This window comes from Callorhinus ursinus, unplaced genomic scaffold (assembly GCF_003265705.2).
Source record: "Callorhinus ursinus isolate GAN/ISIS: 27379988/994484 unplaced genomic scaffold, GSC_fseal_2.0 scaffold52, whole genome shotgun sequence".
Taxonomy (NCBI): domain Eukaryota; kingdom Metazoa; phylum Chordata; class Mammalia; order Carnivora; family Otariidae; genus Callorhinus; species Callorhinus ursinus.
The window spans coordinates 4,738,583-4,808,029 of record NW_027397114.1 but is presented as its reverse complement, the minus strand read 5'-3'; the positions used below and the strand labels follow the sequence as shown (position 1 = coordinate 4,808,029).

Here is a 69,447-nt window from a genome sequence, read left to right as displayed (position 1 = left end):
CAAAGCATATAAAAATATTTCTCTGAATGCATAGATTAAGACTTTAAACTCACCTACCATCAACTGTGCGGGCTCATCCCACCGCCAGATGCAGGAGTCAGTTGACTACAGAAGACTTGAGAAAGGAGAAGAGAGGCCCATGGAGGGCTAAGCCCTCCCCTGAGATGCCCAGCCCCTCCCTCGCCCCTGCGTCGGCTCCAACCTCCATCTCTAACTTCCGTCTCTAAGCCGGGGGCGGGGGCAGGGGAATGCCCTGGAGCGACTCCTCCATAGGCCACCTCTGGGCTGGGGACCTCCACTGCCTCTGAGTCTCTAATTGATCTAGATGGCTAGAAGAGTTTTTACCCCAGTGATTTAGACAAAAATTAATACTGGACTTATTTCCTCCGGGATACAACTAGCCTTCGTGTTATCAGTAAATTGTAACTTTTCCCAAAGGGAAGGAAAAAAGGTTAGTAGGTCTAGGTAAACTAGCTTCTGATTGGTTGAAACACAGGGAGGTTTCCTTTCAAGCACTTCAGAGAAGGGATAATAAGTAACCTTTACTCAGTGATGCAAACACTGTACAAGGATGAGTAAGTCACCATCAGTAACTGGTGGGAGACGGTTAAGTCACCAAACGGAGTGACCCCATGAAGCTGGCCTTGAAAACACCTCAACCTCAGCTCAGCACCGAGCAGCAGCAGGAGACCATTAGCTCAGCACAACACTCTCTTCCACTGACAGCTTCTGCATGTTCTCGCTCAGTCGTCGCAGTGTTCCAATAAAATTAACACAGTTAGGAAGTCCAGTTTCTTTGGAAACTATAGGCACTATGGGGAAAAAGCTTCTTAAGACAGCAGGGACGCTCTTCAACAGCCAGCTTCAAACCCCTGCCCTCCTGTTTGTCTAAGTGTGCTCGTTCTTATTTCTAAAGTTACGCTGTTTGTCTCAACAAGACAGTGGCTCTTTGAACAGTAATGACACGGAAGGAAAGGAAAAGAATTCTTGAATGCGCTCTTTAAAAACATTCGTATGCCATGCTCAAGAGTTTAATCAGTGTCTTCCAGAACAAAGCCTGGGAAACTCACAACTGGCTTTGTCAAGTGGACTGGTGGTGGTAGTCGGGGAGCCCTAGGATCAAACAATTTGTTTATACAAAAAGCAACAGATTTCAGAGTTGTGTAAAAATCCTAATAATTTCAAAATAACCCTTATCTTTGATACAAAAATAAAGATGCTAACTCCTTTAGCTCAGTTTCCCACGATAACCTTTAAAATAGCAACAGATTCGGTTTCAAAAATTGCTTTTCATTTCTAGTGGGAAATGAAAGTGGAGAACACGGGCCGGCAATGTTTGTGCTCTTCTCAGACGGTGCAATTAAACATGGAGAGGACAGGAATCGCTTCGGAGATTTAAAAAGTGTGGAAAAAAAAAAAAAGCAAGAAAACAAAAAAAAAGCGTTGCTCTTTTGGAAGGCGTCAGAGAGCCCTCTAGTGGCCACAGAGTTAATGCAGCAATGACTGTCCAGGCAATGGCGGACTAGAGACAGAAGCAGGCTTGGGGGCTCACAAAAGACAAAGGGGGGAGGAGGGGCAGCTCTTTTGGTTAACAGCATACTTACAACTAGGTAACTGTATTCTTAAATACTTTGAACCTGAGTAACATTTATAAATATGGTATGTGAAACCTCACAGCCACTAGTCACACTAAAATTCTTTTGCCCAGTACCTGTGCTTTCCCCAATTTCCTCTGTCACCAGCTCCTGCTTCAGGAGAGGTGGGGGGGGAGGCGGGAGCAGGCGACACCAAGAGAGCATGTCCGCCCTGCAGGTGCACCACCCGCAGGAGTGGCTGCAAACAGGCTCCGCACTCTCCGCGTCTGCTTGGACAGCTCACTGACATGGGGCACACGAAAACAGAACGGCCGGCTTCTGCCTCTCCAGACCACTTCTCAGCTGTTCACAGCTTCAAGCAATAGGTTTATTGTGCACCAAGAGGCTTGGAAGAGTGGCACCGCTGCTGGGGGGGGGGGGTCAGGGGCTTCCTACCTTGGCAGAACGATGTTAGTGTATACTACACGGTGGCGCCCAAGGCATTTCGATCCATGGCTTGTCCTTGGCCCAGAGGGGATGCGCACTGTCACAACACTCAGCAATAAAAGTCCCTGCTGCATTAGTAAGTCAGTTTGGAAGCTCTCCTGTTGTAGCAAGGTCTTTCAGTCAGTGTGGATGCAGCATTTCTGAACAGAAAATTGTTCTCACTTATCATTAGAACCAGTTCCAGCTCCTGGAAGTCTTGGAGTCGAGCAACGTCTTTGTCCTAAAACAAAACAGACTGAACGCATTAAGGGGAGTAACTTGTCTCTATATGTTTGGTGTGCTGTGTCCATACCAGAATCTCAGCTCATTTTAAGGCAAGGAAGAAAACGGAGGAGGAGAAGCAGGAGGAGGAGGAAGAGAGGAGGAAGACCCCGGTGGCAGGCTGTCGGGAGTGACAGTGCAGGGCAGTCCCCCGGGGCGTGAGCGGGGTTGGCACAGAGGCAGAAGGAAGCCCTTAACAGCAGCTGCTCCAGGATGAGCACCCCCTGAAGCGAGAGGCTACTCAGATCCATTCTCCCCAGGTGCCCTGAGAAGCCACGGATGCTGGGAGGACCACACACGTATCCATGCGGATTTGCCCTATCATTTAACCTGGTTCTTAACACAGGCCGTATCTGATAGTACACTGACGTGATCCTTACATATCACTACACAAACAACCAAAAATAGGTACATGTGACTGGTAATTCAGAACATGCTCTCTGGTATCCTACAAATTTCAAAAATGTCATGTCCCTGTAGACGCAGTAGAGGGAAGAAAGCTCAATGACAATGTCTGGAAAACCACCCTTGGCTCCTTTTTCTAGTCTCTTTTCGGTTCTCTACTATGACTCATACAGCCAAGGAGGAAGCTGCGTATTTTCCAAATGCAAAAAGCCGCCAACCACTCATGCTTAGCCGACCTTTCTTACCTTTCTCACCAGAGTATTGGGTAACTTTCTGATCTTCTCCACTTGATCTGGATCCACACCCAGCTCACAGCAACTCACTCTGAGCAATTCTTGATAGGTGAGCTCCTGTCGGTCCAGTTCAATCTCGATGAAATCATTTTCTCGAAGAGATGGGTTCTGAATCCTCACCTTGAGTACCAGCTCTAGAAATAAAGAGGGAGAAACGTTAATGGATGGGGCCTGCACCGGCAGCCGATGTAATTTAAGATCTTTTCCAGAAGACCGGTCTACATAATCATGCCCTGTGCCAAAGGCCTTGCACGGTCCCCCCGCCCCCAAGAAAACCCGCCCTGTCAGCAGCGTTAGCTCAGCCCCACTGCTGGCTCTGCTGACACTTTCCTGCACTGTCTTCCCTACATCGAAGACGGGGGTTCACAAAGTAAAAGGGAGGTGTGTCGGGGGAGACAACCATCCAGTGTGCAGAAGGACGATTTACTTCTGCTGCTGGAGCTGAGGAGGTCAAGGCATATGAGCGGGTTTGAGTATCAAACCACACACGAGCAGGACAGGGGAAGAGAGACGAAAGGAAGGCACAGGCAAGGTATGGGATGGGTGTGACTCCAAAAGGACTTAGTAACTGTGAATCTGTGAATGGAAAGGTATCTGTGAATGATGAAATTCCTTGTAATAAACACAGTGAGACAGCAGAAAGATAAGCTACTAAGAAAAAAAGACAGTCTAACTGTGATCTGAACGCAGTATACCTCAGCACGGGAGGAGTCTGGGCTTTGGGCGTAAATAACCGCTATTATTCAAGGGTCTGGGATCTGAGCCGTCTGCCCCTAAATTCTGAGCCTGGCTGCCAAGATGGCCCACGCCAAGCACCGATGTGGGTTTGGGGGCTCTGCTTTGCTCCTTACATATGAATCCTTCATGGCACTCCAAGGCCAAGGTTATCAGCACCTAAATATATTTCTTTCCTGGCTCTGTCCTCCATGCAGACCTAGAAGGTATGACACAGCTGGAGTCTTAAGTGTACGCAGTGTCCACAGCCCTGTGTCTGACCACCACTCTCCGCCAGAAAGAACCAGGAGAACTTGGAGAAACGGCTGCCTCCGGGGCTGGGGCCGGGAACATTACACTGGGAGCCTGGACCTTCTTGCAGCCCCAGAAAGTAAGGACACGCTCCAAGAATGATGGGACATGTCCAAGTGACACGAGAACTGGCTTGAAGGGGCTCCTCTGGACTGGTGTAATTTGAACATCAAGATGATGACAGTAATGAATTATAACCTAATGTAAAGAATCTACGAATTCATACTGATACAAAGTATGGAGGAGAAGGGAAGGTCCTTCTTTACAGCAGAATAGCAACTAAGTATGTAGAGAAAGGTGGGGGATCACATTCTACACGATACCTGGCCTGGACTCTTCAAAACTATTGAGGTCCAAAATGATAAGAGAAAGGCTGAGGAACCTTCCGGGTGAAAGGAAAACGGAAACATAGGATAACCAAACGCGACGGGTGACCCGGGGCGGGGGGGCGGGGGGGGCATGGGAGCAGGGTAGAAGGAGCGCACAGAGCTGCAGAGGGTACCAGGGAGATAACTGACAACATCTAAATATGGCCCGGATTAGAAAATGGTATTATAGTAAGGTTCCATTTCCTAAACGTGATCACTGGACTGTGGTTATGTAAGAGACCATCCTTGTTCTTGGAAAATACACACTTAACTATTTCAAAAGGGCAGAAGGTAAAAATTCGTGAATCTGAGTAAAGACAGCTCCTTATACTAGTCTGGCAAAATTTCCCTAAGTCTGTGATTAGAGTCTCAATACACACATAAAGCCTGCGCGCCCACCCTACCCCTCTCCACACCCCCGCATCGCACCCCTCCACGCCCCCACAACCAGGAAGGGCATCACTTGACCCCTGGACACAGGTTGCCCTGCAGTGGCAGCTGCTTCCCACCGCAGGCTTACCTTGCATATTAAATGGAAATGCCCCCGTGAAGAAGAACGGCTGGAATGCTGGCGTTGGTCCTGCATATGTCCCATTTTGAGGCTCCAGAGACACTGGTGGCTTGGGCGGGACAGAAGAGAGCAGTGAGCGGCTCTGACTCACTGGCGGCTGACAGACAGGACCTGGTTTTGTGCTTTCTGGTGTTCGGAGAATGGCAGAGGGGGCAGACACGTCCCGGTTCTGAACCAATGCCAGAGAGGTGTGGTCCCGTGGAAAGGCCCCGGCCAGGGGAGGCTCCCCCGTAGGGAGCAAGGGAGGAGAGCCATCCGCAGGGGGCGATGCCGGAGGTGTGGAGGGGCCCCCGTTCTGTAGCTGGCCTGGATCCTCTGCCGCAGGGGTGTAGATGAAAGGGAAGGCTGGGTTGGCCAAATAGTTGGGAACAAAGGGCAGTTCTGACTCCTTCTTCAGCTGGGGGAGGCTGTCGGCACCATCATCTTCTTCCACTTACAAAGAAGAAAACGAATAACATTTACACAGCCCTTTAAAAATCACCAGGAAGAGAGTGTCTTGTGAAAGCTAGTCTCCTTTGGTATGTGACATATTTTGTTCAGTGTTCACTGCCTCTTCCAATCAGAAGAGCAAAGAGCGTTTCATTAGGTTTATGATCACCATTTTTATCACCTGAAATTTTACAGATTAAAAAAATAAAACCTGGGGGCGCCTGGGTGGCTCAGGTGGTTAAGAGTCTGCCTTCAGCTCAGGTCATGATCCCAGGGTCCTGGGATCGAGCCCCATGTCTGGCTCCTGGCTCAGCGGGGAGCCTGCTTCTCCCTCTCCCTCTGCCTCTCTCCTGCTCATGCTCTCTCTATCTCTTTGTCTCAAATGAACAAATAAAATCTTAAAAAAATAATAAAAATAAATAAATAATAAATTTTAAAAAATAAAACCTGATAATGCCGACTTGTCTGGAAACCACGTGGAATTACTATCTTGGCACAGTAATATTACCTTTGCTTTTAAAAACAGATTTGTGGTTTGACTGACATCAAGAATGTGGCCAATAACCCCACAAGTCTCAATTTAGTTTGACAAAATCAAAGGTTGCCCCCAAGCACAGACTCACCTCCCATGATCTTCCTGATTTCCCTCCTTGATGTCAATTGCACTGGCATTTCTCCTTTTGTCGTAAGAATTTCTTTGTCAGCTCCTGATTGTAATAAGTAAGAGACCACCTGACCATGATTGCGCTTACATGCCCAGTGTAAACAGGTCCTGTCCCAAGAAAAGGAAAAAAGAGTGAGTTAAAAGAGGAGAGGTAGTTTGGGATTTCAAATTCCACATGCTAATCAAGAAATATATGCAAGCCCATTAAGAGTTCAGCTAGATGGGGCGCCTGGGTGGCTCAGGCGTTAAGCGTCTGCCTTCGGCTCAGGTCATGATCCCGGGGTCCTGGGACCGAGCCCCGCATCAGGCTCCCTGCTCAGCGCGAAGCCTGCTTCTCCCTCTCCCACTCCCCCTGCTTGTGTTCCCTCTCTCGCTGTGTCTCTGTCAAATAAATAAATAAAATCTTTAAAAAAAAAAAAAAGTTCAGCCTAGAATAAGGAAGCCAGGCTGGCAACCTCAACTTTCCTTGTCAGAAAGCAGGTGATCAAAATGTTTAGTTATGCTTGAAATTTATTTCTAAATTTCATTATGGGCCCTTGGGAAAAACCAATTTATTCTAGGGGCTTTCATTTCAATGTCTTCCACGAAGCTGGCTGGCTGGCTAACTCTAATGGTACTGCTGAGTGGTCTTCCATCAGTAATGCTCATTAGATTGTCCCAGTCTCTTTAAAATGTTTTTATAGTGCCACATTCCTTTTTAGGGGTAATGGCAACTTGCTTCATATGCACTAAATGACACATGAAGATTAAATATTATCAGGCTAATAATCATCTACAGCTCTGCTGCTAAAATTATTATTGCTATAGATATTCCCAGCTGAATCTCAGCTGCTCCCTCTTTTCCTTTTCCTTCCTTCACACACACACACACACACACACACACACACACACACACACACACACACGGTTTTGAATTTCCATTTTTTAAAAAGTTGGCTTCTCTAGTTCTCTCCATAAGGCTCATCTGCTTAAACGTACAGCGCTGCACACTTTAATTCCTAAGGCACTTTAAAAATGTACACCAACGACCAAAATTTTCAAGAACAAACTCTTCTAACATATTAGACTCATTTAAGTAAAACTGATTATTTACCATTGTACATATAGGAGAGGATTATGCATACTCTGAAGGGTTATTATTTTAACATTGCATAGAAATATAATTAGCATGCTGGTTAAAAACTCCATCTTAACAGAAATGAAAGGATTCAGAATAACTAAATTCATCCCCAGTTGCCAAAGCTGACTGATATTAAAGAAGGAAAATATTTTTTCCTCTCCATTCTGAAATGTCCTCAATCACCAATTCTCTAATGGAACAGAGGTAAATATCTTCAGAGCTTATAGCCAAATACAGTATGGTAAAGAACAGAACAATATGTTCAGTACTGAGGGGTAGGTCACTAACCTGGAAGTGTAACTATCCAGAAAGTTCCTTTGGTTCAAGGGAGACGTTGCTTTGCCCTGGCCTCCTAAATATTTCTGACTTACAGAAAGCGAGCTTGTCTGGCTGGCTGGGAGCCACTCCACTGATATTTCAGAGTGATATCCTGCACTATTATTCATTAGAATTAGATTATCTGGGTACTTTTAAGATATTCTCTATGAAGAAAAGATTGTCAATTTGGGAGAAATAAGGAAGAGGCTCGATCTCGGCTCCTGAAATATAAGCTCATGAAGATAAGGAAGTGTCTGCTTGGACATACAGGTACTTAATCACCAAACAAATGAACCAAGAACAAGGTGGACATTGCTCAGAGTGGAAGGATCCAACACATCCTTGATTGTGGGCAAATTGCAGCTGAGTGTGTGTGTGTGTGTGTGTGTGTGTATCTATGGCACAGGCTTGAAAAGTGAATAATTATAATGATAAGCAAGCATTCAAAAATGAATGGAGCATGATGAGAAAAATATGTTCCCTTTTGGAAATAAAGTACTCACTTGCTGGTAGTAAATCACTTGTTCATGACAAGCTTGAGACTGAAGAAGCTAATTTACTGCCAGTGGGTCTGAGACACTCCGGGAAAACCAACTAGCTAAAGCATCACCATGTAATGTGGGGTTAAGTCAACATGGCATGGTCCCCACCACCCCGTGCCCTGAGTGATAATCATTTACAGCCCAGACCTGTGTGGCTCTGGACAGCCATAACTCAGCCAGGGAGTATTTTCAACTTCTTCACAAGCCATTATACTTGTTCCTTAAAGCCAAGGGGTATGCACATGCTTGAATTACAATTGATGTGGGAACTCTATCTCTGAACTTCAACTCTTTAGGCTTTAAATTTGCAGTGAGAATATCTGGTTAGTCCGGGGAAGTATTTCAGACCAGAAGCACTGGCCATCATTCATCGGTGCTGAAATTGTAGTTATTGAGCAACTACAAATTGAAAGCAGTAATCATTCTGCTTTTCTATGCTAGAGACTACGTTTTTTGAGGGTAAGATTTATATCCATTACCCAGCACACTGCTTAATAAGAAGAAAACAATAGTTAACACAGATATAATGCTTTTTACATGGGGGGACACTGTTCTAAAGTCTTCTCATGTATTAACTCATTCGATCTCTGAACAACCCATGAGTTAAGTGCTGTTATCAACATTCCCCCCATTTTCCAGAAAAGGAAATAGAGGCAGTCAGCAAATAAATGAGCCAAACAGTACCCTAGGTGGTGGTGAAGCGTTACAGGGATGATAAAACAAGGGAAGGGACTAGGGAGTGCCAGAGGCAGGGGAGGGGCAAGGTGCCATTTTAAATCGAGGGCCGAGGAGAGGCTCACCGAGGTGGCATCTACGCTAATACCTGAAGGAGGCGAGGGAGCAAAAGCACAAATTACTTAATCTTACTGGGCCTCAGTTTCCTCATCTGTAAAACGGAGAGAAGAACATCGATGTTCTGGAGTAGACTTGGAAGAAAAAACACAAAGGCCTTGCATCAGGGCTGTGCCTGGTGTTTCAGGAAAAGCCAGCAGGCCAGGGGAGCAAGGGGGCAAATCCAGAGATGAGGCATAGAGGTAAGGAGAGAGGACGGTGCAGACAGGAAGTAGAAACTCTAGGACCACAGGCTTTTACTCAGAGTGGGATGGTGGCCATCAGAGTGTTCTGAGCAGAGTGAAACGATCCGACTTACGACTTACTTTTTACAACAGGATCCCTTTGGCTGCTGCGCCGAGAAAAGACTGCAGGGTATTAAGGATGGAAGCAAGGAGACGAGCTGGGGGGCTGCAGCGAGAATCCGGGCAACAGGATGATGGTGGCTGGGTACCAGAGGTGTAGAGGTAGAGCTACTGAGAAGTGGTCCGATTCTGACCACAGCTGTAGGTGAAGTCGGCAGAATTGGCCGACTGGCCGGATGTGGAATATGAGGGAAAGACAGGAGGCAAGGAGGGCACCAAGAGTTCTGGCCTGAGCACCTCAGACGCCAAGCTGAGTAGGACTCAGAGGAGCAGGCCTGGGGGGTGAGGGGAGATCAGGAATGCAACCTTGAACCTCCAACATGAGGTGCCTAATAGACAGCCTCCCTGATTGATGAGCAGCCTCTTCATGTTGCTTCAGATTCAACTACTATAGCCCGAGCCTACTTTGGGGCAGGCATCATAGTTAGGAAAGTAGGGTCTGGAGTCAGATGCTGGCTTCCTTTCTAGTAAATTCTATGACCTTGGGGAAAATTACTTAATCTGGCTGGGCCTCAGTTTCCTCATCTGTAAAACAGAGAGAGGAACATCGATGTTCTGGAGTAGTTGTGAAGGAGATAATGAGGCAAAGCTCTTAGAGCCTTGTTTATGTCACGAACTCAGTAAATGTTAGCGATTCATACTATGCTTCATATCCTTCAGTGGTCACAACACTCTTTTTAAACAACTGGAAAATGAAGTGACTCAGGCAAGGTGGTATTAGCTAAAGCAGGAAGGGAGAAGAACCTGCGGGAAAGACCAGGCTCCTTCTTCTACACAACACTGCCTCCCACTGCCAAAACAGTGAGTCCCAGCTTGTGAACCACAGAGAAGGTACACACAGAACAGGAAGCTTGTTTGCAAACACTTTTAAAGGAAAAACAAAACAGAAAGGCAGTAGCTACTGTTTCCTGGCCTTCTGGACAGCTATCCAGGCTGTTTCCTTTAGGAGACAGATAACTTCGCGGGGGAGTCAGAAAACCACTGGGGTTGTGGTCCCAGCTATCATATTAATAGCTGTGTGACCTAGGGTTAGTCTCTGTGGTTGGACCCATCCATCTCCAATGTCCCTCTCAGTTCCAAAATGTATGATTCCATTTTAAAAAATAAAATCTTTCCAAGCTCACTTTAAGTCTAAGCTAGCAAAACAGGCGGGTTAAGCATTCCTTGGATCAAATAAAAATTTAAATGTAAGTGTGAAGAGGACAGAATAACACCACATTCGGGAACTTGACACTAAAGATTTGACCAGCACATGCTAAAATGAGACTCCCTATTTAATTGGGAAGGGCTCAGTCTGCAGGCAGGCATCTAGAGTCTTGATTCAAATTCTGTATTTAAGATTGTAATAAAAAAACATGGGGCGCCTGCGTGGCTCAGTCGTCAAGCGTCTGCCTTTGGCTCCGGTCATGATCCCAGGGTCCTGGGATCGAGCCCCGCTTGGCAGGAAGCCTGCTTCTCCCTCTCCCACTCCCCCTGCTTGTGTTCCCTCTCTCGCTGTGTCTCTCTGTCAAATAAATAAATAAAATCTTTTTAAAAAAGTAAATGAATAAAGCAAAAACACTCCATGGGATAAACGAGTAAGTCTTCCCTCAACAGGCAGCCGTAGGCAGCAGCAAATCACTGGGGCAGTGAGACAACAGAGAGACAGAATAGTGATGCGAGTGATTTTTTTCTTCCCCCGGTCTTGGGAAATTGCTAATTTATAAGATTCGTATTTGCTCGGTTGCTTATGCTTTTCGCTCTGCACAGGTGTGTTCTCCAAAAGCTCCTAGGGCAAAATAATTCAACACTCGAACTGGGGTGAGCTCCATACGAGCTTGCGTGATCAATTCGTAGCCGCCAGGGTTCCGGCCCCAGCGGAGCCAGGGTGGGGGGTGCGGGGCTCGGCGGGGCGGGAGGGGGGCCAGGGCTCGGGTGGGCGCTGCCCCGGGAGGCCCACGTGGGCGGGGATTGGGGCAGGCCGCGCTCCCGACTGCACGGCGCAGAGGGGGGTGGGGGGGGCCCGGGCTGGCCTGGCGAGCGCTAGGCCTCCGAGGCCCCGGCGCCGGGCCACGCCTTGGCGGGCGTCCGCGGGCAGCGCCGGGCCTCGGTCGCGGGCGCCCGCCCCGCGCCCCGGGCCCCGGCCGGCTGCTCTGACCTAGGCCTCCCCCGCTCCCCACTTACCAGCCGTTGACCTCATTTTGGGAGTTCACATCCACCCCGCTCTCCACCAGTTTCTGCACCTCCCGAATGTCCCCCAAGGCCGCGGCCTCCCGCAGCCTCTCCTGCTGCTCCTTCTGCTCTAGGAGAGCGCTCATCTTCCCCTCGGGCCCAGGCCCCCGCCCGGCCTGCCCCGCCCGCCCCGCCCCGGGCCCGTCAGCGCCGCCGCCGCCGCGGCCCGCTCCCCGCCATGGGGAGAGCGCGGGGCTCGCCCGCCCTGCTCGCGCCCGGCCCGGGGCTGCTGCTTCCGCCCGCCGCCGCCCGCCGCTCCCCGGCTGCGCCCGGCCGCAGGCCCCAGCCTCCGCCCCGGCCGCGCCTCCCGCGGGCCGACTCCGGGGGACCCTATTCGGAGTGACAACCCTGACCCAGATATTTTCCGTTCCTACCCTCGGCCCGGGCGCCCGGCTGGCTGTTTATGTAACTGCCGCACGACGTGATCCGCGGTGATTCACGGACTATTTTTAGACCTCCCCGCCCGGCGGCTTCAGGGGAGGAGGGCAGACACATGGAAAGAGAAGAAAGCATAGCTGAGAGCCAGAAAAGCCTTATCCTCTGGCGCAGGCTGTTTACCAGGCATCAAAAATAATTGGTGTTTCTTCACCACCACCACCCAAGTCTGTTTGGCTCTTTTTCCTTATCTGAGCCAACGCTTGCCCAGCAGGGTGGGGGAGACGGGCTGAAAACGATCCTACTATTATATGCCCATAATTGCAGAGGTAGATTGCGCTGTTCTTTCTTCTTTCGACAGTGCTTGGGACCATCCGGTTCGCATATTTATTTCAATCGCTGTTGTTTTACATCTCATTTTAGAGATTTCTTGGCTTTCAGGGAAAATATTTATATTGTGCCTGGAGTCTCTAAACTGTAATTTATTACTGCTTATAAATCATGATTACTCTTCATGAAGGCCATGCAAGGATAAAAGAGAGCAAGGAAGAACACCACAGAGGCTGTGGCGTTATCCTGGCCCTGATGCCAGGATCTCTGGGGAGAGCTATGGTGTGTATGTGCACAGCATTTTGCCTGACTCCTGCCTGATCAACCTAACCAGGCTCAGAGCCTGGGTTGGCACTGGTTTACTACCCAGGGGGAGAAAAACAGAATACTGTTTTGCTGAGCCCAGGTGTCTCCGAGAGATCTTCCAAAGTGGCACAGGATGGAACCTTGCAGATGGGGTCAAGAGGATTAAGGAAATAACCCTGGGGTGGAAAGGAGGAAGGCCTGAACAAAGAGAGGAGATGAAATAGGAAGGGACAAATGTAGGCATGGGGTTTTCATTTCCCTCTCTGGGGGCTTGCCCAGGGTCTGCACAGCAAGCATTTTTCTTGCTACTGTTTAAGAAATACCCATGTCTGTTAGTTTATTATGACGCAGTAATTCACACAGTACTCAGTGCACACCGGGTGGTGCTGAATATAAACTGCTCACTTCAATTGACCCCAAGGCAAATTGGAACTCAGCTTGAGCTTACATTTTTATGTGTCCCCGATTTAAATTTTAATTCTCAGATCCAGCATGATACTCCATCCGAAGCTGACTTGCACAGCACTGGAATTGGGTCCTTTAACATACTTTGAGTGACATGGGAGTAGGTAGTGGCCTCTTTTTTTAAAAAGCAGTTTTAGGGGCGCCTGGGTGGCCCAGTTGGTTAAGCATCTGCCTTCTGCTCGGGTCATGATCCCAGTGTCCTGGGATCAGCCCCGTTTCAGGCTCCCTGCTCAGCGGGGAGTGTGCTTCTCCTCCCTCTGCCACTCTTCCTGCTCATTCTCTCTCTCACTCTCTCGCTCAAATAAGTAAATAAAATCTTTTTTAAAAAATAAAAATAAATAAAAAAGCATTTTTAAAACAATTGGTAGTGTCTGTGAATCCTTCCTTAAAAGGATTATAGCATGTGCCCTGCAATAACTCTTAAATCAGTGGATCTTATTATCTTCTTAAACTCAACCTCTGCTCATCTTTGACTCCAATCTTCTCCTTGTTATCCTCACATTAAAAAGAAGGAAAGAAAGAAAGAGAAAAGAAAAGAAAAAAGAAAAAGCTTTCTCCACAAACAAAACCTCTAACCCTGGCCATAACTGAATGCGACCTGATGGCTATTCTTTTACCTCTATTTGTTTATACTTTGTTTTGTCTCTAACTCACTGAGTGTATTAAGCGTGCATTGTTTGCCAGGCACTATTCTAGTCACTGAAGGTGTTGCTGCAAACAAATCAAGAGTCCCCGATTTCAAAGAACACAGTCTGGCAGGGGAGAGGAGACAAACAATAGAATGTGCTAAGTATTACAATAGAAGCAGTAGGGCACATGGCACAGTGTTTGTGATCATGAAGATTAAAAGCAGACTGCATGGATTTGCATCCCAGCTTTTGCCACTCATATAATCTTAGATGAGTTACTTAACCTTTCTGTGCCTCAAATTCTCAAATTCTGCATCCGCAAAATGGAGGTGATAATAATAGCACCTACTCTGCAGGATTGTTCTACCGATTGGATGAATGTGTAAAGTCTGGACATTGGAAAGGCTCAAGAGATCCTAGGTATGTGATGGCAAAGTCGAGTCAAGAAAGAGCCCCTGAGGGCACCTGGGTGGCTCAGTTGGTTAAGCGACTGCTTTCTCGGCTCAGGTCATGATCCTGGAGTCCAAGGATCAAGTGCCGCATCGCAGCGGGCTCCCTGCTCAGCAGGGCGTTTGCTTCTCCCTCTGACCCTCCCGCTCTCTCACGCTTGCTCTTCCTCTCGCTCTCAAATAAATAAATAAAATCTTAAAAAAAAAAAAAAAAAGGAAGAGCCCCTGATAGAATGGGAAGGCAGCGGTGGTCAGGAAAGGAAAACACCCAGGTTTCTGGCTGGGGAGATAACGGTGCCATTTACTGGGGTTTAAGTCAAAGAAGGAAGAAAAGATTGCAGGTATGGCGATGAATTGACTTTTGAATCTGCTGAGTTGAGTCTTCTGAAGATCTTTAATTACTGTTTCTACCAACATTTATTCACTGCCAGGCACTACCCTAAGGGCCATACCCGGATTATCTCATTTAATTCTCACGACAACCCCATAAGGTAGAACCATCATTACTATCTGAGGCACAGAGAGGTAACTTGCCCAACACCATACCGCTTAATTAGTGATAGAGCAAGGCTTTGAACTAGAGCAGTTTTACTACAGAGCCCGTGCTTTCTTTTCTGATTTTCATGTAAGTAGAGATGCCCATAAAGAGTTGTGTCAGTGGGTGTGGCATTTAGAAAGGAGTTCTGGGCTGGTGATTGGGATTTGGTAGTCGTCAGTAAGAGGTGCCAGCTGCAGTCATGGGAATAGCAGGGAAAGCCCCGACAGAGTGTTGAGTGCTGAGAGAAGCCAGCCAGATACAGAACCCTAAAGAACACCCAACGTTTTAACGATGGACAGAAGAGAAATCCGCAAATGAGACTGAAGAGAAGCAGCTGGAACAGTAGAAGGAAAAGCAAGGAATGGGAAAATTTGGAGAAAAGAGCATGACCCACAGGGTCAAATGCTGTAGAAAGGGCAAGAAAGGACTGAAAAGTGTGGAATGGATTTAGCCACAGGTGGTGGTGCTGGTGACCTTGGAGAAGGAAGTGGCAGTGGACCCATAGGGATGGTAGCCAAGCTGTCATGGGGTTAGGAGTGAAGAGAAACTACCTCCTACATATTATATACTGTGTGGGAATCTGGGAATACAGGGATGAATAAGAGATGGCATATGACCGAAAAGAACTTTCATTTTATTTATTTATTTGTTTATTTATTTATTTATTTTTAAAGATTGTATTTATTGAGAGAGAGCACACGTGAGAAAGAAAGCGCAAGAGAGAGAACAAGAGCGGTTGCAGGGGGGGGTGTTGCAGAGGGAAAGGGAGAAGCAGACTCTCCGCTGAGCAAGGAGCCGGGCACAGGGCTTGATCCCAGGACCCAGGGATCATGACCTGAGCCGAAGGCAGATGCTCAATCAAGTGAGCCACCCAGGCGCCCCAAGAACTTTCATTTTAAAGGTAAAGATTCATATTTGCAATATTGTGTGACCACTCCCAAAATATGCAAGTTTGTTTAAGGTAAAATCGTGGCACAGAAAGAGGGTGATCAGTTGTGTGTGGCAGGTGGACGGTGAGGGTCCAGGCTGGCTTCATAGAGCTGATGATGCTTGGGCCGTGAGCTGAGAAAGATGGGGGTGGTAGTTGCTGGTCGTTCCTGAAGAGCATCCCAAGCCTGGAGTAGTGGAACATAGTGTAATGTGGTGGGAAACGGGCTTAGAGGGTGTGGGGGACCAGTAGCAGACGAAGTTAGGCAGGTCAGATCATGGGTGACTTTGTGGCTTTTGAATTTTAGGGTGGGGGTGATGGGGAGCCATTGAAGGATTTCAAACAGGAAAGAGACACGACGGTATTTACATTTATCAAGATGACTGAGGCAGCATGCAGATGGAGGACGGAGTCATGGGGACCACGCTGGAAACTGGGAAGCAGTTAGGAGATCCATAATAACTATGGTTTCTTTTCTATATTAGCTCGGTAGAGCTGCCATAACGAAATACCACAGATTAGGTGGTTTAAACAACAGAAATTTATTTTCTTATAGTTCTGGAAGTGAAAAGTCCAAGATCAAGGTATCAGCAGGTTTGGCTTCTCCTGAGGCCTCTCTCTTTGGCTTGCAGATGGCTGTCTTCCCTGTGTGTGTGTGTGCCTCCCTACTGTCTGTGTGTCCAATCTCCTTTTCTTATAAGGACACCAGTTATATCAGATTGCCCACCCCTCCATCCCCCAACAGCCTCATTCCAACTTAATCATCACTTTTTTTTTCAAGTAGGCTCTACACCCAGTTTAAGACTTGAGAGATCAAGATCTGAGCTGAGATCAAAGAGTTGGATGCTTAACCAACTGAGCCACCTGGGTAATTAATCACCTCTTTAAAGACCCTATCTCCAAATATAGGCACATTCTGAGATACTGGGGATTAGAATTTCAACATATGAATTTGACAGGGGAGGGGACACAATTCAGTCCATTAATACTTTCCATTAGTGACATGTATGGAACAGGGTCTGGAGACTGCTGGCTGCTAAGATTAAGTCGCTTCCCTTCTCATCATTAGGAAACAACCAATTCATATAATCTGTAGAAGGTAACGGTAAACTGGACATTGTGATGTTAATAAAGACTACTTTTATTTCTGAGTCTCTGACGTCCAGCAGAGTCTGAAGCAGATGATACTGGTGCTTGTTGAATTAATGTAGGAGAGATGAATGAATCCATTATCTGTACTTGTAATGCACATGGAATTTTGTCTGCCCTTAGAGTCTAGGGAAAGGAGAGTTGTAGCATAAGACTTACTGAGGGTGTGACTGGGTAAGATCCAAAGGCATTTAGTATTTTCATTTCAAGTTATTGTTCCTTTTTTTTTTTTTTTGGTCTTCTATTGATCAGGAGCTCCCTGGGAAAAGGGTCTTCTACAACTGTCTTAGCATTCCCAGCCACTAATCCAGTTCTTGGCACAGAGCACAGATCCTGGCATGGAGCACATATACCCGTTTGTGGAATGAATGAGGGAATTAGATTTAAAAGTTTTAGCGAGTAGAAGCTGTAACTTTGCATTCAGGTTTTATAAGAACTCTTTGCAGTTCAAGATGTATAAGTTTTCTCCCTTTTTGGTGATAGTGGCACTGGTGAACCTTCAAAAAGTGCTTCATTGAGCAGAGTAGTCATCAGCTGAGAACTCTTTCATCTCACTGCTACATCTACAAACTGATGTCTTTTTTTCTTTCTTGTTTCAGTAGAGAAAGGTCCTTTCTTGTAGCAAAGGCCAATAGCTACAAATATGCCCTGAAGCCTATACCACCATTACCATCTTCTTCTCCTTTTTCTTTTTAAAAAAGTAATTAAAAAAATAAATAAAATAAAAAAGTAATAAAGCTTGGGGCACCTGGATGGCTCAGTCGGTTAAGTGTCTGCCTTCGGCTCAGCTCATGATCTCGGGGTCCTGGGATTGAGCCCCAAGTCGGGTTCCCTGCTCTGCCAGGAATCTGTTTCTCCTTCTCCCTCTGCCCCTTCCCCTGATCGCCTGCTCTTACTCTCTCTCTCAAATAAATCTTAAATAATAATAATAATAAAGTTTGACTACCTACCCTACATTCTCCTACAAACGGACCTTGAGAGCTTGTTTGGAGGTTCTAGCGGGGGAACACAGCTACTCGTATAACCTTGACCGAAGCAAGGTCCTCCTCTATCAGGGAAGGTCGTCCTCTTTGACCAAGTGCATAACTTGGGTGGGGAGAAGGATGCACATGGAGTGGTGAGGGTGAGGGGGGTAGGGGACACTCGCCTAGCCAGCCAGATCAACTAAATCAACCCTGGCGATCAATGGGGTGACAGATGTCACAGACAGAGCACCCTCACATCCTTCTTCTTTTTTAAATTTGAAGATCTCATCAGCTTTATTAAATGATTCGTGAATTGGGCAGCATCCCATCTAGCAGACAGAGAGGATCTACTACCACCTTTTTATTTTTTTAACGATTTTATTTATTTATTTGACAGAGAGAGAACACAAGCAGGGGGCAGTGGGAGAGGGAGAAGCAGGCTTCCCGACGAGCAGGGAGCCTGATGTAGGGCTCGATCCCAGGACCCTGGGATCATGACCTGAGCCGAAGGCAGACACTTAATGATTGAGCCACCCAGGAGCCCCATCTACTACCACCTTCTTAAGAACTTACAAATTTGGGGGCCCCTGGCTGCCTCAGTTGGCAAAGCATGTGACTCTCGATCTCAGGGTTGCGAGTTCAAGCCCCACACCGGGTGTAGAGATTATTTAAATAAAAATAAAACTTAAAAAAAAAAAGAACTTACAACTTTTATCTTCCACCTCTTCCTCGGATGTTAAACATATCCTAATTTCCCATTTTAAAAAAGCCTCCCTTGACCCATACCTCCTTTTCCCCCTTATCATGATAATAGCTAATGATTAATGGAACTTAAAATGTATTGGGTCTGTTCTACATGTCTTGCATTGTACCAATCCATTTAACCTTCACAATAACATCCTGTGTGTAGGGGACCGTGAAAAAAAAATTCAACTAGTAAATTTAAAGATCTAATTGGCTGTATGACAAGAATTCATGAATGGGGCAGCATCCCATCCAGCAAGTAGACAGGAGCTCTGAGGAGCTGTACAAAATGGAAGGATTTTATAGGTAGAAGGCCCTTGGGACAAGGAAGGTAAGCGTGCACTGTTTCAAGCAAGGTTACCTTCCCACAGGGTAAGACAGGGGTCTTAACATGCAGCTCACTAGAGCTGATCAGGAAATTCCAGATTTATTGGTTTAAATTCTACTCCTGGGATAGGCTAAAACTGCAATTAGGTTACATATTAAGTCTTAGGTTAATTTATCAACAGTGACTCCAATGTGGGGCCTATTATTTCTTTTTAACAGGACCGTTATCATGAATCCCATTTTTCGGATGGGGTAAAGAAGGCACCGAGCTGGGGCGCCTGGGTGGCTCAGTTGGTTAAGCGACCGCCTTCGGATCAGGTCATGATCCTGGAGTCCCGGGATCGAGTCCCGCATCGGGCTCCCTGCTTGGCAGGGAGTCTGCTTCTCCCTCTGACCTTCTCCCCTCTCATGCTCTCTCTCTCTCTCTCTCTCATTCTCTCTCTCAAATAAATAAATAAAATCTTAAAAAAATAAAAAAGAAGGCACCGAGCGGCAGAACCGGGGATTACCAAACCAGGTTGATCTGGCTTTAGAGTCCATACCCTTAATTGTGATGGAGAACTTTACCACAATTTATATTGATACATTTCATTTCTTTAGTGACTGTCTCCCTCAATAATCCTCAGGGTCTGGGGGAGCAAAGACTTAGCTTCAAACTTCAAGGGCTTACCAGGCACACGGTAAATACTCAGTTGTTGAATAGATGAATAATTTTTAAAAAATTCGACTAATTCGAATAATTAAAAAAAAAAATCTCCTCACTCTGCCTGACCTTGTAGAAACCATGTTCTCTCTCCCTGCTTGACTTCCCACCCAGTGAATCAGGGGAATTGGGGTGGGAGGACCGGCGGGTAGAAAAGGAGGCGAGCGCAAATGACTAGGAACAGGGAGGGGGTCGGAACACAAAATTGGGAGTGCAGATCTTCAGCTTCCTCCACTGGAAGATGGTACCGACTGCACCGCGTGGTGCGAAGAGTTACACTACCCCCTTCTTCATTTCGGAGCGGAGTCCAAGCTTCAACACGAAGGCTCCCAGTGAAAGAGCTCGGGGAAGACCGGTGCCTGGGCAGGAAAGCGTGCAGCGTTACCGACCCGCGTGCCCATCGGTTCCGTCAAGCTCAGAGTAGGGCGGGGCCGCCCGACCCTGGCTGGATCCGAGCCCAGCCTCGGCAGGCTCCGCCCCCGGGCCGGCGGAAGCCGGCTCTTCCTCACCTCCCAGACCTGGGCGTGTCCCCCCGGGCGCACGCGCGCGCACGGCATGATGGGAAGGCGCCCGCGCGGCGGCCATTTTGTCTTGTCGGCTCCTCTTTAGAGGAGGCTTTTCGGCCTGCGAGTGGGCCGAAGGGGTTGGCGACTGTGTCGCCGGCGTTTTCTTTGGCGGGTGCCAGGGCTGGTGGCAGCAGCAGCCCGAGAAAAGCACCATGATTTCGGCCGCGCAATTGTTGGATGAGTTAATGGGCCGGGACCGAAACCTCGCCCCGGACGAGAAGCGCAGCAACGTGCGGTGGGACCACGAGAGCGTAAGTCCCGCGGGCCTTGGGTCTGTGCCCGGGTGCCGTGGGGGAGGGGAGCGGCGCGGACTGGGGCCCATCCGGCCCGCGGCGCGATTTGGGGCGCGGGCCGCGTCAGGGTCGAGTGTCTGATTCTGTGGCGGGAGGGAGGAGCCCGCCCGGGTCCGGGGATGAGGGATTTGTTTTTGTTGTTGTAGTATCGAGTAAGTCTGAGAGGGCCCTTGGCCGAATTGAAAAGCACCTTAATAAGGCAGGGAAACGCGGGAAAGGATTTTATTACATCTAGAGGCTTTGGAGTTTTCACCTCATTATGAGATAGGGAAAAAGGCAAATTTTTCCGTTATTTGGGTTGAGCGTCGTATTTAGACTGAAATTTCTGGCCAGGGTTAGTGGTAAAAATCGTGGCACAGTATTACTTCAAGAATGGTTCAATTTCGACGCTTATATGAGGAAATAAAATTTTAAGAGGTCATAACTTGGTAGGATTTCCCGTGATGATTTACAGATATGTTTGATAGCAGTACGTTTTAGTAAGCCCTTCATGTAGATGGTTGTCAGGGTTTTTTTCTTTCACAAAAGACTTTGATAAGAGTACAGGTACCTTGATGAGCACTGAGAAACATATAGAATTGTTGAATCATATTGTACACCTGAAACTAATAATAAAACACTGTTGATTATTTATACTTGAATAAAACAAAACTCATTTGGTCCTTTTTACCTTATGAGTAAGGGTAAATACAACCCCAGTTTCACAGATGAGACTTGAGAGGCTACCCAAGGTCTCTTGGCAAGTTAAGTGGCGAAACTAAACCTAATCTTTGTAGTCCTGGTCACTTTCCACAATCCTATCAAACTGACTCTGCAGATACTAGTGTAATTCACGTGTTTTGAACATGCAGTGTTATGTTAGGTCTTAACCTGAAGAACAGATGTAGATTTTAATTTTACTTAGCTTGCAGTTATAACCAAACAACATGATAATTTAAAGGCAGTTACTAATCAAAATAGGTATAGTTGAACAAATACTAAAAAAGTTAGTTGCGCTTTTTTTTTTTTTTTTAAGGTAGTCTTTGGTCAGAGTAAAATTTCTTTTTTGCAATGCAGGAAAATAAGCATGTTCTAGATGAGTCCTTTCGGTATCTTAACAAGTAAGTGGAAAGCTGTATTGGGGTGTTGCTTTATTCCAAAATAGTATGAAGGGTTATGGTAGAATTTATTGTGTGGGGTCAGATTCACACATTTGTCATTGACCTCAAGAGAGGGGAAGCTTTTTGAAAGCCTTGTCTCTTCTTTCTCTTCTCTTCTAGACATTGCGGTTTTCCCCCTGCTTGTTAAATAGGAAGCTGAGTAACTTGGTCGCTTGTTTTGACCCTCTTTCTTTCTAGGCATTTGTCATAGTGAAGTCAGTTTTTCTTAAACTACTTAAGAATCTTTCCGTCTTGCCTTGCAAAAAAACCACAAAAAACATTACGATTTAGTTGATGTGCAAATAGGACATTTTGGACATAATGTATTTTGGATTAAAGAGAAAATTGCTTTTCATTGCCTGCTTATCAACTGGAGCAGTCTACTGCCTCCTTGTTTTTGAACACGTGTTGTGAAGAAACTTTGTTTTCCTGGTGCTGGTATATTGCCACATTGCTTTCTATACCATGGGCTTATAGTTAGCAATGGGGCTCTGGGAATTGCAACTTAGGTTTTATGTCATCTCAGCTATAATCTTTCACTTACAGTGTTTCTCATTGATTTAAACTCTCGGTGCTTGTCACCAGGATTCTTTATGCCTTTAATGACAGATTGCACTTCATTCGGAATCCAGGGATTTGAAAAAGTCAGTTACTGGTATTTCAGATTCATATGGGGGGGGAAGGTTGGTGTTGACCTGGAACAAAGCACATGGCCTCTTCTACTAAATAAGAGTGAATTACTCTGGGGTAAAATAAAGCTGTGGAAGCTCACGGCATCACTTCCGGGTTATTTGCATATTCTTATGCTGTTGGTTGTTAGTGGTAAAATCCTGGAAAAAATGGACAGCCCCAGCATGTACTCTGAGGGTTCCAGGATCACTGCAACCTGATATTTCAAAATATTTTTACATTCCCATTCTATCTGGAAAATTTTCTTTGCTACCTTTGCACTAGATGGGAAAAGCTGTTTCAGCCGGGTGGGGTTCTTTTGTTTAACAATTGAAATGGAAACTTTACCTTAATGGTAAAGGTAGTTTTTGGATGTCTGTATCTGACACACCTGTGGAATTTGTTTTAAATGCAGATTTCTGTACTTCCCCCGAAGAGATTCTGATCTGTAGGTCTGAGGGAAAGCTCCAGAAATCTGGGTTTTCTTTAAATGGCCTCTTACAAATTGTAAAGCTTGTGAACTATAGCTTCTTGACCCACCTGATTAGTCGGGTTTTTAATTGTGAACCAGTAGCACTTGAAGCTCCTTTTTAAGTGAAGGATGCATTGGTGATGTAAATTATCGACCTTTCCTTTGTTTTTAGTGGTGTATGTGTAACCACTATCCCGGTTGAATCTTGGAAAGTGCCTTACTGAGGTTTTACAGCATTTCCAACTTCTTTGTAGATTGCTATCTCAATCTGAGAGAAAGTAGTTTTCAGCTAAAGTCAAATTAGTTTTAATACCATTCCAAGCATTCATTCATATATCCTACTGCCTCATTTATTAATATTTTACATTTCCTTGAGGTTAGTATTTTTGCATTAAGCAGTTTGTTTGCTCTGCTCTGTTAATTCTAAACAACTACCAGAGATGAGGAAAGCATACGATTTGCAACTGCCTAGCATGAGCACCTTTCATTTAGTGTGCACATGGGGAGATTTCAGTCTTTGCTAGAGATGGCATGAATAGCTTTCTAATTATCTGAAAAGATTGTAGGGGATCTCCCCTCCCCATTGATTAATTATTTAAGAGAAGGGGGAGGGGCAGAGGGGGAGAGAAGAAAATCTTAAGCAGGTTCTAGAACTCCCAGCATGGAGCACAGCACAGAGCTCCATCTCAGAACCCTAAGATCATGGCCTGAGCTAAAATCAAGAGTCGGACCCTTAACTGACTGAGCCACCCAGCCGCCCCCTATTTTTTAAATTTTTTTGGTAGGGGATTTTAAGCTTTGGTCTAGAGTTTTCATTATCTTTTGTATACTATAACAGGAACTTTATATTTCCAAATTGAGATTTTTACGTTGTAGATCTGAACCCAGAAGTGAAATTACTTAACTGTTGGCCTAACTCTGATTCTAATAATACCCAAAATGGGATTTCTTTGATCATTTATCAAGTTCAGGTATGCCCCCTGTTCAGTGAAGGTTTAATAATTTATGGAGGGAATTGAACTAAATGCTCTTTTCTAAAATCTTCAGAATGTTAACAAATATTTTCATTGACACTGAAAGCTGTTTGGAAAAGAAAAGTTAAAACTCCACATTTTTATTTGTGAACTTTGGAAACAAAAATTAGTACTTATAGTGCATGATATCTAAGTATTTTACTGGATAGTTTTAATTCAGTGTCACCAAAATGTTTTTTCTGTCAGAAATGTAGGCATTTCCGGTCCTACTCTGTAGTACGTGCTAAATGTTGGGCTTCTCCAAATTGGCAGCAGTCTGTGTGTTGTATGTGCACATAACTGCTGTTTGCTTCTTCTCAAAACATATACAGAAATAGAGTGAATTCTCTACATAAGAGGTAATGCAACATTACCAACACATTGCCAGTATTACTGCTTCTATGTTTCCTATCCTTTCTGTTATTTTGAAGTAATTCTATCATTTAAGCTTTAAAGACATCATTATATATTTTTAAAATATAAGGACTTCAAGAAGGCATAACCACAATATTACCATCACATTGAAAATACTAAGGTATTTCTTTAGTATTTGTTTGCTTTAGGAAAAATGTGTATCATTAGAGTTGATTTCTTCACAGAGGGAGAAACTTTTAGTAATAGTGCTTCATTGTTTTATGAAATATGCTTAATTTTCTCATCATTTCTCTCTTTTTTTTTAAGATTTATTTATTTATTTTGGGGGGAGGGAGAGAGAGTCTTAATCAGACTCCGTGCTGAGCCTGTCGCGGGGCTCCATCTCACGACCCTGAGATCACCACCTGAGTGGGAGCCAAGAGTCGGCTGCTTAACGGACTACACCATCCAGGTGCCCCAATTTTCTCATCATTTCTTAGTTGTAACTTGGGGAAATTTCCTGTATTCATTTATTCAACAAAAATGTAGCACCGTAATAGTGTGGATATGGCACGTGGCCTGAGAGAACCATCAGTCTGGTGGCAGATGTAAAGGAGTAAACGTGCTTTTGTAACACAATTTGGTACGTGCCACAGTAGGAAATGTATAGGGTCTAGAAAAGCACACGTGAGAGGAGCATCTAATAACCTAGACTGGGGTACTTGGGAAAGGCCTCTTAAAGTGGCCCTTAAATACTGGGACCTGAAGGATTAGTAGGAATTGGCCTGAGGGAATGGGAGAGAAGACATGTTACTAGGGGTTGGAGAAAATCTTAGGCCTGAAAAATTGTGAATAATGTTAGAGCTGGAGCCCTTGTTTGTTTTTGTTGGGGAAGGGGACATGTGGATAGGTGGGCAGGAATCTGGTTTTGAATGGTTTTTATAAGCCTTGTTAAAAGTTGGGACTAGGGATGCCTGGGTGGCTCAGTCCATTAAGCACCTGCCTTTGGCTCAGGTCATGATCCCAGAGTCCTGGGATCAAGTCCCAGGTCGGGCGCCTTGCTCAGCGGGAGGCCTCCTTCTCCCCCTTGCCTACCACTCCCTCTGCTTGTGCTTTCTCGCTCTCTCGGTCTGACAGACAAAATCTTAAAAAAAGAAAGAAAAGTTGGGACTAAAATTACATTGGGAAACAATTCTAAGCAGATCGAATATCAGATTGTTGCCAACATGATGAATTTTAAATGCCAGTATTTAGATGACCAGAAATAGAAATTGAATAAATACATTCTTTTTATGATTTGTTTATAAAATGGAACATGTTATCTCATGGAACCAAAAATGTATCCAAGGTTGTTAGTAACTTAGAAAACCAAAGAAACTCATAGTTGTCTGTAAAGACGTTTATATGTCCTTTAATGATTTGAAGGCTTTACTATCTGTAAATAATAACTAGCTGGCCTGACTGTTGGGGTGAGAAACAACTAGGAATACACTGACTTAGGGAAAGCAGTTTAACAAATAATGCAGATGGCTTTGAAAATATTTGATTAGCTCAAGGGGGAATTCTCTTAACTGATTCGAGTGGGTGTAGAAAGACAAAAATCAGTAAGGTATTCTTAATGTACTTTTGTGATCAGAAATGATCTAAATCAATGACCAGAATTGACTGTGCCTTGAAGGAGCGAATACTAATGCTAAAAAAAAAAAAAAAAAAAAAATAGGACTGTTTTTGTTAAGGTGGAAGTCTCAGCATATTTTGAGTTACATGCTTGCTAAAGTCTCCCAGTGTGTGTTGTCTTCTTTGCATTAAATATTTCTTTCCCTTAAAGATTGATTCCATTAATATATTGGGATTGATTTTACTATTTTATGTTTTCCCTCTGAGTTTAGCACCATTAAAATTATTTTTTTTTTACCAAAAGAGACATGCTTGCTATAAAAAATTAAAATTTAACTTAGAAATAATGAAAGTCTGTGCTTGCCTCCCCTCCCCATTGCCAAATCCCTCTAGAAAATTTAAAAATTGGTATGTTTCTGAGCCTTTTTCCTAATATCTTACAGACATATACACATACACAAGTGAAAGTTATAGATAGCTTAATGTAATATTACATAATGTGTAAATATATATTTAACAACTTTCATTTCTGTTGTGGCATCTTTCCTTGGGTACATGTAAATCTACCTTAGTTGGGGTGCCTGGCTGGCTCAGTTGGTAGAGCATGTGACTCTTGATCTCGGGTTGTGAGTTCGAGCCCCACGTTGGGTATAGAGATTACTTTAAAATAAAAAAAAAAATGTAAGGGCGCCTGGATTGCTCAGCCAGTTAAGCATCTGCCTTCAACTCAGGTCATGATCCCAGGGTCCTGGAATCAAGCCCCACATCAGGCTCCCTGCTCAGTGGGGAGTCTGCTGCTCCCTCTGCCCCTCTCCCTCCTTGTGCTCTCTCACGTGCTGGCTCTCTCAAATAAATAAAATCTTAAAAAAAATTTTTTTAAATAAAAAATCTTAAAAAAAAAAATAAAGGGGCGTTTGGGTGGCTCAGACAGTTAAGCATCTGCCTTCAGTGTGGGTCATGATCCCAGGGTCCTGCTCCACGTCGAGCTCCCTGATCAGCAGGGAGCCTGCTTCTCTCTCCTCCTTTGCCCCCACCCCCCACTTGTGCCCTCACATTCTCTCAAATAAATCTTTTAAAAAATAAAAGATAGGGGCGCCTGGATGGCTCAGTTGGTTAAGCGACTGCCTTCGGCTCAGGTCATGATCCTGGAGTCCCAGGATCGAGTCCCGCATCGGGCTCCCTGCTCAGCGGGGAGTCTGCTTCTCCCTCTGACCTTCCCCCCTCTCATGTGCTCTCTCTCTCTCATTCTCTCTCTCAAATAAATAAATAAAATCTTTAAAAAAAAATAAAAAATAAAAGATAATAAATCTAAATTTTTTTTAACTTTTTGTTCTCTAGTGGGTACATAGATTATATCTAATTCTTTTCCCATTACCAGCCAAGCTGCAGTGAACATTCTAGTACACAAAGCTGGGTCACTTGTAGGATGGGTTCCTAGAAGGATAATGGCTAAGGTGAATGCACGTTTTACATTTTGATGATGCTGCCAAATTGTCTCACAGCCCTCTAGGATTGTTTGGAGTGTCATTTTCCCAGCACTATATCACAGGTCAGATAATTGTTTTAATTTTTGACAATTTGACACTGTTTAATATGATAGAAACTTGCAATTAAAATATTTGAGTCAGATTTCCAAGATTGATTGTATTTCTGCTTTCTCTTCACTGGTAGTGACTTCAGTAAAGGATGATATTGAGATTGAACTCTTCTGGCCAGTCGTGTTGCCTTAGTTTTATCAAGAGGATAAATCACAAGAATTCTGGCCACCCTACTGTCTTGGTACCTACCCCTCCCACCTTTGGTTATCAGACTGTGATAGTATTTTTAAAGATCCTTAGTCCCTGGGGATTAATGGGTAGAGTAACATTTTGATGTGCCATTGTGTTACAGTGTATCTTAAGGAGAATTGAAGAGTGGAAAGAACATACAGAACCAGATTAAGAAAGGGGGTTCTAATCTGGATTCTGTAAATAACTAGATACCTTTAGGGCAGGTCATGTGGTTGCTCTCCCTTGTCTCACATGGGATGATTGGACTGAATTGTAAGAAGCACCTGGTTAGCCCACTGGCAGGCATGTCTTACTTGGTATACATAGTGCCTAAAACCATTTAAAAAAAAAATAACTAGTATTGTAAAAGTCAGACAAATTCGCCCCTCTCTCCCAATGTAACAAACATATAATTTAAGTGTTAAAATCTCACTGTGGGTGCGCCTGGGTGGCTCAGTCACTGCGGGTCTACCTTCTACCTTTGGCCCAGGTCATGGTCCCAGGGTCCCGGGATTGAGCCCCATATCCGGCTCCCTGCTTGGCGGGAAGCCTGCTTCTCCCCCTCCCCTTCCAACTCCCCCTGCTTGTGTTCCCTCTCTCGCTGTGTCTCTGTCAAATAAAGAAATAAAATCTTAAAAAAAAAATCTCACTGTGAAATAGTGTCTCCTTTTTTTATATGCGGAAATCAAGGCAGAGTTAAAGTCTGTAGTTCACAGTGGGTGTCAGCCAAGATTCAGACTGCACTGTATTCTCTCTCCAAGCATACCTGTTTACACTAGCCCATTTCATATTGTTAGGTCTTTTTCACATGTTGTTTTCCTTATGCCTAGAACGTCTTGCAGGCTTTCTACTTCTGAATTTAAGAACCAGTTCAAGCTTCATCACCTGTGATGACCTGACATTCCTGACTAAAATCACTTCTGTATCTAGTGTTGCATGTATATTCTAGTAACTTTGTTTTTTGCTTTTGACTGTCTTCTACTAGACTGTGATCTTCTTGAGGAGTGGGTCTTACTCATTCTTGGATTTCCTGCACTGTTTTAGCACATGTTAAGTGTTAAGTGATTGTTGAAGTGCCATTTTCTACCTTTTAAAATTAAAATGTCACTTAAAATTAAATGCCACTTTAATTTTTAAGGTTCTTTTAAAAACTCATTTAAGTAATCTACACCCAGCGTGGGGCTTAAATTCACCACCCCAAGGTCAAGAAAGAGTTGCAGACTCTCCACTGACTGAGCCAGCCAGGTGCCCCTAAGTGCCACTCTATTTTTTTGATTGATTGATTGATTTAAAATATTTTTTATTTGAGAGAGATAATGAGCCGGGGTGGGAGGCAGAGGGCGAGGGAGAAGCAGACTCACTGTTCAGTAGGGGGCCCGATGCTGGGCTCCATCCCAGGACCCTGAGATCATGAGGTGAGCCTAAGGCAGATGCTTAACCGAGTGAGCCACCCAGGCATCCCCTAAGTGCCAGTTTATATTAAAATCCCATGCAGTACATACTAGATTTGAGAGTGTGTTCATTTTATTTTTAATTGACAATACTGTTTTGAAATTGTATTTTATTTAAAAACTGACATAGTACATTTAAAGTTTTGACCACTTAAAATCTATGTTTGTCTATTTATTTTTTTTTTTTTTAACGTGGGACTTGAACTCCTCATGGTCCTGAGATAGAGAGTCCCATGCTCCACCGAGTCAGCCAGGTGCTCCAAGAATCTGTTTTTTAGAAAGTCTAATTTATATGAATAAGGCTTAGGTTTTAGAGTAAAACTACATAGCTGTGGAAAATCACAAGTATTTTAGTTTTAAAATAAAATAAAACAGTTTATGACAAACCTTGAAGCTAGTAGTAATCACCAGTCTTACAGAAAGCCGTGCGATATATGGTAAAGCCCAAACTCAGATCTGGGTGAGTTTGATTTCAGTGAAAAATACTATTAAAACTAAGATTCAATAAGTACTATATTGATATTTCATTACCAAAAAGAATTACATGATTTCCTTCTTAGAGAAAGTTTGTATTGGCTTATGTTTTAGAGTCAGGAGAGGGACCATGGAAATGTTTATTCCTTTTGTTCTTTTAAAGATTTTTTTTTTTTTTTTTTTAAGTAACCTCTACAGCCAATGTGGGACTCAAACTCACAACCGAGATCAGGAGTCACATGTTCTACTGGCAGAGCCAGCCAGCCACCCCTATTTTGTTTTAATGATGAGCCTTTTTTGAGGATCATAGAGATTGACCCAGTTTAAACAAAGGAACAGTAGTGTTATGGGGTTTTTTTATTTTTTTAAGATTTTATTTATTTATTTGACAGAGAGAGACACAGCGAGAGAGGGAACACAGCATGGGGAGTGGGAGACGGAGAAGCAGGCTTCCTGCCAAGCAGGGAGCCCGATGGCGGGGCTCCATCCCAGGAGTCTGGGATCATGACCTGAGCTGAAGGCAGACACTTAACGACTGAGCCACCCAGACACCCCAGTCTTATGTTTTATTAGTTAAGATGATAAATAGAAATTATATTAAAAATAATAAAATCAAAGTAAGATGCACAATAGTAAAGTTTCAGATCTATGAGCGCCACGTACTAAATTTATTTTTAAATTATATAACTGTACAATTTTTAGATGTAAATGCTGCCAATAACTTACTAAGCTATTATATGTAATTATTACAGTTATTAGAAATTTGTTAAATAAATTTTGAGCCTTGGGAACCAGGGTTAATGGTCTGAAAGATAAATGGCATACTCTCTGTCTCTCTTCTCCTTCCCTCAAATAAAAGATTCCTAGTTATTTTTAAGATTGAGTGTTGGCATTGGTATTTTATTGTGATACACTTACTGTGGATGCCAAGTGAAACAAATCAGACTTTTTGATAATTAGAAAAGTATATAGCATTTTAAAATACCACATGAGCACTGAGAATTTGGAAAATAATTTGAAAAAACACTAACTGTGAGCATATAGGAGTTTTCTTAATACTTTATTTGTAAGAATGTTTAAATTGCAAAGAATAATTTTAAAAATCCAGTATTTAGCAGTACTTCTAAAGAAAATGATACAGAGATACTCTAGGTTAATATTGATATAAAACTAAATCTTTATGATTTTTGAATCTTAATTTTTCTTTATGACCTTAATTCTTCTGGACAATGTTTATGGAACTATATTACTTCAAGTGTGAAACAGTTGATCTTTGGGGTACCTGGCTGGCTCATTCGGTAAGAGCATGTGACTCTTGATCTCAGGGTTGTGAGTTTGAGCTCCACAATGGGTGTACAGATTATTTGTAACCTTTACTCCCAACGTGGGGCTCAGACTCAAAACCTCAAGATTAAGAGTTGCATGCTCTACCAAGCCAGCCAGGTGCCCCATAGGTACTGCTTTTTTAAAAGTTGAGGGACGCCTGGGGAGCTTAGTTGGTTTAGTGTCTGCTTTTGGCTCAGGTCATGATCCCAGGATCCTGGGATCAACCCCAGAGTCCCGCCCGGCCTCCTTGCTCAGCGGGGAGCCTGCTTATCTCTCTGCCTGCTCTGCCTGCTGATTCCCCTACCTGTGCTGTCTCTCACTCTCTGACAAATAAATAAATAAAATCTTAAAAAAAAAAGACTTTTAAGGAAGAAAATAATTGATTGCAGATTTAACATCCAGTCCTAAGTATCTACAAAGAACTCTCATTCAATCTTAAATTTAACATGTTTTCTTCTCATATGTCTTAGTTTTACATTGATTATACAATAACAATGAAGTAAGAAAGACACTTTGGAATATTGCTCAACAGGTTTTGGTTTGCAGTGTATAGAATAACTATCAGCTAGAGCAGTCTTGAAATATATCTGAAGGAGTTACAAAAGTACTGATGGAGAGAATTAAAAGTGTTTCCTGTAATAGTCTTTGTTCATACCATAGGACCCCATCAGCAGTTGCTCAGTAAAGTGCTGGTGTATGTGAAAATATCCAGTGCATTTAGAGTTAAAGGATTTCTTAAGGGAAGCTACCGATCCAGATCGCTTTAAATGAATGTTATTTGTAATTTAGACAGTGATTTCCAAATCCTAATCTGTAAATTGGTTCTGGTCTTTTTAACAAAGTTAGAATGATAATAACAGTTTTAAGTTTTTTGTTTTTACTTTATTAAAATTAAAATTTGTTCTTCTAGAAATCTTTCCCATATTGTTGCTATGTGGGGGAGAGCGGTGATTAAAAGTAGATAGTAGGAAGTACTGGTAACTCTCTCCTGCCCATTTTTTACTGAAATCTGGGAGTTGGAAAGTCACTACTGTAACTGATGTGGGTTTAACAAATAAAATTGTTCTCATTTGGTTGAAAGATGAAGGTTAAGAAATGAGAAAAATAGTAATTTGGCACTCTTTTCCAGTATAGTTTTAAAGCTGAACAATTTTTTAAAGTACCTTTGTTTTTCTTCACTAGGTTTGTAAATATTATCTCTGTGGTTTTTGTCCTGCGGAATTGTTCACCAATACTCGTTCTGATCTTGGTAAGTGAATTTTCTATGTAGCTTTTATCAAATTATGATTTAAAATAAAAACTGGTACTTCATAAATTCCAAAAAGTTTTCTCTTAAAGTTTGTTGATAAGATAATTTCTTTCCTGGCTTAGATTTTTTAGCATATTAATAAATGCCAGTCTAGTTAAAACATGGTGGCTTAAGTAAACATACATGTCTGTTTCCACTCCCTCCCAAAACCCTCCACTAAAATGAAAATTTAAAAACAAAAAAAGGTATAAACAGAAGAGGAGATAACAATTATAGATACCAACAAATTTTTGGAAGATGACAAGTGGATGGAAGAGTAGCAGCAAACTCAACAGGGCAGAGAAACCTGTACCCTAAAAGCCTGCAGAAGGGGATATTAAAAGGAAGTTTTGATCAGCAGAACCCTGGACAGGCTGAGCATTTGGAGGCACCAGGTACCATAGAAGGCAGAGTTGAGTCATGGGGCTGAAAATGAAAGATTAGTCTAGTTAAGGGTCTCTCAACTGTGACATTTGATATTTTGAGCTGGATAATTTTGTTTTGGGGGGCTGTCCTGTGCACTGTAGGATGTTTAGTAGCATTCCTGGCCTCTACCCACTGGATGCCAGTAGCACCCCTCAACTGTGAAAACCAGAAACATCTCCAACTAAAAAGGCATTGCCAAATGTCCCTGGAGGGACTCTTAAAACCTGTGCATCTGGTGATTCTCTGTCTCCCACCCCTGTATCCTAGGAGACAGTAGGGGGTTCTTTTCTGGAGAAATTGGACCTACGAGACTGTAGTTCCATCTGAACCACATAATGCCAAAAAAAAAAAAAATCGAGTGACTTTTCTTCAGGATGGTACATAATTAGTATCATTCTAGAAACATAAAAAAGAAGTTAATTATTTAAGCATGATGCTTGCCCTAGAGCTTTAGAAGCACATTAGGGCTGAATGAATCTAGATACTGGGATTCCAGACACAGCACAGGGCAGTAATGAGTAAAAATGAGACTTATTAATAGAGTTAAGTCTATATTCTTAATAGTGGGGTTTTCCCATTCCCTTCCTCTGCCCTGTTCCTAGAAGGATACAGCCAGATGTTTTTCCCCAGGCAGAAGAGAAGAGGATTCTTTAGAGAAAGTGAACAGTTCCAGAGAAGTGATCTACAGGTACTGACCCTTGGGGAATCTCCTAAAAGAATTTTGCTGCCTGGTTTTCCTGTGGTAAAGCCCATTCGTTGACAAACCCTGCCTGTGCATACCAACTTCCAGTTAGATTTTGGAAGTGTTTTGCCAGCCAAGGAATACCAGTTAGACACATGAGGAGAACCTTCAACATGATAGATTAACCAAAACCAGCAGGGCGGGGGGTGGGGGGGAGTTTAGTGGAATTAGAGATAATGGCGAAAGCCCAAGAAAAGATACTTTGTTGTTGTTTGAAGTAGGAAGCTGTATACCCAATGGGGGAACTCCCAACCCTGAGATCAGGAGTTGCATGTTATATCCACTGAATCATCCAGGTGCCCTAAAATACTAAAAGTCTTAACTAAATTTAGTATCCTCAGAGAAATGAGAGAGGATATCAGGGATAGGGTACTATATAAAAAGGGGACTTTTGAAAAACCAAAAAAGAGCTCTTGGAAATTAGGACTGAAGAAATCTGAAATAAAATCAGGGTTAAGGTTTGAGAATAAAACCAAGGAAATTTGCTGGAATGTTGGGTGATTGGACAGAAAAGATTAATAAAATTTGAAAAAATGGTATCAATACAGTACTAAGGAGTTCTAGAGAAAGCAGAAGGGCGGAAATCAAAGATTTTTGCACTACTGAAGGGCGGTCGTCTTACAGATTGAGTGCATCCTTCAAATGCTCAGCACACTGGATGAGAAAAGATCCGTTCAGAGGCACACCACTGAAATTTCAGAATGGTGGGAGTGGGGCAGGGGCACACAGGATCATGAATCAGAATGGCCCCAGATTTGTCAGTAACAACACCAGAAGCTTGAAGACTTTGGAGAAACACCCTCAGGATTCTGAGTGAAAAAATATTTTTCCTAGGTTAGCTATATAGCCAAACTTCAAAGTATGAGAGTGAAAAAAAGACATTTTCAGACATGCAAGATCTCAACAAATTGATCTCCACGATTCTTTGGAAACTCCACCAACACATGGGTATAAAATCAAGGTGAAAAACAAGAGATCCAGTAAACTGCATCCAATCCAGACCAGAAAAGGAACCTCTCAGGATGACAACTCTTATTAGTGAGCTTAGAAAATAAGCAGCCCAGATTGAAGCAGAACAGAAAGCTCGGGGGCAAAACTGAAGCTGATTATCTGATAGATTTGGAATCTTGAAAGAATTTCTGTAGCTGACTTAAAGTGTTTGAGAAGAGTTCAGAAATACAGAAATCTAAACAAATGAAAAGAATTCCAACAGAAATGTGAAGTATATCCTAAGTCGTCATAATGCCCCTTTTGTTAGGCTCAGCAGGTAACAGTACTTGCATAGTCAAAATATAAAGTGTTTATTTAACTTAAAATTCTTTTGATCTAAAATTTTGATGTCTAAGGTAAACTAAGAAAAAGCAAAATAGTTTAGAAATACGGAAATAAATTCCAGAAGGCATAGGTGACACGGTTGAATTGGCTGCCTTCTGGAGGTAGGAAGGAGTAGGACTTGAGCGTTCTTACACTCTGGCTTCATCTGCAGGTCCCCCAAATTAGTAAAAGATGAGGGGTAGACCAGTGGTTCGCCTTCATTATGGTTTTCTTGGGTGGCACTGGGTACAGTTTCTCTTTCCTCCAACTCCCTCTTCTTTTTTCTTCTCTTTTCTTAGCATATAGTTGCTCTCCATTATACTGATCTTGAAGATTAAGGAGAACAATTTTCATGTGTTTACTTGGGCACATTACTTTGTAATTCATTAGGCTCAATTTAGGTGTGTACAGACTATTCTGTGATAAAATGGGTTTTGTTTTCCCTTTTTTTTTTTAAGAGCTACTTTTAGATTTGGCAAGAGAAAAGGTGGTTATCAATTTATACATATTTCTCATTTTTTTTTCAGGTCCATGTGAAAAAATTCATGATGAAAACCTTCGAAAGCAGTAAGTTACCTTTATCAGTCATTTCTACCTGCTCAGTCATTCTTTGGTTTAAAGGGGACAAAGATTGAAGAAAATTAGAATTAGTATAAAATGAATGTCTTGTTGGGGTTCTGTTCATTAGGTGGGATGGTAGAAAGTCATAGCCACAAAAATGATACGATCGGCCACCATATAGGAGTGTGTATCTATGCGTAAATACTATTGAATCCTTAGCTTTTTTTCTGTATCGTTTGTTTTTTAACAGTCCTGATTTTATAAATGAGACTTGTCCTGGGGCCAGGGTCACAGATCCAATATTGTGGTAGAGCCGGCGTTCAAGCACCTAGCTTTGCCCTATTGTAAAGTCCATGCTTTTGGGCGCCTGGGTGGTTCTCTTAAGCAAACATAATGTTAAGTACTTGTCTTCCCTTTACCCGGATGAGAGACTAGAAATTGACTTCTTACATACCCAGTTTACTCTTCAGAGTAAATGCAACAATCTATAAGATTAGTTAAGGTAGAATATGTGAGTTGTAATGGATAAAGATTTGGAAAGAAAGTAATGCTTATTAATTTTTATTCTTAACCAGGTATGAAAAGAGTTCTCGTTTTATGAAGGTTGGCTATGAGAGAGATTTTCTGCGATACCTACAGAGCTTACTTGCAGAAGTAGAACGTAGAATTAGACGAGGCCATGCTCGTTTGGCATTATCTCAAAACCAGCAGTCCTCTGGGGTGAGTATGAAATTAATTTGTAGTCTTTGTAAAGTGTGTCCTTGTTCTCTGGAGACCCAGAGATCTCCCTAGTATTAAAGTTTGTGGTCAAGTTCATTGTGTTCTCTTAGAATGACATAAACTTAAAAGGCATTAATTTTTTTCAGTCTTTATCAGTAATACTCATTTTGCTCCTCATTAAGATTTTTCTCCTAGTTATCAGTAACTGACCAAATATGTAATTAGGTAGCAAGAATTGAAGGTAATTGAGTTACTATCCTTGTAACTCAACATTTAACTGTTAAATACAAATATTATGTATGTGAGTGCTTGAATATTTGTTTTTTACTTACTGATAATACATTTTATTATCTCTTCAATAGGCAGCTGGCCCAACAGGCAAAAATGAAGAAAAAATTCAGGTTCTAACAGATAAAATTGATGTACTCCTACAGCAGGTAAGAATTGTGTACATTAATAACGAAATACTTGGAATAGACACTTAACCAAAGAAGATAAAAGGGTGGCAAATACATATATGTAAAGGTGCTCAAAGTTGTTAATCATTAGGGAACTATAAATTAAAACCACAATGAGATATTTATTGTACATCTGTCAGAATGGCTAAAATTAAAAAGACCATACCAAGTATTAATGAAGATGTGGGAAAACTGGAACTATCCTACACTGCTGGTGGGATGTAAAATTATAACCACTTTGGAAAATCGTAGGTTTCTTAAAAAGTTAAAGATCCACTGTGAGTCATTCCAGTCCTAGATATTGACCCAAGAGAAACAAAAGCATATGTTTACAGAGTTGTATTACCAGTGTTCATAGCAGCTTTGTTTGTAATTGGCAAAATCCCTAAACTGGAACTAGCTTAGACGTCTGTCAGTAGGTGAACGGATAAATGCTGTGATGTATCCATGCAGTAGAGTACTGCTCAGTAATAAAACAAATCAACTGCATTTAACACTGTAGGTGAAAAAAAAAAAAAAAAACACTGTAGGTGAATCTTAAGATTAGGCTGAGTGAAAGAAGCCAGATTAAAAAAAGAAAAAGTACATAAGTCCATTTATATACAATTCTAGAAAATTTAAACTGATCTGTAGTGACAGCAGATCAGTGGTTGTTCGGGGAGGAGGTACTACAAAGGAAATTTGGGGTGATGGATGTGTTCGTTACCTAGGTGAAGGTGTTAGTTTCATGGTTGTCAAAACTTTCAGATTGTGCACCTTAAAAATATGCAATAAAATATACTTTATTAATGCTGTAAAAAAAATTGATAGGGTAAATTTAACCCAAAGAGGCTTCAGTAAATGAAACCAAACAAAAGACCCAAAACAACCATGAAATGATAATGAAGCTTAGGGAAGAACAGAAGAATACTTGGATAGTTTGGTTAGAAAGGAGTCTTGACTGCTTGGCTGTTTGTTTGTTTGTTTGTTTGTTTGTTTTAAATCCCCCTTAGATTGAAGAATTAGGATCTGAAGGAAAAGTAGAAGAAGCCCAGGGGATGATGAAATTAGTTGAACAGTTAAAAGAAGAGAGAGAATTGCTTAGGTCCACAACCTCGGTGAGTAGCAACCTCGTTTTGACTTATCCAGGCTGTTCACTGTGAATTACTAGGACCTATTCCTATTTGAGAATCTTAATAAACAGTTTCCTAATGTCCTAAATCAAGAGTCTGCAAACTGTATCTTAAAGGGTACACAGTAAATACTTAAGGTTTGCAGGCCACAAGGTCCCTGGCAGCTACCAAGCTCTCTTTATATTATGAAAGCAGCTTTGGATAATGCATAAACAAATGGATGTGGCTGTGTTCCAATAAAACTTTATTTACAAAAACAAGCTTCTGGCTTCTGCATGTCAGCCCATGCCTTAGATCATGATTATTCATTGGGGCCTGGGTTTTACTTACCCTTTTTTTTTTTTTTTTTAAGATTTACTTACTATTTATTTTTTTAAAAAATTGTATTTGTTTATTTGAGACAGGGAGGGAGCAGAGGGAGAGGGAGAAGCAGACTCCTGTTGAGCAGGGAGCTCAAAGTGGGGCTCAGTTCCAGGACCCTGGGATCATGACCTGAGCCGAAGGCAGACGCTTAACTGAGCCACCCAGGTGCCCATAGATTTTTTTATTTTTAGAAAGAGAACATGCGTGCAAGTGGGGAAAGAGGGAAAGAAGCAGATTCCCCAGTGAGTGGGTAGCCCGATGTAGGGCTTAATCCTGTGACCCTGAGATCATATAAATCAAAAGTTGGGACATGACTGACTGAGCCACCCAGGCACCCCTTAACTTTCTTGTTATGATAAAGTACCCCATATATACTTACCTTAGCTCAAAATTGGTATGCTCTTTATTTTTTTGTATTAATTAGAGAATGTGACATACATGTTTTGAATTTTTTTCTTAAGATTTTATTTTATTTATTTGAGAGAAAGAGTGAGAGAGAGCATGAGAGGGGAGAGGGTCAGAGGGAGAAGCAGACTCCCCACTGAGTGGGGAACCTGATGTGGGACTCGATCCTGGGACTCCAGGATCATGACCTGAGCTGAAGGCAGTTGCTTAACCAACTGAGCCACCCAGGCGCCCCCATGTTTTAGATATTGATGGTAGAATATAATTGGCCTTTGGTTCCCAAATACTGAATAAGATATGTACAGATTATACTCAGTAAGATAGTTCCCTAAGCATTTTAGGGTTAAAAAAAAATTTTTTTTTCAGTGTGCTCTATGCTCATTGTAGACTTGAACTCAACCTGAGATCAAGAGTCACATGCTCTACTGACTTTGCTAGCCAGGCACCTCTTGGGGGAAAAAAAAAACATATATATTTTTTTAAGATTTTATTTATTTGACAGAGACACAGTGAGAGAGGGAACACAAGCAGGGGGAGTGGGAGAGGGAGAAGTAGGCCTCCCACAGAGCAGGGAGCCCAATGCAGGGCTCGATCCCAGGGCCCTGGGATCATGACCTAAGCCGAAGGCAGACGCCCCTTGAAAAATATTTTTAATATGGAGGCCACACCTTTAGCCTGTTGAAACTAAGAAATGATTTCAGACTAGAATAGGTAGCTTTCTGAAGGTAGTTAACATTTTTCAAGGTAATGTGGACAATTCTTTGGTTATAGTTGAGTGATGGGGTCTCGTCACTTCCTTGTGATATGGAAAGTTGGTTGCTGTTGCCTTGCTTCCCTACTCTAAAAGTTAACCAGTTGCTGTTCAGTATTAGGGCTTTGGAGAAATTCACAAAATTCGAAAACTATTCTAGATTGTAAGTACTTTTTTTTGGATTTTGTTTCTTCTCTCTTCCTCAAATACTCTTATAATAACTGATTTATCATTTCAGACAATTGAAAGTTTTGCTGCCCAAGAAAAACAAATGGAAGTTTGTGAAGTGTGTGGAGCCTTTTTGATAGTAGGAGATGCCCAGTCCCGGGTAGATGACCATTTGATGGGAAAGCAGCACATGGGCTATGCCAAAATTAAAGCTACTGTAGAGGAGTTAAAAGTAAGCTTCTTTCAAGCATGCACTTTAGCCACAGCTAATACTCTATTTTAGTATGGGTAAAAATTGATCACATTTAGCTTCTTGTTGATAGTTTGTTATTTGAAACTATAACAATCCCTATAAAATTTTTCTATTCATCAATTGTCAAAGGGCTTTATTTTCTTCACTCTTCTGTGCCAGGAATTTGGGAGAAAGACTATCCCTGAGGACTTAGTCAAGTAACTACCTTGCATACAGACATGGTGTTGGAATTTCTGCATTTTTCTTTTAGGGCATCAAATTCCATATGTTGATCTACACATGCTTTATATTAGGTTTGTTTGATAGTGTCTTTAAGGGTATAGTTCTATAAAAATCAAACTTGATTTCTTTTAGGAAAAGTTAAGAAAAAGAACCGAAGAACCTGATCGTGATGAGCGTTTAAAAAAGGAGAAGCAAGAACGGGAAGAAAGAGAAAAAGAACGGGAGAGAGAAAGAGAAGAAAGAGAAAGGAAAAGACGGAGAGAAGAGGAAGAAAGAGAGAAAGAAAGGGCTAGAGACAGAGAAAGAAGAAAGAGAAGTCGTTCTCGAAGTCGGCATTCAAGCCGAACCTCAGACCGAAGATGCAGCAGGTCTCGGGACCACAAAAGATCACGAAGTAGAGAAAGGAGGCGAAGCAGGTATATAGCATGAGGCAGCGTGCAGTATGCAGTAGCAATTGCTAGTGTTATTTCCTTGGTCCTTGGGAAGCTCTTAAGTATCATCAAGCACTAAGATGGATTATGAGAGTGGAATCAGTGAGCCAGTCCATCTTAAAGGCAACTTCTTTGCTACTTCCCACCAGTCTAAGGAGGTTTGAGGCACTCTTCCTAGGAAGTCCGTGTTATTTCATGGTCTCTTTAGTGCATCTCTTCTCATTGATTTTAAGAAGACATTTAAATTATAAGTTATTTTGGTAGAATTACTTACTTTTGCTTTGGATGACATCATGCAGAATATAAAGTGTTTCATAACTAATTCTTTAAAAATACAAAAAAAGATAACAGTTTTACTGTTTAAGAGGAGTCTTTTTTTTTTAATATTTTATTTTTTTATTTTGATAGAGACACAGCAAGAGAGGGACACAAGCAGGGGGAGTGGGAGAGAGAAGCAGGCTGCCCGCTGAGCAGGGAGCCTGATATGGGGCTCGATCCCAGAACCCTGGGATCAGGACCTGAGCCGAAGGCAGACGCCTAATGACTGAGCCACCCAGGTGCCCCGAAGAGGAGTCTTAAAGAGCATGATGATAGGGGCACCTGGTTGGCTCAGTTGGTTAAGTGTCCGAATCTTGATTTCAGCTCAGGTCATGATCTCAGGGTCATGAGATCGAGCCCCGCATTGGGTTCTGTGCTGGGCATGGAGCCTGCTTAAACCCCCACCCCCCATCCCGTGTGTGCTCGCTCATCCTCTCTCTCTCTCAAAAAAAAAAAAAAAAGCATGTTGATTGTCTTAGCACTATTTGAAAAATGGAAGTTAGATTTTCAATAATTTCCAGTTCTTAAGATTTCTACTGTAGATAGTATTAGTGGATTCTACTCATTTGCCTTTTGTATCTTGTTAATTGTTGAACAGTGTATAATTTTTTTTTTTTAAAGATTTTATTTATTTATTTGACAGACACAGCAAGAGAGGGAACACAAGCAGGGCGAGTGGGAGAGGGAGAAGCAGGCTTCCCACAGAGTAGGGAGCCCGATGCGGGGCTCGATCCCAGGATCCTGGGATCATGACCTGAGCCAGAGGCAGATGGCTTAACGACTGAGCCACTCAGGCGCCCCGAACAGTGTATAATTTTTCAAGTTTTTTTCTCATTGTAATGTCAGCTGAAGTTACTTTCCTTTTGTTTTCAATTGTGAAGAAGTAGAGATCGACGAAGAAGCCGAAGCCATGATAGATCAGAAAGAAAGCATAGATCTCGTAGCCGGGATCGAAGAAGATCAAAAAGCCGGGATCGAAAGTCCTATAAGCACAGGAGCAAAAGTCGGGACAGAGAACAAGATAGAAAATCCAAGGAGAAAGGTTAGTTTATGTGAGAATTTAATTCATTAATAGGAGAGTATTTTCACACTCTTTTCTCCCCACTCACATTTCTTTGGACATAGGCAGAGTTCCATTTCAGTTTCTATTCTTTTTTACTTACTGCGAATACCATTCAGTAGACCAGCAGTATTTTCCCCTTTCTTCCTCTGATTTGTGAGAATGACAGTTGACCTGGTGTTTTCTTAGAACATGTTAAAACCACATCCTTCAGTTATTCACCTAAAGGTTTATCGTCTCGATTCTTCCAAGTATTGCATTACCTCTCAGGGTTATTAGGCTGTAGAATTTATTAGCTTGTTTATTGGCAATACTTTTTTTTATCTGCTGCGTGTTCCATAGTATGTCTTGCAGAGTAAGTGTGCTGTGTTGCATTGGTCCTCATGTGCAGCCTTCATTTACCTGCGTAATTAACTTCTAAGTTTACGGAAGTTGAATACCTTACCTATGTCTTAACCATGTTTTCTATTGAAACAACATGCTCTTTTCCTCTGTACTTTTCCCGTTGGTTTTCAGTGGCATTCCAGTGGCTGAAATGCACTATTCACTGCACTGTTAATGGACTTTTTCATTTTGTCTTTGGCATGTTTTCACCTGGATATTCTCATCTTTTAGCTTATTCTTTAGTGAAAGATAATTCTTTTAAATCATCAGGGTCTCCTTTCTGTATTTTCTTTAGATTCTTCAAGCATCTCTCATTTTGTATTGACTGGGCTGTTCTGCTTTGCATGGTGTTTAGGAATGAGAGCAAGGGCCAATTTCTAATTTTCTTGGCTCTGCTTGTTCCATCCTGTTCTGCCTGTCTGTGTCCATGTTTGATCACCCAACATATGTGCTGCTGTGTTTTGAGTTTATTAAACTGGACTTTTATCTGACACTCATTTCTTTTCTTTTTTGGAACTATTTTGTAGTGTTTGTTTTTTGTGGGTTTTTTGGGGGCCAGACTCAGGTTTTGTTAGACTGAGTTAGAGAACTAGCACTGCAAACAATGGACATATTTTCTGGTCTTAGGCTTTCATTTTTCATTTTAAAAGGTGTACCTTTTAAAAAATATTTACATATATTGGGTTTTTTCCTACAACATGGAGCAAATGTTAAAAAGTAGGAAACAAGGACAATTTTTTAAATCTGTCATGAGCTTTAAGTTCAGAAATTACTTCTGTGATTCAACTGGCAGTTGTTACAAAGGATCGTTGCCTGATTTTATATTAGTTTTAAAATTTCACCCAACCTTTTTTGCAAGACTTTTTTTGTGTAGTGTCTCTTTCGGGGGACAAGTCCAATCTCGAGAGCCAGATAATGGATGTCAGAGATCAAATTAGTCACTTCTCTTTGAGAATTAAAGCTCTTTGCTGTATCATACTTCGTGTCACTTAAAATAGTTGGATTGGTTCTTGGGACAAAAGCTAGCTAGCCTTCATAACTGTCTGGGATCAACAATGAGCAATGGCCTGACTAAAAACAGGACATGTTTGTGTAATTTCTGGGTAGAGCAAAAAGATGTCCTGAATTGTTTAGCTATATAAAAAATCCTAATTGTGATAATGACATCAGAGAATTTAATAAAACTTTTGCTTAAGTAAATAAGCTGCATTGTATTTGGATTATGGACAAACAGGATTTTTCTGGTGAGGTATGGAGGAAGGAGAGAAGATTTGATTCAGAGAAAGCTCTGCATCAGGTCCACCTTGAAAGATTGGGAATGCATTACAGATTTGTTTTAAACTTGGGGATCTCTTCTAGAAGTGATACGATTTATTGGCTTTTGAAAATGCCATGTAGCCATTCAGGCACTCCTAGGTATATAGATGACTGAAGGCCTGAACTGTGAGTAGGAACAGCATTTAATGGCACGAGTAAGCAGAGTTCACTACTCAGCGTGCTGCAGTGGAAACACTTCAGTTCCACGGTGGAAAGTGGTTTCTTCCACAGACCTATAGTTCTTAACACAACCGATTTAGGGTTCTCTCTTTGTCAAGAGAGTTTCCTTTTTTAATCCGTAGCCCTGAAATCCACCACACTTTGTGGATGTCCTTAGGACTATTAAGATCTACCATATCTACATAGGGCAGAAGATAAGATTATTGGACTGACTACTAGTCCTCTACGGGGCAACAAGACGACTCTTCTTCATTGAAGCTACCTGTGCACCGGAGAAGCCCATAAGGCACAAAGGGAGGACTTTCCCGCAAGGTCAGTTAGAGCACACTGTACTGGCACAGTTCTCATAAGTCGACGGACAGACATGGCGCAAGTCCTGCAGTCAGCTACTCGGACGTTGCTTCGTGTGCATTTTGCAAGTCTTATGGACTGAATATGCTCACATATGATCGATCTTCAGTTGTTCCATTCTTTGAATGAGTGCCCCTGTCACCGCCATATTTTGTTTTCATTACCATCCCTCTCCCAGTTACTTGCTGTTGTGTCTTAACTTTGTCCAGAATCTGTAGAGGGTTGTGCTTCTCTTAAAATGTTTTTCTGTCTTATGAACTACTCTGCTAGACCAGCTATTCTTAACATAGTTTTATGGGGAAAAATAATTTTTCCACAAAGCTTGTAGTTTGCATTAACATTTTCTGTAGAAATCTTTTGTTAGGCAATACTTGGAATTAAAAAAGCTGGAATATACTTGACCCATGTACCACTTTTTGCCCCTAGTCTGAGGTTTACCCTTCTAAGGAAAACAGGAGAAAAAGTTGAGATTTACTTTTTCCATTCTTAATTCGCAGTTGAGTTGAATTTTAATTTTCTCCTTTTGGAAAAACAACTCTGAGATGGCATATATATTACTTTTCTTAGCAAAGCACCAAAGTTCAGTACTTGGATTGAGATCTGAGATCTACTTTCTTTCATTGGGCTTGTTCCTCTTAGGTATTCAAATATGTACATATGTAAGTAATCTTTTGCATTAAAAAAATCTATAGTTGGAGAAACATGCCTATTAAGTGTTCAGCTTTTTTCACCCTTTGCAGTTACTGTTTTTACTTTTTATCTTCATAATTTACTTCATGTGAACACAGTTTTTGTGTACTATCTTCGTACCTTTCCCATTGCTTTTTGATGTTCCTTACCCAGAATGAAACTTACTTAAATCTTAGATCCTGTGGTGATTTGGAGTGGCCCGTACTTAGTAGCTTCTCACTAGTTGGAGAGAATATGCCTACTGTTTTCCCCTTTTGCTTTCTCGTAATTCCTTGTACGGTCCTCTCCCTCCTTCATAAATTATAAATTTTATCCCTCTAATTCATCAAACTGTGTTACTTGCAGTCTGTGGGAAATAATTGTCTTTTCATCTCTCAGTTGTTTCACTTTTCAAAATGTCATGTATGTATTGTATTTTACTTTAAAATCCACGATCAATGTCTTCTTTTATGGCAGAAAAGAGGGGATCTGATGATAAAAAAAGTAGTGTGAAGTCCAGTAGTCGAGAAAAACAGAGTGAAGACACAAACACTGAATCAAAGGAAAGTGATACTAAGAATGAGGTCAATGGGACCAGTGAAGACATTAAATCTGAAGGTGACACTCAGTCCAATTAAAACTGATCTGATAAGACCTCAGATCAGACAGAGGTAAGTGTATTGTTTCTCACTTTGATTAGGGCTTTTTGTTACTGTTTGACAGTGCAGCGTAAGTATGCACAGATGAAGATGGAGCTAAGCCGAGTAAGAAGACATACAAAAGCATCTTCTGAAGGAAAAGACAGTGTAGTCCTGCAAAACATTTTGAGGTACATTGTTTTGTCTCAGCTATTTTGTAGCAGACTCGTGCCCCCATTAGTGTGCCTCTTTGGAAATTATTGCCCACGTTTGTAATATAGTCGCCATTGAAAGTTAATTATCCTTTTTTTTAGGGATTTTGCTGTCATTTCTTTTTTTTTCTTTTTTTTAATAAAAAGGTTGAACTGTTTTTTTTTTTCTTTTTGGTATTAAGTCCATCTTGTGTTGGTACATTGGCAGAGACATATGCTTTAAAAACTTAAATATTTCTGAGGCACATGTTGGACTACTTTGTTTTAATTAAACTGCTAGTATTTATTTGTCAAGGATGTTTCTAGTTTTTTGCTTTATTGCCTTGCATTCTAATGCAGTTTGTTCTGTAACTCGAGAGCCAGTAGCATTGGATTGATGGAAGTGTAGGGTTTATGAATTATTGCAGCTGACTACCATACCTCACACAGCGTTGGTGTTGTGAGCGGCCCATGAAAAGCCAAATTAAAAATCAAGGATTCAGTCAAACTAAGCAGGTACTCATGCCAGGTACTCCTTTCTCTACCCACATCCATGTTTGAATGCTATTGCCTGTGATCTTTACGCTTAACTGTTGTGTATCTTTTTTGTTCTTTACAAGAAGCACAGAGGGGTTTTTTGTGTATTGCGTGAAAACTTAATAAATCATATGTTAACAGAATGGAATTTTTTTTCAACTGTATGTAGGGATGCAGTGGTGCCCAGAATTAGATATCTTTAAAGAATTTTAAATACAATAAACACTTCATATTATTCGCCTTGTTACATTCAATGCAATTCTCAAGTCTTTAAGAGGTATGTGTTTAATATTTCCTACGGTGTAGGAGCATTTGCAGTCAGCCATAGGTACGTAGGCATAGTCACTGGCTGATAACGTTTAAAGCAGCAGTGAGTAGCAGGGACAGATACCTTCAATCTCTGAAACACCAAGAACTGATGAATCGGATAGAATGAATTTGGGTTTTTAAAGAACTATTAAAAGTTAGGTTTTATAAGAGTTCTTAAAACCTATAAACTATTCATTCTTTGGGCTAGTGGCTTGGGATAAAATAAATAAATGAAAGGGAGTACCAATTAGTTGGTTTGTCAATGTCTTTCTTCTCCTAGGACAGCAATATAGTGTTCCGTGTGTGAGCCATTCACACATAGGCAAGCATACACAGGCACAAGGCTTTAAGTCCACACTGATGCCTTGAGAATTAAGAAGAATACAAACATTCCATATACATATATTAATTAGCAGTTAGTGACTGGGCCAACACTTAGTCATAAAAATTTGCCTTTTACATGTTGTCTAATTATCATTTTTCCCCAAATTTTGCATTGTAGGACTACTGTTCGAAGATTTTTGGAAGAAAACTGAAAAACGGCATAAAGTGAAGATCGACATTAAAATGAGGTGAAAGAAAACTATAGTGGCATAGAAAAAGTATAATGCTCAGTTAGTTGTTTTTTGTTTTTTGTTTTTTGTTTTTTTTTTTATTAAAAATTAATTCAGGACTGATGTGACCTTACCAGATTTCAGAACATGTGTTGATAGTATATATATGCCACTGAATACTTAGGTCCTGTATCATATTTTTTTTCCTTTAAGACTTTTTAAGAAATATCACCTAAACATGTGGCTTGCTCAGTGTTTAATTGCAAGTTTTCATTCTTGGACTTTGAAAACAGGATTAAACGTTAGTATTTGTGTGAATCAGACTAAGTGGGATTCCATTTTTACAACTCTGCTATACCTAGCCTTTGGATTTAGAAGTGAAAATAAAGTATCTCTGACTTTCTGTTACAAATTTGATTGTCTCTGTCATTGAAAAGTTTTAGTATTAATCTTTTTCTAATAAAGTTATTGACTCTGAACTAGTCCCTTGTTTTAAATATGAGGTGCACTGTTACTAGAGGTGTTGGTGTACAGTTTTATCTGATTGTTCTGTTTAAGACTAACTTTTATAGAATTTTCGCAGTTTAAATGTTTTAAATAATGGTGCTTCAATTTTGGGTGGTTATGAATAAATTTGAATTCTGCTTTTAATAGCAAAGGTGTACAGTGAACTAGAATATATTTTTACATCCCTGAGAGATTCCTTTAGTAGTAGAAAATTCAAAATATCCTTCTGATGAACACTATCCTCTAGCAGTGAAATAATGATGTAGAAGAGCATTCAGGAATTTTTAACTAGCTTTTGGTCTTTGTTTTAAATCCTGTATCAAGATTTCTTTTAACCTGGTCTTGTCAGATTACAGATGTATTCATTTCTGTGTGTGGGGTGTGTAATACACATAATAAGGATTTATCTTAAAAACTAATGCTTAAGCAGGTAATTTTTTTTTCCACACACAGCTAATTTGGCAGCATGTTTCTATCTATAGTCAGCTTTAGCGGCTGTATAAAAGTATCTCCAGTTACATGTATCATAGCAATTCTTTGTGAATTATAGTTTTCAAATCTTGCTGTCCATTTATAGGTAGTGAAACCAGGTAATTGGGTTAAATGACTTATACAAGGTCACAATGCTCCATGTTGATAAGAGAGCTAGGCCGTGGAACCTGGGTCTCTGCCTCTTGGTCCAGTGCCTCACTATTATGCCACTGTATTCATTCTAATGGACATGATGAACTGTCACAGAATTTACTAAAATACCCTCCACCAAGCTTTGGAAAGTAATGAAAACTACCACCTCAGAGGTGCTTTGTGTGAGATCATGCTAGGAGCATAGAGCACTCCTGGCTTACCAGTTGATCCTGGAGATTGCAGCAGGAGGTGAATGGGTTATCTCTGACTTTGTCAGGATTAAGTTGAGATGTGAAACAATCCAACACAAGGTCAGCCTAGCATGGCTTTGTGTAGTTTGACAAGATTGTGGTTGTAAGAGTAAAGGGACTTAAAGTGCTAGTTTACCATATTCTATTATTCAGTATCAAGAAGAACAGAAAACAATTTGCTGAAGTATTAAGGCACTGAATTGTTAAGGAATTAAAATGCCAGATTTGTTCTGCCTCATCTAGAGTCAGTAGCTAACTTATGTCAGTGAGGTACAGTACATGAGTTCAGGAAAAGTTGTCATCTTCATGATTGTGCAGACACCTCGGTGGGTTGATCATGATTGAAGTTCTGTAGGATTTGAGGGAGAGGCCTGGCATCTTAGGGTCGCCATGACTAAGGTCTGGTTTTAGTTGGAGATCCAAGTTGGGTTGCCCTCAACACCCCAAATTTAACCAGGTTCAAGAGGAAATGATTCTTACCAAGCTCATAAGAACCCAATATAGAGGCTGTGTGCTAATTGAATTTACTATGAGAGATACACGTTTCTGCCTTGAGGGCCAAACAAACAGTTGTCAGAGGGTCAGGTGTATTTTCTCTGTGAAAAGCCTTTGAGGGGCATAAGATTTTATTACTCAGAAGATTACTTGGTAAGATTGGAATGGGATCAGAGCAATCAGGTTTTTTTTAACTTTTTATTTTGGAAAACTTAAGACCTACATAAATGTAGAACAACAGTATAATTAGTCTATTAAATAAACTCACCACTAGTAAGATTCAATGGCCAGTCTTATATGTGTATGTGCATGTGTGTATGTATCCCCTGCCTATCATTTTCAAGCAAGTCTCAGACATACTGTTTAATCTGTAAATATTTCAGCATGTATTTCTAAAAGTAAAAAAATTAAGCAAGTTCATTAATGAAAATAGATGGGATGAACTTTTAATTGGCTGGAGTCCTCAACTGTAGTATTGGTCTGGTAGCTTACTTTCCATTGTATGTCTCAAGGGGACCAGGTAATGAGTCTGCTGCTCTGGCATCCTCCCTTCTGCGTAGCATCACCTCCTGTTTTGTTAACACATTTTTCCTTCAGACAGATCACAGTATATTTACAGTTGACCCTGAAACAGGGAGGTTAGGGGTGCCAGCCTCCCCCCACCAACCCCCATTGAGCCAAATCCACCTATATTTGACTTCCCCAAAACTAATAAGCCTACTGTTGACCAGAAGCCTTACCTATAACATAGTCAATTAATACGTATTTTGCATATGTATTACATACTGCATGCTTGCTTACAATAGAGTAAGCTAGAGAAAAAGTGTTAAAATCCTAAGAATACATTTATAGTACTTGGCTGTAGAAAATCCCTGTATAAGTGGGCCCATGCAGTTCAAATTCATGTTCAAGAGTCAGCTGTATTTTTCAGTTTGGATTAAAACCCATTTCTTGCCTTCTTTAGGTTATAATAAACTAGTCATATTTCAGCTTCGATATTTATCTTCTCTCCTTATACATTACACGTGCAGGCAATCTGTCTGGTTTCTTCAGTATATAGTTAGTGTCACAGAGGACAAACCACCCTATTTCCAAGGCCTGAGAAAACTGACTACATACAGGTTGTTAGCCACCTTCTGATTAGTTTCTAGAGATGTTACAACGGAACAGTGTAGGGTGGGAGTTTTGAGCTTGCATCCATTCTGTGCTTTTAAAAATACCTTTTAGATGGGCTGTGTGAATATTTTTAAGGATTATTCTAAAGTGCATGAAACAAAAGGAAAACACTTGAGAATTGTGTATATTTTCTGTGGGATGGGACTTCGTTCAGGGCCTATTTTCACGTGTGAGTTCAGACTGATTTTTAGTTGTTTATGAAAGAACCACAGGTGACTACTTTTAAAGAATTTTATGTTATAATTGTAATGCTTGTACATGGTTCAAAAAACAACAGAAGTGTTAAGTGATCTCTCTCTCCCTTTTCCTGTCCCTCTGTTCTTCCTCTCCAGGAGCTACTGTTAACAGTTACTCTTTCTGGAGGGAGGTGGGTGGTGGGGGATGTAAGCATATATGTATAGACGTTTTTTTATATATGAAGTACACCATATGTTTTGAATCTTGCTGTTTTCACTCCGTATATTTAGAAACATTTGAGATCTAGGAGACTGCCCTTTTAAGTTTTAACATGTAGTTTTTTAAAAATACATTTCAAGTAAACCAAAGCAGAGAAGTCGATGTGTTTTTCATTGTTGTATCAGATTTTTAAATTTCCTACTTTGAAAATGCAGTTTGAGAGTCACAGTTGATCTGTTTCTTCTCCCCAGCCCTCCCAAGTAGCTCAGTTGTCAGCAGATTTAAGAATGTTTAGAAGCAGCGGCTTTGGGAAGTAGTTTGGCATAAATGGCCGTGCCCTAACTTCTCATGTGGCTATTGCACTCCTAGATACATACCCTAGAGAAACTCTTACACATGTGTGTCAGGACGCGGATGTGAAAATGTCATAACAGCGTTGTTTGTAATAGGAAGAAAAGGAAAACAAAAAACTGGAAAGACCCCACCTGTCCTTCAGCAGTCCACTGGATAGATTCCGTGGCCTGTTCCTACAGTGGAATTGCACAGAAGTTAGACTGAGCTACAGCTACACATGTGAACACAGATGGATCTTGGTGGTTGGAAAAGCAAGTTGCAGAAGAATACATCCACTATGGTTCCATTTCTGTGAAGGTCAAAATCAAGCTGTTAAATCTATGGTAAATGAAAGAAAAGCAAGGAAATGATTAACATGAAATTCAGTGTTACCTCTTGCATCAGAGGGACGGACGGACGGAGGGAGAGGAGACCGTGGAGGGCAAGGAACAGCCTTCGGAGGAACTGCTGACAATGCTTTGTTGCTAAAGCTGGGTGGGCGGTTTCTTTTTTAAACTGTATGTTTATGTGCTTTTGTATGTATGGTATTTCTTAATAAAATTTAAATTTAAAAAATGGGAAAAGGTCTTGGTGTAGGTAGTCACTAATAGATACATAAGTATACCGTTATTTAATGAAATTTACCTTCTTGTAGTGACAGGTATAAAAGGTATGGTTTCTTGAGCGCCAAATTTAGGGCCTTAATTGTAGCTCTTTAGAAGCAGGGCCTAAGTGGATGTTTTCTTTGTGATCGCTTACTTTTATCTTTACATACTTTTCATTTGGGATTTGGGTGTCAGCCAGGGAGCTGCTGCTGCTGTTCTGCTGTACATTTCTTGCAAATTCATGCCCTTCCAGAAAGGGAACTGCTGGGTGAGAAGAGCAATGCTGGCTGGTGGTCAGCACATGCTTCCCCTGTTCAAACTAGATTGTCAAATCAGAGGGACTGTTCCATTTTGGCCTGTAATACTTTTATGAGGGGCACCATGAAGCGTTAGATTTTCACTCTTTAAAAGGGAAGTGACTGGGGCGCCTGGGTGGCTCAGTTGGTTAAGCAACTGCCTTCGGCTCAGGTCATGATCCTGGAGTCCCGGGATCGAGTCCCGCATCGGGCTCCCTGCTCGGCAGGGAGTCTGCTTCTCCCTCTGACCCTCTTCCCTCTTGTGCTCTCTATCTCTCATTCTCTCTCTCTCAAATAAATAAATAAAATCTTAAAAAAAAAATAAAAATAAAAATAAAAGGGAAGTGACTGAAAGAAATATACCTGCGGTTGCATAAAATTCACCTATATCCACAGTGCTGGTGTGCCAGGTGCTGTTGTGATAACTTCAGATAGATCAGTGAGCAAAGTAGGAACAGCACCTTCTAGTGGAGTCTGTCAGGCCTGTGAGCTGTACAGGAAGAATTTCTGCTCTGAGGGATGGAAGGGGGCGCTGCTATGTGACCAGTCACCTCATTATAAATGAACGTTAGGTTGTGAACGACTAAGAATTCTCTAGATCATTCCATCTTTTTGTTTTAACCTACTACATGTGTTCTGGAACATTTCAGGATAGGCATCCTGGTACCTGATTCGTTTCAACCACTTAAAAATCTTAAGATGACATTAAGTTCGCATAAAAGTCAGTGGAATTGTACCTTCCTCAGAAATTAGTTTCCACAATCTCTGCATGAAGTATAAATTACAATGAAAATTACTCTTGAGGCTTCAGTTTTTATTAATCTTCGTCCTTAAGACTATTCATGTTATAGGAAATTAAGTTTTTACAATTTTTTCGGGCAAACTGTAATGGAATGGATATTGAATTTGCTCAACAGTCTCATGATAAATTGCTGCCCTTGTTGAATTACTGTAAGTAATCATGAGGCCGTACTGTAGGTTCTGTTATAGTGTAAGCTTTCCTCCCAACATTTTTTTCCAAATTTATTCTACCATATGCACCAAAAAATACCACCTAAAACCTCACTTCCCCACAAAGGGTGATTTGGGGCCATTAACAGCCAATCCTGAGCTCCTGCCCAAATTTTCCTTATTCAAAACAAAATTGAGACTACCTCAGGGGAACTGGCCCTTGGGGATTGATCCCCTGTCATCTCCCCAGTCCTGTGGCACTGGAACGGTGCTGCATGGAATTGGCTTGCGATAGGGGCTGTGCTGGCTCTTAAAGACCTGTGATGTGGATGCTGAGCTTACAATTTCGAGCAGACATGCTCCCACCCAAAGAGGTCCATGGTTACTAAGCAAATTGCAGGTTCAAGTCTCATGTACTCATCACATTTTTTTTTTTAATTTAAAGATATATATTTGAGAGTGCCCGCCCGGGGCCGGGGGGGGGGGGGGCAGGGAGCGGAGGGAGAGGGACTAGCAGACGCAGGCCTTGATCTTGACCCTGAGATGACCTGAGCCCAAACCAAGAGTTGGATGCTCAATCGCCTGAGCCACCCAGGCGCCCTTCACATTTTTATGAGTGAAATGTAGTGTAGTGTAGTGTTTGTCCCCCACCCTTCATCAAAGCCGAGATAGAATTTTCAGAGGCGTCATGGTGGCCTATTGTGCTGGGGGAGACAAGACACTGCTTGGTGGAAGGAGCTCTGGTGTTCTACAGCTCAGTTCCATGAATTTGAGTCCAGGAGTAATGGCTGGGGAAAGTGACAGTGTGTGGGGTTAGGTGGGTAAATGAGGTCAACCTACCGAGTGCTTCCAAAGTACGAGTAGTTCTTAACTAAGTTTGGGTGAGTTGACCCAGAAGGATTCTAGGTAGTGTGATAGGAGGAGGCTAGCTTTGAGCTAGTTGTTGGGAAGGGTGCCTACTTTTTTTTTTTTTTATTTTTATTTATTTATTGAGAGAGAATGATAGCGTGAGAGGGGGGAGGGTGCGAGGGAGAAGCAGACTCCCTGCCGAGCCGGGAGCCCGATGCGGGACTCGATCCTGGGACTCCAGGATCATGACCTGAGCCACCCAGGCGCCCCTGACTTTGTTTTTTTTCATCTGATTAGCAGAGTTGAGTGCTGTGGGCTGTGCCTTTGCTGTTTTACAAGTAGTGTTAAAAATGGCCTCAAAGGCAGGGGCGCCTGGGTGGCTCAGTCGTTAAGTGCCTGCCTTCGGCTCAGGTCATGATCCCAGGGTCCTGGGATCAAGCCCCACACCGGGCTCCCTGCACCATGGGAGGGCTGCTTCTCCCTCTCCCACTCCCCCTGCTTGTGTTCCCTCTCTCGCTGTGTCTCTCTCCGTCAAAAAAAAAAAAAAAAAAAAGTTAAAAAGTAAAAAAAGTTACCTCAAAAGTAACTCAAGTCATATTAAGGCATGCCAGTTTATAGGCAAGTTTAAAAGTGTAAATAGGAAATGATGGTGTGACGTGCTTTTATTTTTTTGAAGATTTTATTATTTTTTTAAAGATTTTATTTATTTGACAGAGACAGCGAGAGAGGGAATCCAAGCAGGGGGAGCAAGAGAGGGAGAAGAGAAGCAGGGGGCTCGATCCCAGGACCCTGGGATCATGACCTGAGCCGAAGGTAGGCGCTTAACGACTGAGCCACCCAGGTGCCCTGGGAGAAGAGAATCTTTTTTTTTTTTTTTAAGATTTTATTTATTTGAGAGAGAGAGAATGAGAGATAGAGAGCACGAGAGGGAACAGGGTCAGAGGGAGAAGGAGACTCCCCGCCGAGCAGGGAGCCCGATGTGGGACTCGGTCCTGGGACGCCAGGATCATGACCTGAGCCGAAGGCAGTCGCCCAACCAACTGAGCCACCCAGGCGCCCCGGGAGAAGAGAATGTTAAGCAGACTCCACGCTAAGCAGGGAGCCTGATGCAGGGCTCAATCCCAGGACCCTAATGTCATGACCTGAGCTGAAACCAAGATGCTTAACCGACTGCACCACCCAGGTGCTCTTATGGTGTGACATACTTTTACCTTAAAATGGAGCACTGGGGTTGGGGCACCTGGCTGGCTCTGGCAGTGGATCGTGTGACTCTTGATTTCGGGGTTATGAGTTTGAGTCCCACATTGGGTGTAGAGATTACTTAAAATCTTAAAAATCAAATGGAGCACTGCTTGAACCAGTGTGCCAAGGGGGTCCTCGCTTTCCCAGTTCGCTCAGCTTACCCTGCCCTTTTTGGAAGTTACACGAACAGACCTCAGCTATTCATCCTGACTGAACCTCAGTGCGTACCTATGCCTAATCAGGATTGAGGTACAGTGCTACAAAATAAACTTGCCATGGTAAGTATCCTGTACAATTTTTTAAAAAATATTTTATTTACTTGAGAGAGCAAGCGAGAGAGCACGAGTGGTGGGAAGGGGCAGAGGGAGAGGGAGAAGCAGGCTCTCCGCCGAGCAGGGAGCCCGATGCGGGGCTCGATCCCAGGACCCTGCGACCATGCCTGAGCCGAAGGCAGACACTTCACTGACCAGGCCACCCAGGTGCCCCTGTACAATTTTTAAAAAATAGCTCTTTGTCAAAGCACTTTTAAATTTCTCCCTGCCCAGAGAAGTTTGAGATGAGGGAACAATTTTCCAAAGTACACACATGAAGTCAGCAAACCGGTACATGCATTCCGACTTGGTTATTTACAAAACAATGATTCCGGTATTTCATTTCTGGGATTTTCTAATAGGTCAGTTTTGCAGCATTGCTGTTGTAGCAGGGCTTCTCTGTCAGGGATGGTGTGTATTCTACCAATTCAGAGCTTCTGTTTTTCATTAGGATGAGTTCTATTTCCTGAAAGTCCCGTAGTCTTAGAATGTCTTTGTCCTTAATATGTAAAAGAAATTACAGGGTGGTTTATAGATAGCCTGTGCAATTATTAAGATTAAAAAGTCTTAATGACCAGCATCTTGGGTTCTTCCGTAAACTCAGGATATTTCTCTATTGGTTTCTCTGTCCTGGTAAACTAAGGTAGCAGTTGAGAAGTTTTTTTCTTTTTTTGGTCTCTTGTAGGTCCCTAAGGGGACGACTATAGTCCCAAACTGATACTGCTGAAGAAAGGGCTCTTTTTTTTTCAAGTAATAATTATAGCGCTTATTTATTAAGAAATTATCATGTACCAGTAATTGTATGTACATTATTTCAAATCCAGAAAAGGGCATTAAAAAAAATCTAGAAAATTCGGGGCGTCTTGGGTGGCTCAGTTGTTAAGCGTCTGCCTTCGGCTTGGGTCGTGATCCCAAGGTCCTGGGATCGAGCCCCACATCGGGCTCCCTGCTCCTCGGGGAAGCCTGCTTCTCCCTCTCCTACTCCCCCTGCTTGTGTTCCCTCTCTCGCTATGTCTCTCTCTGTCAAATAAATAAATAAAATCTTAAAAAAACATAATCTAGAAAATACGATCATCCTGCCAGTCCTTTACAAAGAATATACTATTATTAGCCATGGCACCAATGAGAATTGTTAAGGCATTTTGAAAGCTTTTAAAAAATAATAATATGCCCAAAGAAATGAGATTTTTCTTCTGAAATTAGAGAACTGTATTTTGAATCTGGAAAATCTATAAAAATGCAAAACAATTTTGTTTCATGAAATTACAAACGCTGAACTGTTGTAAGCAAACAAAGGGTTAGTCTTTTCCTTCCCGGGGACCATGCTGCCTATTGTTAACCCAGGTTTGCAGAGGTGGAAGGGGCCATATCCATTGAACTGAGTCTTCCATTTGGGCATTAATTAATTCAGACCATTTTAAAGGGTTTATGAATTTAGGTGTGCAAATCGGTAAAAGCACCAGATTGAAAATTACCTAGCTACCATGCTGTCCTGCAGCCGGAATTTCCCAGTGTCTTAAATTTGTTTTCACATTAGAAATGCAAAAGCTAAGTGATGAGCTTCACAGAACATCAGTTTTGCCCACTTAGAACCCCGTCTGCATTTAGACACTTTGCAAACCCTACCTTTCTGAGCAGTGTGTTTGGTAGCTTTCTGATCATCTTCACTCGCTCTGGTTCAATCCCCAGTTCACAGCAACTGACTTTTAGTAGATTCTGATAACTCAGCTCTCCTCTGTTCAGTTCAACTTCAATGAAGTCATTTTCTCTGGGACTCTGAATTCTGACTTTAAGCACCAGCTCTAGATCACCTGCAAATTCAATTGTAAAAGAAAATACTGGATTTAAAGCCTTTCAATTGACATCATCCATTCTCACAGCACAGGGCATCTCAAGAACTGCATAATAGGTAGACATGTGGCTTTTATTGGTGTATGGGCTTTTCTTGGGGTGCTCTGGGATGTATGCCCCATTATACTCACCAAAAAGCTTGCAGTTAGAAGCCGGGCTAGGATTGAAAAAATTAATATTTAAATGTATCACCCTTGAGCAGTACATGGTGTTTGAACTTGTTTATTTGAAAAGCTTCAAGGAAATCTTGAGCCCTGGGGCTCTGTATCCTTGAGAAGCTGTTGTGTAGACGTGCAGGTGATTCTGTGTGATTCCTACTGCACTGCTCCCTGGGACTTCAAGGTGACAGGTAGGCCCTGAGAAACAGCATAATTGTACCATCTTTTGCGGGGGGGACAGTGGTATCAAATGAGTTCTTCCCAGTCACTGTCCTAAGGAGGAGGGTTAGGGACTGAAGGTAGAAGAACCTGAGCGGTGTGTTTGGCTTTACCCCACACGGCCTCGGGACTGAGTCCTCACCTACACAGGTGTCCTCAGGTTTGGCATCCCCTGGGTCAGCTGGCAGCTGTGGATTGGAGCCTTGTTTATATTCACCTGGTGAAGAATTAGAACAAGAAAGTGTAGGGGCCCCTGGGTGGCTCAGTCGGTTAAGCGTCTGCCTTCGGCTCAGGTCATGACCCCAGGGTCCTGGGATCGAGTCCCAAATCGGGCCTCCCTGCTCAGCTGGGAGTGTGCTTCTCCCTCTTCCTCTGCCCCCGCCCCACTGGTTGTGCTCTCTTGCGCGTGCTCTCTCTCTCTTTCTCTCTCTCAAATCTTAAAAGAAAAAGAAAGCATTGAGAAATGGCAGGCAGCCCTTCGGCGTCTGCCTCTCTGCCAGATCTGCCAGTTAAACAGGGAAAATGATGCCCCCTCTTCACTTCCTGCTCCCCAGTTCCGCCTCCTCCTCAAGGGAAAAGCCAAGTCACGAAAAGGGCAGTAATTATGTTCAGACTCGAAGAGTCATTTTCCGTCATCACGGCCCAAATCATGAAAAGGAGCCGGGACGCTATTTTTAAGTGGTCTGTAATCTGGGGAAGAAATATTTATAATCTGTGTGTTTAACTCAAGTTTCTACTTAAATATTTTGGGCACTGTGATTCGTGTCCCCAGTTCTCTAGCAGAGTCCCTTTACAAAGGCATTTTCTCCACCAGAGGGAAGTGAGAGGAGAGTAAGCATTAGAGTGCTTTCCAGGGGCCAGGCCTTTCCCAGTCTCACAGGATCTGCCTTGCTCCCTGAGACCCCGCTCTGCACCAGGCTAAGCCCTGGGGGCAGGATTCGAGCCGCCACCGCAAAAACCCAGAGTGGTCTGTGTCCTAGAGCTGGGGAACTAGAGGAGAGAGATCCTGATCAAGTGGCCTCAAGTGAATGTGAAGTTACAATCGTGGGGCTGGCGAGGGCCGGAGACACAAGAGCATGAAGCGTGGAAAGGGTTGGGAGGGCGCCCTGAAGGCTGGGCATTTGAGCTGACATCTGAAGGATGAGTAGGCTTAACTAGATCCAGAGGGAAAAGAGGCAGATGAGCTTCCCAGGGCTAGAAACAGCAAAAGGAAACTGTGTGTGGATGGAGTGGAGATTTGGAGGAAGGAAAGGCAATCCAACATGGCTGCAGGGCCGCGAGCATGGAGGGCCTTAACTGTAGTTCTTTAAATGAGATACACTCATTTCATAAAAATACATAAAATACAATTTCTAAGACAGGAAAAAATGTAAAATATTTCCTTTTTAAATATTGGTTGTATGTTGAAATGATAATCTTGATATATTGAGTGAAGTAAATATATTAAAATTATTTTCACCTGTCTTTTTCTTTTTTTAAAGATTTTATTTATTTATTTGACAGAGAGAGATGCAGCGAGAGAGGGAACACAAGCAGAGGGAGTGGGAGAGGGAGAAGCAGGCTTCCCGCAGAGCAGGGAGCCCGATGCGGGGCTCTATCCCAGGACCCTGGGACCGTGACCCGAGCCGAAGGCAGACGCTTAACGACTGAGCCACCCAGACAACCTTCACCTGTCTTTTTTAAATGTGGCTACAAGGAAATTTTTAAATATGTGGTTTACAGGGGCGCCTGGGTGGCTCAGTCGTTAAGCGTCTGCCTTCGGCTCGGGTCACGGTCCCAGGGTCCTGGGATAGAGCCCCGCATCGGGCTCCCTGCTCTGCGGGAAGCCTGCTTCTCCCTCTCCCACTCCCTCTGCTTGTGTTCCCTCTCTCGCTGCATCTCTCTCTGTCAAATAAATAAATAAAATCTTTAAAAAAATAAATATGTGGTTTACATTATTTTTTTTCGCATTATATTTTTATTGGAAAGCACTGGCCCAGGTGAAAGGTTTTGGTTTTTATTCTAGAACAACACCAAGCCGTTAGACTGTTCTCAGCCCAAGGCTGTCATAATCAGACTTGCATTTCGGAAAAAAACAAAACAAAACCTCACTATCCTCAAAAAAAAAAAAAATCCTATAGGGTGTTGACATTCCCATTTTCAGACAAGAAAATTGAGGCTGAAAGGTGAAGTAACTTGCTTGAGCTTGCTCCATGAGTAAATGGCAGGACCGGGATGTGACCAGAGCCAGCTACATCAGTGGAGCCTGGAGCAAAAGGAAGGTGTGCAAAACAGCTTCCCCAAAGCTGCACTCCTAACCCAGGGCAGAAGGGCGACCCCCCAGGTACCACAACCTCCCAGCTGCACCCATCTGTACCTGGTTTGGGGTGGGGGAGAGCTTCCTGCCTCTTCCCTGCCTACCACCCTCGGAACATGCCCTGCCTTGCCTGCCTCAACTCCAACTCTTGCTTGAGTCCCTGCCAGGGGCAGAAGGGGACAGAGGAACTCTGGTGGGGAAGGGGCAGTGGGCTGGGAGTGGGGCCTCGCGCACACAGGGTCAAGGCTCCCAGCTCCCAACCCCCCAGCACACGCTCCATTGGCCCAGCTGACTTCACTTACAAAATAGACTTCAAGATAAAATTATTTAAAATGGGGCGCCTGGGTGGCTCAGTGGGTTAAGCATCTGCCTTCAGCTCAGGTCATGATCCCAGGGTCCTGGGGATCAAGTCCCACATTGTGCTCCCTGCTCAGCAGGGAGTCAGCTTCTCCCTCTCCCCTTACTCCTCTCCCCTGCTCGTGCCCTCTCTCTCATAAATAAAATATTTTATTATTTTTTTAATATTTTGTTTATTTATTTGACAGAGAGAGACACAGCGAGAGAGGGAACACAAGCAGGGGGAGTGGGAGACGAGAAGCAGGCTTCCCGCTGAGCAGGGAGCCCCGATCCCAGGACCCTGGGACCATGACCTGAGCCGAAGACAGACGCTTAATGACTGAGCCACCCAGGTGCCCCATAAATAAAATCTTTAAAAAAAATTATTTAAAATGTGAAGCCAGCGACCACAGAGCATTTAATCCCAAGTGTGGGACCCTTTCTGAATGAGGGGCTCTGCACAGCTGCTGTGATCACAGGCCCAAGAAGCCAGCCTTGCTTCTGGCTCAGAAAGTACTCTCGCCACACTGCCCAGTCCCTCCCCAGTCCCTCCCAAGGCAGCAGGACTTGCAGTCCCGTCTTTGCCCTGCGCTCTGGGCCACGGAGCGAGCCCCTGTCCCCGGAAGCCCCTCAGAGCCTCCGGTACCCAACCTGAAATGATGCCTTCTGCACCCCTCCACCACTCACCGCAGGCAGACAGAGCACAGGACCCTCCGCAGCTTGGCCTGCTGCCCACCGCGGATAATAGCACTTTCCTCTGCTGAACCTGTCGGATTAAGATCCCCTGTGTCCAGACCGGGTCTCGTTAGAGGTCAGAAAGCATGCTCTTTGAAGTCAGGCAGATTTGGGTTTGAGGTTTTCCTCTACCGCTGTAGCAGTGACTCCTCAGACAAGTTACTTAACCTCTCTGTGCTTCCGTTTTCTGATCTGGGAAATGAGATTAATAATCTCTACCTCGCAAGTTTATAAGAAGCAAAGAAGTGAGCGCCCGGAATCGTGGGCTGCTCCTGTTGATCACAGCTGCGGATACTTTCTCCCCTACGGGACACTCGGTGCTCGCTCTGTTCCTGACCACCAGTGGCCGAGCTGGGGAGGGCCCCTGGCCCTACCGGCGGCAGCATCCCCCCCCCCTCCCCACACCTTCCTCAGGCCCCACCCAAATCCTTGAAGACCACATCGGAAACAGGTCTTCCAGACTCACCTGCCGGCTTCTCCCTCATGTCCTGTTGGGGTTCGGCCATGGGTCAGCTCTGTTGTTCGTCAGATCGGTACCCCTCTTGCATGGATGCACAAGCTCCCAACTACATAGGAAACACCTCCAAAAGCTCAGTGCATCTGGGTGCCGTGGAACAGCAATGTGGTCGGACTGTCACTGGCCCCGTGAGATGAGGCCGGGGGTGCCTATTGTACAGATGGGCAGAGTAAGACTCCCGGGGGTGCCGCAGGGTGTTCAGCAAATGATGCAAGGGAAGTTCGCCCAAGGCTCCTTCCTCCCTTCTCAGGCTGTGTCCAGCAGGTGACACGGGCCGCTAATAGGGCTTACCCAAGGGAACGCGCCCCCAGGAGGCTCAGCCACTGGCACCCAGCTAGATCTTTCCTTGGAAAAGGTTAGCAGCTCCTACATCAGGGAGAGGAAAAGCCAAACACTTAGGTTCTTGGATCGAACAGGCTCTCTGTCCTCCCCAGTTCTATCTCCTTTTTCTCCCAACCCCTTCTTCAGCAGCTGCGAGTGCCAAGGAGGCAGGAAGACCCCAACCCATACCTGGGAGACTCTGCCTTGGCCATGATCCCACATCCCTTGATTTCAAACCTAAGAATGGAGACGGCGGGCGGGGGCTGGAACAGGAGGTTTGGTGAAGAGTGCGCAGGGGGTGCTGAGGATAGGAGCCCACAGATCCGGGGATGGTTCTCACATTTCATTTAACCCTCCAGTGACAGAACACAGGACAGACAGGACATCAGAAAGCTGGAGGGGGCCAAGGAGGTCACAGCTCACAGGTTCTCAAACTTAACTGTGCATTGGAATCACCCGGAAAACCCTAAAAACCGTGGGTGCCTGGGTCCCACATACTTGGTTTGGGGCGCCATCTGGGCCCTGGAATTTTTGAAAGGTCCCCAGCTAATCTGAATGTGTGACCCAAGTTGAGAACCACTGATTTGATCAAACTGCATCAGGGGCAGAGCGGGGAACAGAGTGGAGACCCAAGGAAGGCAAATGCTCACTGATGGGCACCTGAGCGGCCGGCCGCAGGCCTGGGGCTGGCTCCGGGCCCCCTGGTTGCCAGCCTGACGCTGCCTCCCCGGCGTGCGGCGGTGCCCTTCCTGCCAGGAATGGAGGAAGGTAGGCCTCCAGCGGAGGAGGAAGCAGTCGGACCTGCCTGGCCTCAGCTCCTGAGAAGGAAATGCCCTTTGGCCAGTGGGGCCCCCAGGGTGTGGTCAGACATAAAAAGAGCCAGCCTGGCACCTCCTCACCTGAATGCATGGGGCCTAGAGATGCATCGGGCCGAGGTGAAAAGGCATGGACAGAGGGCTCTGGCCGTTTCCACTCACTCACTGCTCTGCCCATTCATTCACTCACTCCCCATTCACGGGTTCATTCATTTGTGGAGTCCCTCAACGATACTCAAGTTTTCTTCTCATTTGGTGGTCTCTTTCCCTCTTTTTTTTCCTTTTAATTAATTTATTTTTAAAGATTTTAATTTTTTAAGTTATCTCTGCATCCAATGTGGGACTCAAATCTACAACCTCGAAACTGAGAGTCCCATGATCTACTGGCTGAGCCAGCCAGCGCCCCCCTCTTATTTTTTAACTTTTTTCAAGCAAAGTACTACATGCTCTCGTTGATTTTATTTATTTGTCAAATATAGAGAGAGAGACAGAGAGACCACAAGCAGCGGGAGGGGCAGAGGGAGAAGCAAGACTCCCTGCCGAGCAAGGAGCCCGATGCGGGGCTCTATCCCAGGACCCTGGGACCATGCCCTGAGCCGAAGGCAGACGCTTAACGACTGAGCCACCCAGGCGCCCCTACATGCTCCAGTTTAAACTGTCTAATGGTGCTCAAAATCAGGGCCTGTTAGCTAGGAAGAAGGCAACATGCTTGTTGGGGAGGCAGCCACACAGGCCTTGGTGGGGGTCTTTTTCATTTATCAGGCTGGGCACCTAGTGGGCCCTTTTATTTATGTATTAGCTTTTTTGTGTGGAGGGGTAGCTTTTTAGTTTTACACGCTTTCAAACTGACATAAAAGTTGCGAGAAAGAATTTATATGCTTTACCAATGGTTCACATTTTGCCACATTTGCTTTAATATTCTAAATAGTACAGACATATATATGTGCATATATAATATACACACACACATTTTCCCCCTCAACCATTTGAGAGTAAGTTGTAGGCATCATGTTCCTTTATCCCTAAGGACTTCAGGCTGTATTTTCTAGTATCAAGAATATTCTCTTCCATATCAAGATACAAGCATTTCTGGGTGGGGCACCTGGGTGGCTCAGTCGGTTAAGCATCTGACTCTTGGTTTCAGCTCAGGTCGTGATCTCAGGGTCGTGAGATCAAGCCCCATGTTGGGCTCTGTGCTTAGTGGGGAGTTTGCTTGAGAGTCTCCCTCTCCCTCTGCCCCTACTCCCTACTCTCTCTCTCTCTTTAAAATAAAATAAATAAAATCTTAAAAAAAAAACAACACGGACATGGTTCTAAGTTAGAATTATGCAGAAGTTTATATTCATAGAAGTGTCATCCAACATTTCTGCCCCTTCCATTTTGCTCTCATCTATTTCCTGTAGGAAACTAATCTCCTTGGTTTCTGAGCTATCCTTTCTAGGTTTCTTTTTGCAGAATTAACCAGATAGATGTCTATTTTCTTACTATTTCTATTTCTTTTTCTTTTTAAATTTTTTTTTAAGATTTCATTTACTTATTTGACAGAGAGAGACACAGACAGAGAGGGAACACAAGCAGGGGGAGTGGGAGAGGGAGAGGCAGGCTTCCTGCTGAGCAGGGAGCCCGATGCGGGGCTCGATCCCAGGACCCTGGGACCATGCCCTGAGCCGAAGGCAGACGCTCAACTGACTGAGCCACCCAGGCGCCCACTCTTTCTTTTTCTTACAGAAAAGGTAGCACATATATTCTTTTCTACTTTGCTTTTTATTCACTAAACAATCCATCTGGAAATTATTTTATTTATCTGTTTATTTTTAAAAGATTTCATTCTCAAGTAGTCTCTATACCGAGCATGGGGCTCGAACACATGACCCCAAGACCAGGCGTCACGTGCTCTTCCGACTGAGCTGGGCTGGCGCCCCTGGAAATCATTTTATATCAGTTCGTAGAGATCCCCCTCTCTCCAGGTGGGCATTCGATAGTCCTAGTCCACGAACTGCCTTCATACAGGGATTCAGCATATTTCCAATATTTTGTAATTACCACCAATGCCGTAATTAGTAATCTGCCTATGTATGTTTTATTGGCGAAGGTGTATATTCTGGGTAGATCCCTAGAAGTAGGGTTGGTGGGTCAAAAAGTAAATGCGTACGGAGTTTTGTTAGACACGACCGCATTTTCCTCCATGAACACGTAATCCTTTCGCATTCCCACCAGCCACCTGTATAAGCACTTGCTTCCCCATGGCCTCCCAAACAGAGGGCTGTCAAGCTTTGCTATTTCTGCCAATCAGACAGGAAGAGATGAATGCTGGAATGTAGGTTTTATGATTATTGAGGTGAGGCCCAGAGATGAGGAGACAGAGTTACTGAGAGCTCCCAAGAGGAAGGCGAGTAGCAAGGCGTGCTGCACGGGACCGGCACGGAGAAGCACCAGGGTCAGGAGGCAGAGACGGAGCCTTTATTTCATGGCAAGCCTGGCTAAGCAGGTGAAGGACTGCACATTTCCCTGGGCTCCGGGGTGGAGGGAGGGGTGGCCTAATTGTCTGCGCCCCAGCCTGGGGTTGATTAGGGCAGGTGGAGAGGGGCCCCGAGTGTGGGAGCTTGATACCTCGCCAGGTCTGCATTCTTCGATTGTCTGGGCTTTATCATTCACTAGGCTTTTCTCAGCGTTGGGGAAGTCTTCACAGGTCTCTTGCTTGCGGTGGATAGAGCATGGGCGTTGGCTGTCTTTGTCGGGACTTTTTCAAGGACGTTTGTAGAGGGACGGATCTTGGAAGGTAGAGATAGTGTCTCTCTCCAAAGCAAAGGGCGGGTTTGCTGCCCAGTATAATAAAGATAATGACTCCTTGGGGACAAAGGTCAGGCCGGCCTGCTGACCACTCTAAAAGATTCTGGTTCCCTGAGGTTGGGGATCCTCCTTTGCAAGCTGTTTTATTATTATTATTATTATTATTTTAATTATTTGTGTATATTACTTTGAAAAAAAAGAAGAAACACTTTTAATGGCAGAGGAAGGTATCAAAGTAGAGGCTCCTCATGGAGCTTCTCCCCCCACCGCCACACCTGTGTGCCATGGAGAAAAGACAGTGGGGGGCTCCCGGGAACCCCAGAAGACCCAGGGCTGTTGTGCCTCCACTGGAGCTGAACAGACCTGAGGCTGCCAGGGAGCGGGAGGCTGAAACCAAGCCCACTAATCCAGGGCCGGAGGTCGGCTGCTCCCTGCAGGACACGCCCGCTCCTGGGGAACAACACTGTGGCCCCCACTAAGTAGTACTTGGCCCTTAGTAGGCCCTCGTAAGTATCTGTCAAATCAATGAGGAAAAATCCATGCTGGCTTCTAGGATTGGAGACCCAGCTAAAAATTCATTTTGGCTCTCTAAAAAGGGTGTGGGCGCTGGGAAGGGAGGGCCGAGGAGGGGATGGGAGGAGGAGTCATTGTTAGTTATGGCGGGGGCGGGGCATAGATGATTAACTTCTCCCTGAGCCTCAGTTTCTTCATTTATACAATGGGCGTTAATCATGATTCCCGCTGTTGTAGGGACAATTCAGGGATAGAATATGCACAAATACCTTCCATATCTGTTGTTGGCTATCGTTACCGCTGGCTGGCGTCCTAGTGGCCCTAAGCCAATTCCAATGAAGGCCTTGGGTACCTGCCAGGGGGCAGGAGGGCACAGGGCCCTTCATTTGTCCGGGGACCGGTTTGTTTCCAAAGACCTTTTACCTGCAGGCCCCACCTCCCCCTCAGCTGTTTTGTTGTGTCTTCTTCTTGAGGAGAAGGGGCATGATTGTGGATACAGGTTTTTCCTTTGGTCTTGGAATCAGCAAGAAGGCTCAAAAGATGCTGACTTTGTATGGGACAGACATGCGGGCTGTTTGGCTACCTTGTGGTGCTTGAACCCCGAGGGTGGGTGGAAGAGCAGAGTCCCTGGAGTGGTTGCAGGACATGGGGATTTGAATTTAGGATGCAGTGAACAAGAACCTGTCCAAGAGCTTAGCTCGTTGGGGAGGCAGGATTGTCCATCACAAAGCCATCACAGGACAACACTTAAGCGGGTCGGAAGAGAACTCTAGGCCCTCTGCAGGCTTCTCCCCATGCTGTGGCACATGTTGCATTTCTCTTGGGTGGTGGGTGTCTCCCTCACCCCAGGAGGTTTGGATAAGCAGCTGGAAAAGCTGGGGGTGAGCGTGCCCACACCTGCCCAGCCCACCTGCTGCTCTGAATTGTGGGACTCGCCCTGCCCGGTCCTGCCCTCCCTCGGCATCTGTGTGTGTGCTGGTTGCTATGGTATTTGTTGGTTTTTTTGACAAAGTATATAACGCTCCTGGTTTTAAAAAAAAAAAAAAAAAGCCAAAACCTCGAAAGCCTGGAGAGTAGAAAATTCAGTCCTCCCAGGCACTTCCCAGGAACCCCGGGGCTCGCACAGACATTTCCCCTGCCTTATTCCCTGATGCGTGCCCAGGCCATAGGACAGACCGGTGCCTGGAACCCCCCGGTGCCCAGTCTTTGCTGAGTGAATGGCAGAATTATGAATGAATGAGCAGTTTGGGATGAATTTTCCAATGTTTTTTCTATGTGCATACTTGCATAAATATACTTAGAAAAAACATGGGATCATGATATAAGTGTGGTTCTGAACTTTAAAAAAAATTGAACACAATTCCTTGTGGGTATTTCTCTCTGTTACTTTATACCAGGCCTTCTCAGCTTTGGCACTATGGATATTCAGAGTCAGATCAGTCCTTGTTGGAAGCAGTCCCGTGCTCCGCAGGACGAGGAGCATCCCTGGTGTCCGCCCACCAGACGCAGGTACACCTTCTACCATACCATAATAATAAAGGCTTCCAGGTGTTATCACATGTCCCCTGGGGGGCAAAATTGCCTCCACTGGAGAACAACAGATGTAGACACCTACTTCTTTTCTTGGCTGTGTCTCAGAGTATTCCAGAGTGTGGTTGTGCAATTTTTTAGCTCATTTGTCAACAGTGCTGAGTGGTTGTCAGTCCCTTGCAAGAGGCCCACCTGAACACTTGTGTGTTTCTGCAGGAAACTTTTCAGAAGTGGGATTGCTGAACTGAAGCCAGGGCACGCCTGCACTAAACTGTGCCCTTGCCAGATAAGGCACCAGAGGTGGAGAGGGCTTCACTCCGTGCTCGGCAGCAGTGAGAGTTCAGCTTTCCAGTCTTCGCCAGTCTGATGCTGTTTGTGGTTTCGTTCTCTTGTAGAATCATATTGGTCGTTCCTTCCAGGAAAATGTTAAGTAACAGCAGTGATCACGAGGAGCCCCCTTTTGGCTCCGACGTTAGCAGTGTCCTTGGAAAAACTGTTATCCCGCAGATATGTATGTGCATGTTTTATGTATAAACTCATTTCTCAAGCGCTCTGCAATGGGGTCTTAATGTTCTCTTCAAACATAAGGTTGTTTACGAGAGAGCATTAACGTTTCTAAGCAGTTGGAGGATTTTATTTCTACTCTGATTATTTATTCCTCATGTATTCAATTGTGGTGATAAACAATGCAGCTTGTCTGTACTATTTCTTTTGGAATCGATTGAGATTTCCTTTGCAGCTCAAGTCAATTTTTGTAAATGTTTATAAATATTACATTACCTCTGGAACCTAAGCGACGCCAGAGCAGGGACCACCGTCCCACCCCCCCGCCCCCCACCCCCGCTCCCACACCGCCCAGGGCTTTGACTGATACCTGGCACATGATCGATGCTCAATATAAATTTGTTGAATAAAGGACTGGATGAGGGGGGCCGACTCAGTCGGAAGAGTGGGCGACTCTTGATCTCGGAGTTGTGAGTTCGAGCCCCACGTTGGGTGTAGAGATGACTAAAAAATAAATAAATAAAGTTAAAAAAAAGGAGTGGATGGGTGGTCCTTGTAAAGGTATTCATTGTTTGCAACATATTTACAACATATAATTTCTGAGAGGCATGTTCTTTTCTTTGTTTTTCAAATATGTGATCTGTTAAGGGTTGAGAAGTGTTTCCACTTGTCGATTTCCCATACATTTTCTATAGTTCTTCTTTGTATATGTAAATAGTAACAGCTTTATTAAAATATAATTCACATACTGTAAAATTTACCCACTTAAAAGTGTACGATTCAGGTTTTTTTTTTTTTTTTTTTTTTGTATATTCCCAAGGTTGTGCAAGCATCACCGTAGTCTTATTTCAGAACATTTTCATCCTACAAAAAGAGACCCGGGACCCCTTAGCAGGTGCTTCTCGCTCTCCCAGTCCCTGGCGACCACTAATCTACTTTTTATCTCTGTGGTTGCCCCTATTCTGGACATTTCTTTTAAGTGAAGTCATGTGCTATGTGTCCTTTTGTGGCTGGCTTCTTTCCCTTAGTGTAATATTTTCAGAGTTCATCCATATTATAGAAGGTAATCAGCACCTCATTCCTTTTTATTGCTGAATAATTTTGCACTGGGCGGAGATGACACATTTTATTCATCGGTTGGTGGACGTTTGGGTTGTTTCCACTTTCTGGCTATTTTGGAAGGCAGCCATGCTCACGACTATACCACCAGCGCCTGTTAGGTCTCAGCTATTATGGATAGTGCGGCTGTGAATATTCCTGTGCAAGTTTTTGTGTGGAGACGTTTATTTTATTTTAATTTTCAAGAAAGGTTTTATTTATTCATTTATTTAGAGAGTGCGTGCGTGCGTGCGCAAACAGGGCTGGGAGAGGGGATCAGGGTCGTGAGACAGAGCCCCGCGCTGGGCGTGGAGCCCGCTTGGGATTCTCTCTCTCCCTGTCCCTCTCTTCCGTCTGTGCATTCACGTGCGGGCGCTCTGTCTCAGAAAAAAATATATATATTCTTTATTTTTATTTTTTAAAAAGATTTTATTTATTTATTTGACAGAGAGAGAGATAGTGAGAGCAGGAGCACAAGCAGGGGGAGTGGGAGAGGGAGAAGCAGGCTTCCCGCAGAGCAGGGAGCCCGATGTGGGGCTCCATCCCAGGACCCTGGGATCATGACCTGAGCCGAAGGCAGACGCTTAACAACTGAGCCACCCAGGCGCCCCTAAAAATATATATATTCTTTAAATCTCTCTTGAGTGTATACACAGCAGTGGAATTGCCCGGTCATAAGATCGCTATATGTTTAACATTTTGAGGAACTGCCAGCTTGTTCTCCATGCAGCCACTCCATCTTACGGTGCTCCTAACAAAGTAAAAGGCTTCCGATTTATCCACGTCCTCGCTCATACCTGTTCATACCTGTCTTTTTGATCGGAGCCATCCTAGTGGGTGTGAAGTGGTCGTCTTCTTTGTGATTTTGCTTTTCCCTGATGACTAATGACCTTGAGCATCGGTTGTTCTTGGCCATTGTATATCTTCTTTGGAGACATGGCTATTCAAATCTTTTGCCCATTTTTATTTTATTTTTTTTAAAGATTTTATTTATTTATTTGAGAGAGAGAATGAGAGAGAGAGAGAGAGCATGAGAGAGGGGAAGGTCAGAGGGAGAAGCAGACTCTCTGCTGACAGGGAGCCCGATGCGGGACTCGATCCCGGAACTCCAGGATCATGACCTGAGCCGAAGGCAGTTGCTTAACCAACTGAGCCACCCAGGCGCCCCAAAAGCAGTATCCTTTTTTTTTTTTTAAGATTTTTATTTATTTGAGAGAGAGAGAATGAGAGAGAGAGAGAGCACATGAGAGGGGAGAGGGTCAGAGGGAGAGGCAGACTCCCTGCGGAGCAGGGAGCCCGATGCGGGACTCGATCCCGGGACTCCAGGATCATGACCTGAGCCGAAGGCAGTCGCCCAACCAACTGAGCCACCCAGGCGCCCTGCCCATTTTTAAATTGGGTTGTCCTTTCATGGTTGAGTCGTAAGAGATTTTTGTACGCATCATGAATACAAGTCCCTTATCAGGTATA

At 43.4% G+C, this 69,447-nt stretch overlaps 3 protein-coding genes and 1 long non-coding RNA gene across 20 annotated transcripts in view; 2 read left to right on the top strand and 2 right to left on the bottom strand.

Moving 5' to 3' along the window:
* Positions 1 to 11,634, bottom strand: part of ANKRD40 (ankyrin repeat domain 40) — an 11,814-nt gene extending 180 nt beyond the window's left edge. The window contains exons 1-6 of one of the 2 annotated variants that reach the window (XM_073883734.1): positions 11,438 to 11,606; positions 9,236 to 9,413; positions 6,058 to 6,206; positions 4,955 to 5,437; positions 2,993 to 3,174; positions 1 to 2,301 (exon numbers count right to left, since the gene is read on the bottom strand). The exon at positions 1 to 2,301 is cut by the window's left edge and continues 180 nt beyond it. In XM_073883734.1, coding sequence (XP_073739835.1) covers positions 2,155 to 2,301; positions 2,993 to 3,174; positions 4,955 to 5,437; positions 6,058 to 6,206; positions 9,236 to 9,413; positions 11,438 to 11,453 — 1,155 coding nt within the window. In that variant the 5' untranslated portion in view covers positions 11,454 to 11,606 and the 3' untranslated portion in view covers positions 1 to 2,154. Of the gene's footprint in view, positions 2,302 to 2,992; positions 3,175 to 4,954; positions 5,438 to 6,057; positions 6,207 to 9,235; positions 9,414 to 11,437 lie in introns of both variants that reach the window. The other variant, XM_025859328.2, reaches the window with a different exon arrangement.
* An 8,328-nt stretch (positions 11,635 to 19,962) lies between these two features.
* On the top strand, positions 19,963 to 50,624 carry LUC7L3 (LUC7 like 3 pre-mRNA splicing factor). Of its 15 annotated transcripts, none has more exons than XM_073883728.1 (13): positions 19,964 to 20,210; positions 31,719 to 31,785; positions 34,834 to 34,873; positions 35,443 to 35,587; positions 35,950 to 36,024; positions 37,038 to 37,142; positions 38,915 to 39,076; positions 39,452 to 39,735; positions 40,950 to 41,110; positions 44,507 to 44,647; positions 44,753 to 44,858; positions 46,207 to 46,276; positions 50,157 to 50,624. In XM_073883728.1, the coding sequence occupies exons 1-12, from the start codon at positions 20,112 to 20,114 to the stop codon at positions 46,238 to 46,240; spliced, it is 1,419 nt and encodes a 472-aa protein (XP_073739829.1). In that variant the 5' UTR covers positions 19,964 to 20,111; the 3' UTR covers positions 46,241 to 46,276; positions 50,157 to 50,624. The 15 variants fall into 15 exon arrangements, 9 of the variants coding, with proteins under 9 accessions (XP_073739831.1, XP_025714989.1, XP_073739829.1 ...); XM_073883729.1 differs by having other exon boundaries at positions 50,077 to 50,624; XM_073883733.1 differs by lacking the exon at positions 50,157 to 50,624 and adding exons at positions 24,227 to 24,371; positions 32,853 to 32,938 and having other exon boundaries at positions 19,969 to 20,210; positions 44,753 to 46,670.
* Positions 50,625 to 54,309: 3,685 nt separating this feature from the next.
* ANKRD40CL (ANKRD40 C-terminal like) lies at positions 54,310 to 61,475 on the bottom strand. 2 transcript variants are annotated; one of them, XM_073883831.1, is made up of 5 exons: positions 61,388 to 61,475; positions 60,356 to 60,772; positions 56,665 to 56,739; positions 55,921 to 56,105; positions 54,310 to 54,793 (listed from the first exon to the last, which is right to left on the bottom strand). In XM_073883831.1, exons 2-5 carry the CDS (start codon positions 60,393 to 60,395, stop codon positions 54,650 to 54,652), a joined length of 444 nt encoding a protein of 147 aa, XP_073739932.1. In that variant the 5' UTR covers positions 60,396 to 60,772; positions 61,388 to 61,475; the 3' UTR covers positions 54,310 to 54,649. The 2 variants fall into 2 exon arrangements, with proteins under 2 accessions (XP_073739932.1, XP_073739933.1); XM_073883832.1 differs by having other exon boundaries at positions 61,378 to 61,473.
* Positions 61,476 to 63,897: 2,422 nt separating this feature from the next.
* On the top strand, positions 63,898 to 67,378 carry LOC141370975 (uncharacterized). The gene is made up of 3 exons (XR_012375521.1): positions 63,898 to 64,030; positions 66,243 to 66,354; positions 66,592 to 67,378. It is a non-coding gene; the product is annotated as an uncharacterized lncRNA (long non-coding RNA).
* The last annotated feature ends 2,069 nt before the right edge of the window (positions 67,379 to 69,447 follow it).

Excerpts from the sequence above, each read along its gene's own strand:
- ANKRD40CL (XM_073883831.1), bottom strand. The coding sequence starts at position 60,395 with ATGGCCGAACCCCAACAGGACATGAGGGAGAAGCCGGCAG. Across the intron at positions 56,106-56,664 it reads ACCTGAGGACACCTGTGTAG|GTGATCTAGAGCTGGTGCTT; the intron begins GTGAGGACTCAG and ends TTGAATTTGCAG. Across the intron at positions 54,794-55,920 it reads CAAACACACTGCTCAGAAAG|GACAAAGACATTCTAAGACT; the intron begins GTAGGGTTTGCA and ends TTACATATTAAG.
- LUC7L3 (XM_025859202.2), top strand. The coding sequence starts at position 20,112 with ATGATTTCGGCCGCGCAATTGTTGGATGAGTTAATGGGCCGGGACCGA. Across the intron at positions 36,025-37,037 it reads TTGATGTACTCCTACAGCAG|ATTGAAGAATTAGGATCTGA; the intron begins GTAAGAATTGTG and ends AATCCCCCTTAG. Across the intron at positions 44,648-44,752 it reads TGAAGACATTAAATCTGAAG|TGCAGCGTAAGTATGCACAG; the intron begins GTGACACTCAGT and ends ACTGTTTGACAG.